This window comes from Musca vetustissima, unplaced genomic scaffold (genome assembly GCF_032173495.1).
Source record: "Musca vetustissima isolate MV318-11 ecotype Yass unplaced genomic scaffold, APGP_CSIRO_Mvet_v1 utg321778, whole genome shotgun sequence".
NCBI classification, from domain to species: Eukaryota; Metazoa; Arthropoda; class Insecta; order Diptera; family Muscidae; genus Musca; species Musca vetustissima.
The window spans coordinates 1-51,157 of NW_026883644.1; the positions used below are offsets into that span (position 1 = coordinate 1).

Sequence of the window (51,157 nt, forward strand, 5' to 3'; positions counted from 1 at the left end):
ATGGCACCGGGTAACAGTTCACGGCGGCTGCAACGCCACAAGGGTTTGATAACCTAAAAAAGAAATTAAATTTTAAATATTTTTCAAGATTTTGAATTAATTCCCGTAATTGACAACTAACCTCAAATTCAATCATAAATATAACCGCCGATATAATTACCGCACTCAGTGAAGCTTTGGGGATATATTGGAAATATGGTGTCAGCAGACCCAAGGCCAATAACACCAAAGCACTGGTATAAAATCCACCAATTGGTGTCCTAACACCACTGGCATGATTGACGGCACTGCGTGAGAATGATCCCGTCACTGGTATCGATGAAAAGAATGAACCGCAAATGTTACTCAACGATAGGGCAACCAATTCACGTGTTGGTGAGATACCCGCACCACCAAAAGCCTTCGATATCGCCACATTACCCAACACCGCAATAATTGGTAAAATAATCATTGATGGTCCCAATTCTTCAAACATTGCGGAATAATTTTGTTCAACTTCGTAAACTAAAATCTCCAATGCGGATTTTATCTAAATTTGAAAATACTGATTTCATGGTATTCATGAAACCGGAGCCGGAACCACCACGCAAACCCAAGAGACCCTAGAATGGGAGAAATAAAAAGAATTTAATAAAAATTAATTCATATAATGCATTAGGTTCAGACGGACCAGACAGTTTATACCTAAAACCATAGATATGCACATAAGCATCGAAAAAATATATAAAAATAGAAAAATACTATTTTAATAAATTCAAGCCTTCGATAGGCCTAGAAAAATACTATTTTTATAAATCCACGCCTTTGATAGGCCTCGAAAAATATTTTTTTATAAATCTATGCCTCTGATAGGCCTCTGATAGGCCTAAAATATTTTTTATATAGACCGCAAAAAATACTTTTAAAAATTGTTAGTCAATACATTGGCAACCATATTTGTTGTAGGACAATATTTTAATTTTATTTCATTGTTCTGGACTAAGTCACGGATGTGGTGAAACCTTAAGTCTATATGTTTCGATCGTTTGTGATAAACAGGGGTTTCCGCCAACTTTAATGCTCTTTGATTGTCGATGTGCAAAACTACGTATTCTCAATTCCAAAAGCCTATTTGCTTTAAAAACCGTTGCAAATATATAACGCCTCCTTTGCTGCTTCTGAAGATGCTACGTATTCAGCTTCCGTAGTCATTTTCACCATCCGATGTTTGTCTTCAATGTAAATTATTGTCTGCGAATTTGGATTTCTTCCCAGACTTATCTAAGGCCACAGCACACGCTCCAAAATTCCTGAAATGTTTAACGCGAGGCTTTCTTCCACACCATTCTTCATACGGCGTTTTGTTTTCCAGCTGCTTAGTAGGACACCTATTTCTAATATAAACGGCGGTGTTTATTGCCTCTGCCCATAAAGCTGGTTTCACATTCGCATACACCATCATGGATCTGGCCATTTCCACAAGGGTACGGTGGGCCCTCTCGGTTACCCCCCGGTGTATGAGAAACCGTCAACTGCCGTGTGATGCCTTCTTTCTTCTTTCTATATAATATATTCACACCCACTGTCCGATCGTAGCGATTTTATCTTGCAGCCTTTCTGCTTCTAAACTGGGTCTTTGAACACCTTAAACTTTTCAAATACTTCAGATTTCGACCGCATAAAATAAATAAATATCTTTCTGGACTTATCGTCGATAAATGTTACGAAGTATTTGGATCGTCCAACTGAGGGTGTTCTAAAAGGACCGCACACATCTGTGTGCACAAGTTCCAATAAATCCTTGGAAATCGTCTAAGACTGGTTAGGGAATGGTAATACATGAACTTTACATACCATACAAGTGTCAAATTTGTCAGGACTTTGTTCGTTCCGCTTGCAACACAATGCTCTCTTCTCATCTCTTCACTGATGCTCTCTTCTCATCAAAATTAACGGTTATCCTCTGTCAACAGCCTTGTTAACCGATATAAAATTAGCTTGCAACTCCGGCGAGTACAAAACGCTTTTCTTCTCGCACTTATTCGAATAATGTCCCGTTAGACAACAGTTGTAGAGTTTGCAGTTCTAGTTTGCCGTTCTAGAGTTTGCAGGTTTTGCGACGAATGCTTTCTGATTTGTTATTTCTTCCTTTTTTTTCTTGTCTTCTCTTTCCCTCCTCTAACAGCTTTTGTCTTAAGGATCATAAACTAGGAAGATCATCGCGCGTTTCCATCGCGATCACAAAATTATCAAATTCATCGGGAAGGCTTAATATCTGTACCGGTTTCATGCAATTCCTCGTATACTTACGAGAACTCGTTCAAATGTTGCACCACATTACCATTTGACGCCATCTTAAAATTTAACAACTTCTTATACGCTTTTTGAATCGGACCCATTGACATGTAGACCTCCTCCAGCTTTTTCCAGGCTTCATGTGAAGTTTTCGGCTTCCCATTTGGATTGTGCCGCTTCATCACCCACCTTTTTGGTTGTTCCATTCACGATCTTCCAAAAGTCAGCATGGACCAGGACACTCCGCATCTGGACTGACCACAGTTCATAATTGCTCTCGTCCAACTTATCTATTTGAAGAACTGGGGCACTCATTATTCTCTCCTTTTCACTTACTGAAAATTCTAGATGTAATTCTCAGCATTTAACACAAATGCGATGGAACTTACTGAATAATCCTAAATGCTTTTTTAAATTCGTAAATTCTAAGAGAAGAACACAACAGTTTCCTAGCTGTATGAAACATGGAAGTAAAAAATCATCAGACAACACACAAATTGCAAATCTATTTGCGGACTTTTTTCAATCTTCATATATTCAAAATGCATTTAGTGGTCAATATAATTTTCAAATTGATCAATTAAATCATTTTCCTTGTTTCTGCTTAACTGAAGGTGATGTTTATTCTGGGCTAAAGACATTACGTTCCTCATTTTCCCCCGCTCCTAACGGAGTTCCAACCTATATTTTTTGAAGTCTTGTGCTAATGAATTATTTTTACCCCTTACGAAAATATTTAATTATTCCTTTTATTTTCCGCACTTCTGGAGTTCGAGCTATGTTATCCCCCTTCATAAATCTGGCAATAGATGTCTTATAGATAATTATAGATGCATTGCGAAGTTAAGTGCCATACCTAAACTTTTTGAACTATTAGTTCCACGAAGAATATCACATGAAAGGCAGATCTACTACTTCCAATCTTTTTGAATTTGTATGTCATGTTCATAATGGCTTTGCAAATAAACAACAAACTGATGTTATTTATATAGACTTCAGTAAAGCTTTCGATACTGTAGTTCATAAGCTATTGCTCCATAAACTTAATGTTACAGTAGATATATGCGTTTTTTTCTTATATGGAATTATCGGATATAAGAAAGTATAAGCTCGGTGTTTTTGACAATCTTTCCTATATGCGATTTTTTCTTATATGAGATGTGCTTATAACCAATATCTACTGTATAGGCTTCCCGTAAATTATTTTAAGCTGGATTTCATCCTATTTAGATGATCGTACCCAAAATATTTTGTTCAGTGATTCCTTTTTTAAAGATATTATTGTTTCCTCTGGAGTTCCGCAAGGAAGTCATTTGGGTCTGTTATTGTTTGTTCTTTATCTAAAGGATCTTCCGAATTCCATTCGTTATTCCGAAATAGTAATGTATGCAGATGATGTCAAGCTGTTTTCGCATACAAATACACGTAATTCAGTTTATTTACATTACGATTTACACTCACTTTATAACTGGTGCAGTGCAAATGGAATGTCTCTTAAGGGAAAAACCCATTTTCGGTTTTAATTTTTCAAGAATTTCAATGGGCTGGTAAATGTATTCAAATGCTTGTTAAAGTTTGTAACTTTGCACATATATATTTGAAGATTTAAAAGAGAAGAAAAATAATTTACAAAAAATTTTTGTTATTGTTTTGTTGTTGTTTTTTGTAATTAAAGAAAAGTCCTTATTTTTGATGGCGGGCATGATAACTCCTCACTGGAACATCGGAATCCGAAAATTCCAACGGTGTTAGAAAGAGTACATGTCTGGCTCTCGTATGAACTAGGATTATTGACTTCGCTCTAAAATAACCAAAATGGTGGACCTTTGAAAAAATATTTTTGGAAAATCGCCGATTTTTTACCAAAAACCAAGTTAAAAAATAAGGAAGATCTTCACCGATTGGCTTTATCCTAGTTCATACGAGAGCTATACACTCCCAGAGAAACGTTGCAAAATTTGGAACCGATTGCACTATTAGTTTTTGAGTTATCGTGCCCGCCATTCACAAAAAAATGTTTAGAGAAAAACGCGTTTAAAGTTTGAGAAGCCCTTCAGCCGTCACTTGATGCTGACACAATAAATCGGCTATATCTTCAAGAGTTCTTGAGATTTTCACTTGAAATTTTGTAGAGACATTCTTTAAACAGTGTAGATTCGAATTATATCAACAAAAATTTTGACCCCGAGAATGGGGGGGGGGTCCCCTTAATTAAAAAAAATGCATGAAATTTTCCTTATTCAGATCACATCCAATACAATCCGACTACTTTATAGGGTCATACAAACTGGACAATGTTGATTCTTTCTCTGATCTTGGCGCCAAGTCTTTATTAAGTTTCTTTAAACGCTAATCTTGAGAGTTTGATCGCCCTCATGTTAATAAAGGATTATTTGTTAGTATTGTCCGCCCAATCCTAGAATATTGTTGCATTCTTTGTAGACCTCGGATTTTTGCATATTTTTTTATGCTTTATCCGATTGGACTCAAATTTTGTATTTAGGCGTTTCATGCTCTAATTGATCGATATTTGGGGTCTTGTTAAAAATATGCAAAATATATGCAAAAAGTATGCAAAATATGCAAAGTATGCTAGGTCGATATGCATTAAATATGCAAAATATTTGCATAAAATATGCAAAATATATGCAATATATGCATATTTTGCAAAAAATGCAATATATGCAAATATGCAAAAAATTAAAAAAATATGAACCCTTCAAATAATTCTAAATCCTTTGAAACGAATTTGTGTCCAATCAGAATTTCGATATCTTCATTATTAAAAAATATGCAAATATGCAAAATCCGAGGTCTAATTCTTTGGAGTCCATTTTATAAATGTCACTGTGATAAAATTGAGTCAGTTCAAGTTCAGTTTTTAATTTTTGCCTTGCGTGGCCTAAATTGGAACCCATTTGAACCCAACTTATAAAATTCGCTTATTGTTAATTAGTCTTCCAACACTTGAAAGAAGACGTTTTATGTTAAGATCATTATTTATTATTAAATTAATACGTGGCCTGATTGATTCACCCTTTCTTACGGGAGAAATAACTTTTAATGTTCGGAATTTTGAGCCGTTGAAATTGTCAATCGCGAGAACTAATTATACTAAACAACCCAATAAAGTCTTTTTTTAATAGATAATAGCATAAGTAATGTTATATGCCTAAAGAGTCCATTGCATGCCATAAAGAATTCTATACTGGACTTGGAAACAGTAGAGCCTAGCATTTCAGCAGCAGTTGTCAAATTTTATATTATAGCTTTTGTTTAATGTTGGTGGGTTAATTAAGTTAGTTTATGCTATTTATCGATCTAATTTATATTTGTTGTATAATTATTAATTACCGGCTGATGATCTTTCTGTAGCCGGTATTGTTAAACAATTACTAACCCGCCTTAGTCCGGTCTTTGGTGTGTACGTGCTCCCTGCGTATAGGGAGGTAGCCCCCTCAGTCGGCAGGAGCGGGTGAGGGAGGCGTGTGGACGAATGAAAAAAATCAAAGGTTTTATTATTTGTGCACAACGAACAAAAGAAAAAGAAAGAAGTTACAACAGCATTCATGTTGCACAAAAGAGAGTTGCCATCTATTTCCATCAAATCCCCACCTCTGATAGGCCTAGAAAAAAAATTTCTTTTAAAAATCCACGCCTATGATAGGACCAGGCCTTAAAAATATAAATGTCTCTAATAGGTCCAGAAAATATTATAAACAATCCACAATCCCAAACAATAGGCCTAGAAGAAAATCTTTTAAAAAATCGATGCCTCAGATAGTTCTAGAAAAATGTGGTTTAATTCAAATTCTTATTTTAACTTACCTTAATTTGTGATGTTCCAATAATAACAGCTGTGGCCGATGTAAAACCAACCGTAACGGGTAAAGAAATTAAATCAACCAAAGCGCCTAAAAGTATGCCAAAGAATTTGTGTTATTAGTAACATTGTTATGGGAGGTACATGGAGGGAAATTAAATAATTCATATTTTAAAAATGCGTCATTAAAAAATAAATAAATAAACATATTGATCAAATATAATTAATAGGTTATTTAATTATTATTTTCAAAAGTCCAATCAAAAATTGGGCCACTCCAATTTATGTTGACACATGTGTCACATTATTCGAACCAGATGTTATTTATTAACTATTTCAAATATCTATCTAATATGAAATGTGTTTATCTAGGTTATGTTTGTTTTCCCTAGTTTTTTTCTTCTTGAGAATAATATTTGAAATTCCAAATAAATAAAATACCATTGCCTAAATTCCAATATTTGCATATAATAAGGAACAAAAATAAATAAATGTTTTTTAAACTTTGGACTACAATCAGACGTCACATGATATTCACGTTTCGATACAATTTTGCGATTGATAGCTAATTAAGATTATTGTTATTACTGTTGCAATTATAAAATACTTATTTATGTGTGTTTAGATATTTATTTGTCATTTTATAATTTAATTAGATTTTAATGAGACATTTAATTAAACAATTTGTTTTAATGGGTGCATAAAGCGAAATAATTAATAGAAAACAAGTTCGAGCCGACCATATGGATATGGATTCTCATATTATTTTTTAAAACAATACATTTTTAAAATATTGGAAATTTATGAAAAATATTTTTTTAATCCGCGCTACATAACAAAAATAATTTTTACTTGCAAATTTATTAATCAATAATCCACCTCTTTCCAATCCAAATTCCCAATATCTATTCTCCAATATTTCCCTTACTTACCCAATCTCAAGACCGCCATTAACAATTCCACCACGCCCGATATCAAGCACAACAATATGGCATAAGCCGGTCCAGAATTTAAACCAAAGCCAGTATGACGGCTGGTCATCAAGGCCAGCAAAGCGGTGGGACCGATTGTCACCTGACGGCAGCTACCAATAAATGCATAAATTATGCCACCCACAAAGGCGGAATATAGACCATACTGAAAAAAATAACAATGATTATTTAATTTTCTATCTCCCATACAAACTTTTTAAAACTACTCACCTGCGGTTCCAATCCCGCCAATGTGGCATAGGCCAAACCCTGTGGCAGTACTGTAAGTCCAACGGTTATACCGGCAATTAAATCAGACAATGCATCTTGCCCCGTATAGCCCTTCAGCCATTTAAGGCCGGGCAATAAACGATAGGCCAGCTCTTTGGTGGATTTCATTGTTGTGTAGCTGAAAAGAAAAAAATCAGAAAAAACAATTACAACAACAACAATATAAACAATTTTATTCAATTAATGCCAGCACATAGTTAGATCGTTTTCAGTTTTATGGAATAGCGAACAATCAAGGCAACAACAATAACTAAAGATTTAAAAAAAAATTGTCCATCATTTATATGGTGTTGCATTATTGTCAATTTTCTGAAAAGGCCGGGCCATAATGATGATGTTCGGAATTCATTGAACGCATGACGGATGACTTCGAAATAATTTCGTTAATAACAAATATATGGGGGAAACTGGGTCTGGAGGTACCAAATTACATCGTTAATTTTTTTTATTTTGTCACCGGGTGGAGAAGCGGTTTAAAAGGCCTTAGCCTTGTCTAAGTATGTTTATGGATGACGAAGGAGTTCTGAAACACTTTCGATTTTATAAACAATTTTCAAGGCACATATAGGTGACCTGGTAATAGGCTCCAACAGATGTGGGTGCATTGGCATCTGTAGTCAAAGGTACAGCTACAAGCACTCAGCCATCGGTCAGAGTTGAGGAACCACAGGGGAAGAGCAATCTCGACCCAGCCTTCAGAGACATAAGGGGACTCAACATTGAATTTTGAGTCTGAACCTGATAATCAGACAAATATAACCGTCTTGGAGAGCCGGAAGAGAGAAGAGGCCGACGAGATGATAGAGTAGGTATGTAAGGATATCGCCAAACTCACAAGCAGGAAGAAGCAATTGTCTGGGGCACAAAGGCGGAAGTTGGCCAGAATGAACCGGATGAACAAAAAGTGCAAGATACAGACAGTGGCTAAAAGGATAAGCATGACATTTCCTCCACTTCTGCGGAAGCGGCGAAGAGAATACGGTCTCCGGATGAGCAGACGACTGTCAATACGCCAAAATGAAAAAGAGCCTCCCACCTACCGATAGTAAGAGAAAGTTGAGTCAAACCAACGTCAAAGGAGACTGCCACAAGAATCCACTGACGAAGTTAGACAAAGCTGGCTCTGATATCAGGAAGACGAGTGCTGAGTCGAAATCTTCCGCAAAGACCGGGAATCCCAAAAGCACCAGCCGTTATTTGCGAAAGAGGAAGGTTGCCAGGAAACGCTACATAGACGAGCTTTGCTATGCAGTGATCGACAGAAATAGCGCGTCCGGTAAACTGAATAAGGCGACTTACATGGAGGTGTTGAATGTGGTCAACAACAAGATCATGGAGCACCTACGACAAATGGGGGACTCCATTGACCTGGATAGCTACGCATTCAAAGGGGACTATCTAATGCTGGAATTTGAAACACTAAAAAACATAGGAACAATCAAACTCAGCGGGTGAGGGAAAAAGATATTCCTCAATTACAAAAGGTCTCCGTCAGAGGTTAGGGCAGCGATTTCGACACGGAACGCATACTCGAGGTCTTCAGCCTACAGAACAAGACACTGCATGTGAAGAAATGGAAAGTCTTCCTCAGAGAGGAGAACGAGGAGGGATTGTGTTAGGATTGCACAGGTCTTCAATGGCAAGTCTGGCAAAGAGGCAAGGCGCATTACGTGTCCAACGCCGTATACTTCAAAATCGGAAAGGCAAGGATTGAAGGCGGTGAAACCACAGGTAACAGCAATGGGAAAACACCCAGCAACAAAGAGGAGAGACCCGAGAAGACTCCCAAGAAAACCGGTTACTGGAGGACAACTGATAAAAGTCGTCCAGATTAACCTCCATCGGAGCGAGACGGCAAATAATGGTAAAATACACATCGGACTGATTCAGGATCCTTGGTCAATTAAAAACAATGTCTCTGCACATGAGGTAGTACTCAATATTGAGGGCACTTTCGCTAAGAAAATGTATACCTTAGCGGTATGTATTCACATTGAAGGAGCTTTCAAGAATGTGAGCACTAATACGCTTATCCAATCCGTAGATACTTTCCAAGTCGACCGGGCAATCATAGACTGGGTTATCTATATGCTAAGGAATAGATGGATTAGCTGTAGCATACAGGACATAACAATCAGAGACAAAGTAGGTCAGGGAACACCACAGGGAGGGATTTTGTCACCGCTACTGTGGATAACTACCATAAATGAACTCTTAAGGAACTTAACCGATGTAGGATTTGAACCAGTCTCTTATGCATATGACGTTATAATACTTCATAGGGAAAGGTATCCTAACTTATCATAGGTAACGAAATAGCAAACCAAATATATAGGAGTGCCACTGCACTACTCACAATAGATGTGAATACCGTCAAACACTTTAGCACAACACGCCAATAAATGAGGGAATGGGCGAATCAGACCCACAAAACACTTTGCGAAAATGAGGTTATAGAAAAGATCACCAAAATCTTATGGAGTGACCCAAATGAAGCAAAAAACTTAGCAAATCCTAACGCTAAACAAAAATGAAATAAGCCGAAACATTTCCTGTGCCATTGCCGAGCATTTACATGCCTTCGGAAACAATTCTTGGGACATGACACTTTTCACGGACTAACCGATCTGAGGGGGTGTGAATGGAAAAGGCTGAAGGAATGCTCCAAAAACACGGAATTACTAAAATCATAGGGGGATCGAACCCAAAATGTTAAATCTAAACTTTACCTAATTCTATCTTTCTCTGCATTTCTAGAGCGCACAATAGGCCTCAATTGGCTTATGTGTATGTCCTTCCCATGTTGGACATGTGGTGGTATTATCCACCTCTCTTTTCAACCTAACCTAATAGGCTGTGCTGCCAATGCCCACAATTTTCACTTCGGAAGCAGTGACCCAAATCCACTATTTTATACTTAGATATAATCATAGGATATGTAATAGGGGCAACACGGCGATATTTGTACATAGAGTGAGAGGCAGAGTCATGGACATCACCGTCACAAACATAGACGACTCTGGGGTTAATAACAGGGAAGTATTTGAAAAATGGTCCTTTTTTGTACGTTCAGATTTTGCAGAGTAATATTTAAAGATCCGAAATCGATAGATAGTATTAAACGAACAAATCGAATGTGGACAAACTTCGGAAGAGAGACTCTTGATCTTTTTATCATCGAATCGACTTCATTGGTTGTATGTACCGTCTTTCAGGCAGAAATCCTAGCAATCGCGAAATCGGCTGAAATAGTAAAAACACTTATTGCTGACCATGTAAGAGCGGTGACTATGTATGTGGATAGTCAGGCGGCCTTAAAGTCACTTATGTCTTTTACTATTCAAATGTGGTTCTTCACTGTAAATAAAAATCACGAGACTATATTTTTTTGTTGGTTTCCAGGACATATTGACATAGATGAGAATGAAATAGTTGACGAACTTGAACGTGATGGTTCGCAGTCGTCCAGTCTACCGAACAAGGGATCTATTGGCTAATTCATTGGCGAAATCCGAAAAAGGTACGACGAGAAACCCGCCAAGTCGGTTAGGTCTTTATAATGACAAAATAGCCTTCTCATGGAAAAGTAAATGATATTTTTGGTCGTTTTTATATATTTTGTCGGAGGTTTCAAAATTCTAGTTTTTTAAACTCCACCCCAATATATTATATTACGAAATATTCTGACAAAAGATACAAAGTTAAATATTGATAATTGAAAAGCAAATAACTATAAAATTGTCTGCCTCACTATAGTGGGTCATTAATTTAAATTACAATTTCCCCATAATATTATGCAGGTATTATTTTTCAAAAATAACAATCAATGAATTGCAAAATCAGGTGGCATTTTTTTCTAATAGCTTGCAAGCTGATATAACAATTTAATTTGAGAAGATAGATAAGGGTAGAAGTGGATCTAGAAAACAAACAAAAAATATACATATTAATATATTTATGGGTCGGGGAGAGAATTTTGCATTGAGGGAAGAGAACAGGCATTTGAAATTAAAAATATAAACCTTTAAATATGAATTGAGAAAATGGCTAAATAAATGGAAATTTTGAAATGGAAAGAAAAGAAATATATATTTGCAATTCTTCTTGCCAAAAAAGAAATATTGTATCAAGTCTAATATTTATTTGCGTATTTTCTATGGACAAACAAAATATTAACACATTAAAAAATGTTGAATTCTTTTAATTCAAAAGAAATTGAGTAAATTTAATTTCCTAATTAACACATTTAAAAATGAAAATGTTTTCAAAGAGAATGGCCAATTGTAATGAAGTGAGCAAGAAATTAGAAAATACACGTTAGAAATCAGTAGCAGTGCATTAAATATAACATTTTAAAAATATTTAATTTTCTCCAAATAAAATGTGGGAATTTTTGAAACACTTTCGATTTTACATTTCCGAATGAGATTATTTTAATTCCATCTTTCAGATAAGCGGATTTTTCTGTTCAAAAAATATGGGGGGTTGTAGTCGTGCCGAATTAAACAAGAGAAGTCCATATTTTTCAAAAGACTTTTGGGAACTTTGAAACACTACCGATTATATTTGTGAAACATACTTTTCCGCATGAGAACATGGAAATTCTATCGTGTAGAACCTTCCAACTTGTATAAGCAGACTTTTTTTCAAGAGCCAGTGAGTTTTGTCCAGAGATTGTTTGTCGCGCCAAATTAAAAACATATGACCTATAGGAGAAGTGGGATCTTTGAAACACTTTCGATTTTATTTGTGATTTTTTTTAGGTTAAAATACAACAATCCTAATATAAATATAATAACATAAACATTTTCAAAATAGTTCCTAATCCCCAATATGGAGATGTGGGATATTTGAAAAAAATGAATATATCCGTTAGCAATTCTTAGAGTACAATTTTGGACCGTTTGAGGGTTACACTATTGGCTTCCACTTAGGAACTAAGTATAAATTGGGTAGCATATGGTGAGCCCCACTCGGCATTCCGACAGCATAACTTTGCAGGTTACTCCGTTATGTGCCACTTAGGTACGACTTCCAAACAAAAAACGGCTTAACTCCGTAAAGAATTACTGATTGCTTTGTACATGGCAATGAGCGCCTTCCTTTGCCAGAAGGTACCTGTTAAAGTTTTGTCAAAGGCATTTCGGTTTATGTATTTTGAAATTTTGAACTATCGACAGAGATGCTTAAAATATCAGTTAATACAAAGCGTCAATCAACGCCCTCACACACGAAAATGCAGTTACCAATCGATCACACGTATTTGGATGAGGAGTGGAGCTCATCTGATACATCTGACACTCGGTTGAAATTGTACCCACTTTCTTATTTTACTTAGCTGGCTTGTGACAGATCTTTCGTTCCAAAAGCCGAGCTTAAAACAGTTTTCCAAGCGTGTCGGTCTTTTGCGCAGTTTTTCCAATTTGAAAGACCATTTTCGACAATGTTGTCCTTCGAAACCTTCGGCCAACTTCATAGCCAAAGCTACTACCAGTAGAACTAATATTTGCAGGCTCTCTACAATGGAATAATTTCAGAGAGGGGTTAAAAACAAAAATGACCACCTATATCTTCCGAAACCTTCGGTCAGATTCATAGCCGAATCTGTTATCAATGATACTAAACACAGTTCGAGACTAGTCACCCACAGACTAGCCTCTGTTCAGCTTCCTAGCCAAACTTACTACCATTAGAACCAATATTTGTAGACTCTCTATTATCGATTAATTGCAGAGAGGGGATTAAAAGTAAAAGTGAGCACCTATAGCTTAGACATTGGTATCTACCATGCATTCCATCCCTTCTAATTCCGGAATCTTCCCCCACATGCTAGTTTCGGCACGCTTCCCTAACCGAAACTACTACCATCTGATCTCTAATAGCTCCACAATCGAATAACCGTTAAATGTGGAGGGAAACCAGATGCTAACCCAACATATTTCCATGCCAATTTCCCTGTGATATTCAGCTCAGTCTTGAGTTCACGGATCCAGGAGGTAAATATCGTTGCAGTTAATTTCGACGGTAATAGGAAATTTTCCGCTAGAGATGAAATAGCTAAATAGTTTATAGAAAAGATCATATGCCCCATTGAATTTGGGAAGTTATGAAAGGATATATTTGGAAAGCAGCGGCGAAATGTACCATGAAACGAGTAATTCGAGACGCGCCTGGAAATCTTTTTTTATGCTCAGCTTAAGGACGAAAGTGCTGCCACAAGTCAGCTAGGTATGTACGTATTTATGTGTATGTATTTTATATATAAATTATTTTAGAAACACTTTCGATTTTATAATTCTTTTTTGACGATTTTTCAGAGAAGGTCACACAGGGAACTCTCTTTTTGAGACTATTTTTATTTTTTTTATACCACAACAAAACTCCTCGTTACCACCACTGGAGTTCCGGAGTCTTTGAAACACTTTCGATTTTAAAATTCGTAACAAAATCATCCGGAACTCCACTTGGAAGATTTTGACACAAAAGCTATCATTAAAGATTAAAAATGAGCAAGAAGGTGAAGAAAAACTTCGTGAACAAATGGAAAGATGAATACTTAAACACAATAAATTAATCTATATATATAAAAGAGCTTAGTGTTAAGTGAGTGAGTGAGTGAGTGACTGAGTGACTGACTGACAGATCATCGCCCAGACGAAACGGCTAAAGCTAGAAGCTTGAAATTTTGAGTGTGGGTTGGTGTTGGTGTGTAGGCGTGAGATAAGGCTGGGTTTTTGGAAATTCGAACTAGAAGGGTACGAAAAGTACTAAAATGTACCAAATATGGTACCCTTTGTATTAGGCGAACGGGAAGAGCTAGAATTCTGAAATTTGGAATGTGGGTCACTGATGTAAAGTTAAGAAGATGTACAAAAGCGTTTTTGGAAATTCGTACTAGAACGGTACGAAAAGTACTAAAAAGTACTAAATGTGATACCATTTGTATTTGGCGAACCGGTAGAGCTAGAACTCTGAAATTTGGATTGGTGGTCGCTGAGTGTAGGATAGATGTACCAACGGGTTTTTGGAAATGCGAAATAGAAGGGTACGAAAAGTACTAAAATGTACTTAATTTTGTACAATTTCGTAGCATGTGAATTGATAGAGCTAAAAACTTGAAATTTGGAATGCGACTTAGGGATGAGATGTAGAGTCTATTTAAGGAGATGGTTTTGAAAGCGTGTACTCATGTGTACGAAAAGTACTATATGATACTATATTTGGTACAAATTTAATTTGGAGATACAAATCGAGCTGGAATCCTGAAATTTGAAATTAACATTAGGAGTTGGACATCTGAGTGTAGAATTGGGAATGTACGTAGTTTTGGAATTTTTTTACCCAGTTTCAGTAATTTATATTCATGGGTACTAAATGGTACTAAATTTGGTACAATTTGAATTTTATGCGAACCAATAGAGCTAGAATCATGAAATTTGGAGTCAGGATTACTGTTGGGGTGTAAGATCGAGATATGTAGGAAGTTTTAAAAATTTTTACTAATGTGTACTAAATTTGGTACAATTTGAATTGTGGGTGAACCGATAGAGTTGGAATCATAAATCTTGGATTTAGGATCAGTCTGGGGGTGAAAGTTAGGGTTAAGTGGGACGTTTTGGAAATTCGTACTACTGTGTACTAAATTTGGTACAATTTGAATTGTGAGTGAACCGAAAGAGTTGTAATCCTGAAACTTGGATTTAGCATCTCTGTTTAGGGTAAGTAAGAAGTTTTCGAAATTCGTACTACTGTGTACTAAATATCGTACAATTTGAACTGTAGGTGAACCGATAGAGTTGGAATCCAGAAACTTGGATTTAGGATCACTGTGAGGGTGTAGGATTGGGGTCTGTAGGAAGTTTTGGAAATTCGTACTACAGTGTACTAAATTTGGTACAAATTGAATTGTGGATGAATCGATAGAGTTGGAATCTTGAAACTTTGATTTAGGATCACTGTGGGGGTGTAGAATTGGGGTATGTAGGAAGTTTTGGAAATTCGTACTACAGTGTACTAAATTTGGTACAAATTGAATTGTGGATGAACCGATAGAGTTGGAATCCTGAAACTTGGATTTAGGATCACTGTGGGGGTGTAGAATTGGGGTATGTAGGAAGTTTTGGAAATTGGTACTACTATGTACTAAATTTGGTACAATTTGAATTGAGGGTGAACCGATAGAGTTGGAATCCTGAAACTTGGATATAGGATCACTGTGGGGGTGTAGGATTGGGGTCTGTAGGAAGTTTTGGAAATTCATAGTACTGTGTACTAAATTTGGTACAATTTGAATTGGGGGTGAACCGATAGAGTTGGAATCCTGAAACTTGGATTTAGGATCACTGTGAGGGTGTAGGATTGGGGTATGTAGGAAGTTTTGGAAATTCGTACTAAAGTGTTCTAAATTTGGTACAAATTGAATTGGGGATAAACCGATGGAGTTGGAATCCTGGAACTTGGATTTAGGATCACTATGGGGGTGTAGGATTGGGGTATGTAGGAAGTTTTGGAAATTGGTACTACTATGTACTTAATTTGGTACAATTTGAATTGAGGGTGAACCGATAGAGTTGGAATCCTAAAACTTGGATTTAGGATCATTGTGGGGGTGTAGGATTGGGGTATGTAGGATGTTTTGGAAATTGGTACTACTGTGTACTAAATGTGGTACAATTTTAATTGTGGGCGAACAGATAGAGTTGGAATCCTGAAACTTGGTGTTAGGATCACTGTGGTGGTGTAGGATTGGGGTAAGTAGGAGGTTTTGGAAATTCGTACTACTGTGTACTAAATTTGGTACAATTTGAATTGTGAGTGAACCGATAGAGTTGTAATCCTGAAACTTGGATTTAGGGTCACCGTGGGGTTGTAGGGTTAGGGTAAGTTGGAGGTTTTGGAAATTCATACTACTGTGTGCCAAATTTGGTACAATTTGGATTGTGAGTGAACCGATAGCGTTGGAATTCTGAAACTTGGAATTAGGATCTCTGTGAAGTGTAGGTTTGGGTTAAGCAGGAAGTTTTGGAAATTCATACTACAGTGTACAGTCATTATGGGGGTGTAGGATCGGGGTATGCAGGAAGTTTTGTTGGAAGTAGAAGGGTACGAAAAGTACTAAAATGTACCAAATATGGTACCCTTTTTATTAGCGAACGGGAAGAGCTAGAATTCTGAAATTTGGAATGTTGGTCACCAATGGAAAGTTAGAATGATGTGCAAAGGGTTTTTGGAAATTCGACCTATAAGTATACTAAAGGTATATACTGAATTTACTTCCTGTTGTATATATATTGAACATATATAGCATGAATCTTGACGTATGAAATGGAATACTGGTTGGGAAGTAGTGTTGATGTACGGAAATAAGTACATTCGTACTTATGTGTATAAAAAGTGTAAAATGGTACTAAATTTCGTACTATTTACATTCAGTTGAGTGTGTAGAGATGGAATCTTAATAATCGGAATTAGCTTTAAAAAATCGTACTTATTTGTACGAAAAGTACTAAATGGTACTAAATTTGGTGGAAGTTGGATTTAGGTGAACAGACAGAGCTGAAGTCTTCAAATTGGAATGTAGGACTGAGGTAGATTATGAAATTCGTACTTATTGGTACGAAAGGTACTACATGGTACTAAATTTAGTACAATTTGGATTTTGCTTGAAAGGATAGAACTGAAAACCTGAAATTTGGAATTAAGATTTCTGTTGAAGATTGAGCTATAGAGACATCTTTGGAAACTCGTATTTATGTGTACGAAAAGTATGTGTAGAAAAAGTACAAAATGGGTCCGGAAATCTTACAAATGTGTGAACGGTAGGGCTGTATTCTAAAATTTTGAATTAATATTACAGTTTGAGTGCAGAATTGAGATATGTCGGTAATTTTTTAAAATTCGTCATTATGTGTACTAAATGGTAAAAAATTGGTACAATTTTGATTCGAGTTAACGGATAGAGATAGTAAACGTAAATTTGTAATTAAAATTGCAAGATTAAGGAAGTATTGGAATTTCGTACTTATGGATACGAGAAGACCTAATTGGTACTAAATATGGAACAATTCGTTTTGTGTGAGCGGGAATCCTAATATTTGGACTTAAAAATAATTTGGAACAATTTGGACTTTGGTGGAAGTAAGATTAGGATTGATGGATTGATGTAGTTTTAGAAATTCTTACCTATGAGTATGAGAATTACTAAATGGTACTAAATTTGTAGCAATTTGGATTTGGTTGAATCTTGAGATTTGGAACTTAGATTACTGTTGAAGTGTAGTATTGAGCTATGGAGACAACTTTGGAAACTCGAATTTATGTGTACCAATAGTATAGAATAGAAAATTCACTAAACTTGGATAACGGAGAGAGCTGGAAACCTAAAATTTAAAATGTTGGTCATTGACAGAGAGTTAGAAAGAAGGACCAAAGGGTTTTTGGTACTAAATTTAGTGGAGGTGACGGTGTTCGAAAAGTTCTAAATGGAATTACATGTGGAACCTGTACGTTTTTGCTAAAGTGTGGATTTCGAAAAATAGTGCTTATGTGTATGAAGAGTAATTAATGGTAATAAACTTGATATTAAATGTAGGAATAGAGGTGGAATTCAGAACTATAGTACAACTAATTATACGGTATTCACCATTTCCATATGAAATATTTTTTTATTCCCTTTCCGCATACGAAGTAGCGGGTACTTTGCTAGTCCAAGATAAATGAAAATGGAATCCCACCAAGAGTGTATTTGGAAATCAGGGGTCAAATCAATGAAATTTCATTCTGAATCGAGTAAATGGAGAATCAAGACTGACCTATGAAGAAATGAGTATCCTGTTATGTCAAATTGAAATGATGTTTAATTCACAGCCCCACACACAAAGGCGGAATATCGAATCGCTTGATATTATATTGATATTTGTCGCCAGCTTACTTTTTAATAGCAAGGTTCTTGGTAGAAGCGCCAGATGATAGAAAGATGTGCTAGGGTTATTGAATCGATGTTAGCTGATTCAGATGATTAAGGACTACTGGAATAAATGGAAAGATGAAAATTTAGCCACATTACAACACAGATGATAGTGGTCCTCGTTACCACCACTGGAGGTCCGGAGTCTTTGAAACACTTTCGATTTAAAAAATTCGTAACAAAATCACAGATATATGTTCTTGAATTACACTTAGAATATTTTGAACTTTATGACACACAAACTCTTATAAAATATTAAGGGATATTTTTTTTTAGGGAGGCTTAAAAGAATGACTTACACTAGTTTCAAATCCTATGAATTATTTTCTGATGCCACAACCGAAGTTAAAGGCGCTACAACTTGAGGTCTGTCGGTTTTGAAACAACTTCGATCAAGCAACTCCTAGATGTTTTTCAAAATTCGACTTGCTTCGATAAATTCAAGCAGCTCCTAGATGTCTTTCAAAAATCGACTTGAGGATTACATGTTCTCCTAGGAAATCAAAGGAGATCTTTGACCAAATTCTTTTCTAGCATTAATAGTCTATAGAAGTCTTGATAATTTTTAAAAACATTTGTATTTTAGAATACCTACCTTGGAATCCGATCAGAATCCAATTATGAGATGTTGTTTCAAAAATTGTTTCTATTTGTTTTTCCCCAAAAAATGAGAATATTTATCACTATTTTTTTGGAACCACACTTCTTAAACAAAAAAAAATACGAAGACGAATTTCTTTCTAAACACAATCCATTTGTTTTAATAATAATAATACAAGTGTTTCTTTGTTTATTCGTCGTTCTTATTTTCCCACTTTCAAAAATTAAAAAACGGTTTTGTTTTATTTACTTTTTTCTACAATATTTTTTCTTTCTCTCTCGTATGTGTGTTTACATTAATGACACGTTTTAATTGCTGATTGACTGGTTCTTTTGGATATTTTTCTTTCTACTACAGTCAATAAATTACTATTAACCGAACCAAGATACTTCGAAGTGTCATGTTCCGTGTTTCGAGCGAAAGAACAACCGAACGACAGAAAATGTAAACCGTATTCACGTGCGTCAACTAACGATACCGGCATTCGACTGACTAAACGTTCTCTGCGGGTTTTTTTATCGATCACTTAGACAGAAGTCTAACATTCGAATCAATTTTTTAGAGTTTAGAGGTCGTCGCTTATTCTCACATAGAACGGGAGAGAGAGAGAATAATATTTCAATATTTTGTTCTGTTTAAACGGTATACCTTCAAAAAATTCTTGATTAAATTTTAGAGAAAACCACCACAGAAAAGTTCTTATCAAAGACCAAAAAACAGTCAGCCATAAAGAAGACCTATAGTAGGGAAAATATTTGTTTGTATCGGAATAAGCTTCTTAGCAAATTTTTTGAAGATTTGGCATTTTTGTAATTCGTCATAATCTCAAAATTTTAATTAAAAAAAAAACTTAGTGACGGTGTTTAGTCTAGAAAATTAAAAAATGGAGGAATGTTAGACTTCATGTTATTCGTATGTACTAAGTTAGGGCTTAAGAAGATTAGAATATCTTCATCGAAATTATTCTGTACAATTCTTTACAAAAATCCCCGCTTCGTTGTATCTTGAAAAAAATCTACTCCTTGTTTAGGCCATTGAAAACATTTTCTTTGAAATATCCACGCTTTGTAGGGCCTTGAAAGAATGTTCTGTAAAAGACCCGCGCTTGGTTAGATCTTAATAGTTAATCTACACCTTGAAAACGTGGACCTTGAGTAGTTTTTGGAAAATATAAAATCGAAAGTATTTCAAAAACTCTTGACCTCCAGTGTTAAAGAGGACCTTGAGTATTTTTTTTGGAAAATATAAAATCGAAAGTGTTTCAAAAACTTCTAACCTCCAGTGGTAACGAAAACGTTATGCTTGGAAAATACTCTTTAAAAATCCACCATTTGTTAGGCTAGGGAAGTTGCCAATCTCCTACTAGGCGCGTCTTCCCGGGTGGCGGATGGGAAGGCGATCTCCATGATGTGTAGGGTGAAACTGACTTAAGTCAACTTTTCTCTGCACTTCGTGGAAACCTTGGGGATCTTCGGATCCCCCGTGGACCGTGTAACCCAGTACCGGCGGCAATCGTTGGTGAGATCACAAGCCACGTGTCGTCGAGATCAAGCGATTGTAATCCGGCTTTTCTAGGTGCGGATGCCTTGGCACCTACATCTGTATCTGTTACAAGCGCATCAATTTCAATCCCGAACAACTTTAACGAACCGGTAATTCTATTGCCAAACGAGCATGTCACGACTGATGAAAATCCATCTCTGACTGACAGGACTGTAGTTCTGGGAGGGGACGACCTACTCTGGGACCCTTAACCCTATCGGCGATAGTTTAGAGGAGCAAAGTAGGGAAATCTTCGACCAGTTAGACAGACTTGTCCCGGAAGAGGAACTGCTACTAAATCTCACCTTGACTGATGATGAGTTGGACACCACGATGATTCCGGCCAAGTTTACATAGGGGGATTGTTGTAGCCTAAACGAAGGAAGCATAGACCCTGTTGACCGACAGACTTCAAATCTGACTCCAACAGGTCCTGTGACGGCACTTGCCGACAATAAACTTCAGAGGCAAACTGCGACAGAGGCAATGTCCGACGATGGGGAATCTGTCGAGACCCCAGCAACGGACAGCGGCTCAAAGGTTTGAAATGCCCGAGAAGTATCTGATGCGATGCTCTCGAGAGGCGAGACGCGAATTTGCTTTAGGAGAGGGAGGTTCACCTCATCAAGGGCAAGATGAGATTCATAAGGAAGTTCGAATGAATCTATCTGCACGCTCTCCATCGAGAGCTCCAGATGGATAGGATCTCCCTCCCGAATCTAACGGCTCCATTAAAAACTCCAAGGAGAACTCTACATTGAATGAAGTAGTGGCATCGGCGAAGCCCTCTGTCTCTGACAAGGGAGCTAAGCAGACTTCTGATCCGAAGCCTAGCTCGAAGCCTAACACAAGTTAAAAGGCAAAGGAAAAGGCTACTGAGAACATCCCGACACAAAATGTCAACCATAAGGGTGATCAACGTGTGGAGGGCTCTGTCTCAAAGCCCGATTCTACGCCTAGCGACAAAGGTGAAGCGGTTGGTGCTAAAGCTTTGGGTGGAACCACCAGTGGTCGGAATAGGAAGAATGGCAAATCCGGCAAGTAACCATCATCTCCTGGGAGAGCAAATGCCACCCCGCAGAGCAAATCTGTGGAACGCATCCGCTCATCAGAAGGTCCGCAACCTTCACCCAAGAAGACAATGACTTCGCGTCTGACTGACCCATCTACCTCATATGCGTCTGTCGCTGGACAACAAATGGCGGAGAAAAAGCCTAGAACAGAAAAGGCATCAACTTCCTCTGGAAAAGCAAACTCTAAGGTTCGTAGTCAGAGACAGCGGAAGCCATATGTCAGACCAACCAAGGGAGCTGCTGACGAATGCCTTCAAGTGGCAATCGTTGACAAATCTGATCATCATGGCAGGATTAGTGATTGTCATTGGTTGCTCTTTGAAGAAGCCCTTCGGTGGGCTATCGTCTGTGGGTCAGATCAGGGGGTCAGATCTGCAGTGCCTTCATGCAGAAAGTTGCCAAAGACGGTTTTGGTGCACTCTGAGAAGAAGCCAACCATGTTGCGGTCTCTCTATTTGAGATCCCAACCAGTGCACAAGGAACTGCTGCTGATAATGTTATCGTTGCAAAATCCCAGCCTCACTACATCGAGCTGGACTGTTGTCAGTCTATCTCCTTGCAACGAGGATGGAGGGATTGTCGCAGGGGTAGCAGTTGACCCACCGGGGGAGGCATATCTCAGGGAGCGTGTGGGAAAATTTAACTTCGGCTCAGGATGGGTTCGGTTTCGTCTGAGCACTTCCACCGAAACTCAACAGGAGTAGGGAAGCGGCAAAGGCTGCGCATCCTGCAGATTAATCTGCTCCATTACAAGGCGGCCGCCACCGCCGAACTACCCTTGTCCCTCACGAACTCTGAATTGGCGATGTCCACTTGGTTCAGGAGCCATAAATTTATAAAAATATGGTTTCTGGATTAAGGAATGCCAACTTCGACATATTCTCCGCGTCCATGGGGGGCAAGGTATAGTAGGTAAAAAGAGTTTAAATCTAATATTTCTATCTAATTACAGCAACGGTGACATGTGCACAGTAAGGCTGGAGAATTCTACGGGGATTGTCACTCTGCTCTTCTCAGTCTACATGTCATTTGAGGAACTGGATCCACCAAACCCTAGTGTCCGAAAGATGCTTGACGAAATGACGAACACCTGCAACGTCATCCTGTTTTCAAGGCATCCACGCCTTTAAGAAATCTAAAAAATCAATACTTTGGTAGACCTAAAAAATCGGTAAAAAAATCTACAGGATCCTGTGGTTCTCGGTGTATGCTGGAGATCCACTCTTTGCCAAAATTAAAAACTCACTTTTCCAGTTATTAGAAAAACAACCTTGATCTGATCTACAACCACCATCAATTGATTGGAACCCCTTCAATATAGAACTTTCCTTATCATTGCGTCAAAATGGCCTCAAGGTTGTTCTCCCCTATATTTATCATTGGTTTAAAATGTTTTAGTTTAGTTTTTAAATGCTCTAATCTAAATTTTATGTTTTGTTTATTATTTTTCACCAAAACAAAACCGGCACTCATAAACACGTGCAGAACTTGAAAAAAAGAGATAAGCACTTCGTTCTAAGGAAATAATGCTGAGTCATTATTTTTATATATTGCGGATTATACTGATACAAATGGAAATCGTGATATTATACACGTGTAAAGGCTTGACTATTGGATATTCATCAACTGCCAAAGATAGCATAATTTATAGAAAATTAATTTTTTATTAGTAATTATTTTTAAATATTTTTTATGATTTTTAAATTGCTGTGATTAAAATCTCGTCACCAATGCCTGATATGGAATTTATTATCTTTTTGAGTCTAACAACAGTATTTTTATTTCTGGAAGTCCACGAAAAAAGAATTGATCATCGTGTTCTAGTAATTCATTGTTGAACGCTTTTTATATTCCCCCTAATATTTGTTTATATTTCATCAATCAGATAGCGGACTTGTTTGCCATATTTTTCAATTTATTTGTATTACTTAGTCATCGTCTCTGGTCTTGACCTATTTAATTGGGATGTTTGTATGACACCAAAGAATGTGAAAGAAAAGAAATTCTTGAAAATATCTAAGACTTGTAAATGGCTCGAAAAATCACTCAAAAAATATTCTTTAAGAAATCTATGAATCAAAAAAAAATTATTTAAAAAATCGACGGCTTGGAGGTGGAGTACCTCACCAAGCTGGATAAACAAAGCCGAGGCATGAATCTCATCAAAGAGTGTTTTTGGGAAGCAGGGGTGAAATCAATGGCATTTCAATCTGAATCGAATAATTGAAGAATCAAAACTGACCTATGAAGAAATGAGTATATCGATTCAAGACCCTTAACCAACATCTAGAAAATGTTAAATATTGTGAATTATGTAAGTGGCAACACATATATTTATCTTAATTAGAGATCTCTACAATGATCAATTACAATAAGATGTAAATATAATTCATGGTTACTTTTAATAGTGAAATAAGTAGTCATTAGAAAAACCTCGAATTAGAATTATCTAGAATATAATACACTAGAATAGGCACTAATTAGATAAAAGAGCTTGTAACCATAGATCGTAGTCTCAGTTATAAAAGTTACGTCTCAGTTATAAGTAAAGCTCTCAGTCTGTAAAGTATTGTCGTCTCAGTTAAAAAGTGTGAAGTGCTGTGAATAAAGTTTGAAAACTCCCGAATACAAAAGTGTGTTTTAATTACTACTGTGGACATCATTGGTCATTAATTGCGAAGGTCCTCCGTAGATGCGCCAAACGAGCATATGGAGACAGATGCTGAAGAAAAACTTCTGAAATAAATGGAAAGAAGCGATGACGATTCAAACTGAAGCGACGAAGACCCTTACCGAGACCGAACAAAGTAAGGATAGCGAATCACTTGATATTTTATGGACAATTTTCTTATTGTCGATGATCCTACTGTCGATGTAATAGGGCCATTGAATCGATGGATACAAAGGCTGAAGAAGAACTTCTGAAATAAATGGAAAGAATAATACTTAACCAAGCTACGCCTTGTGGATGCCTTGAAAAATATTCTTTAAAAAATCTACGCCTTGTGGATGCCTTGAAAAATATTCTTTAAAAAATCTACGCCTTGTGGATGCCTTGAAAAATATTCTTTAAAAAATTTACATCTTGTTGGAGCTTGAAAAAAATTATCACTGAAGGCCAGTGGGTTTTTGAAACACTTTCGATTTTATTCTTTAAAAAATATATTTTTACTTATTTTATTACAAATTTACACACACACACAAGAACATTTATATATTGTAAATAAATACATAGTATATCTGTATTAATAATAACAATTAATTATTAATATTTTGTCCGCATACATATTTATTACAATTTGTACGTGGCCGAAGAAACCCCTCTTTCGGTAAATCCTTTTTTTCACCAGAAGGTGTTTGCATTGCGATCAATGCCAATAGTAGTAAAATAGCCATCAATATAATATTGACTGAAAATTTCGTCATTTCGTTTAATAGAAATAGTAAATATATCTTCGATTAGAATTTTCGATAGCACCACCAACACAGACCAGCTAACAAGAACTGAATTGACCGAAGTTGTTGCTTTTTAATTGGAAAGTGTAGAAGATCGGGAAAATTCCTTTTTTGTTACAAATTCCAAAAAAAACAAACGTTAATGGAATATAAAAATATTTTTTAACTTTTTGACACACAGTGACTCAAAAGCAAAATCGATGCATTGATTGGATGATATTAAATCCACTATCATTTAAACAGAAAAAATATACTCCGAACCACAGTCGCAGGCAAAAAGATATGGGGAATACTCCATTGCACATTTGTCTAGTCTAGCCAATGCAACATTGTATTTATCGGAATAAATTGTAAGAAAAAATTGTCTTAGACCAGCCACAGCTCTGAAAAAATATTCTTTAAAAAATCCACGCCTTATGCTAACCTTGAAAAAATATTCTTTAAAAAATCCACGCCTTATGCTAACCTTGAAAAAATATTCTTTAAAAAATCCACGCCTTATGCTAACCTTGAAAAAAGATTCTTTAAAAAATCCACGCCTTATGCTTAGCTAGTCCTTGAAGAAAATTCTTTAAAAAATCCACGCCTTATGCTTAGCTAGTCCTTGAAGAAAATTCTTTAAAAAATCCACGCTTAGCTAGTCCTCGAAGAAAATTCTTTAAAAAATCCACGCCTTATGCTAACCTTTAAAAAATCCACGCCTTATGCTAACCTTGAAAAAATTCTCTTTAAAAAATCCACGCCTTATGCTAACCTTGAAAAAATATTCTTTAAAAAAATATTCTTTAAAAAATCCACGCCTTATGCTAACCTTGAAAAAATATTCTTTAAAAAATCCACGCCTTATGCTAACCTTGAAAAAATATTCTTTAAAAAAACGCCTTATGCTAACCTTGAAAAAATATTCTTTAAAAAATCCACGCCTTATGCTAACCTTGAAAAAATATTCTTTAAAAAATCCACGCCTTATGCTAACCTTGAAAAAATATTCTTTAAAAAATCCACGCCTTATGCTAACCTTGAAAAAATATTCTTTAAAAAATCCACGCCTTATGCTAACCTTGAAAAAATATTCTTTAAAAAATCCACGCCTTATGCTAACCTTGAAAAAATATTCTTTAAAAAATCCACGCCTTATGCTAACCTTGAAAAAATATTCTTTAAAAAATCCACGCCTTATGCTAACCTTGAAAAAATATTCTTTAAAAAATCCACGCCTTATGCTAACCTTGAAAAAATATTCTTTAAAAAATCCACGCCTTATGCTAACCTTGAAAAAATATTCTTTAAAAAATCCACGCCTTATGCCAAACTTGAAAAAATATTCTTTAAAAAATCCACGCCTTATGCTAACCTTGAAAAAATATTCTTTAAAAAATCCACGCCTTATGCTAACCTTGAAAAATATTCTTTAAAAAATCCACGCCTTATGCTAACCTTGAAAAAATATTCTTTAAAAAATCCACGCCTTATGCTTAGCTAGTCCTCAAAGAAAATTCTTTAAAAAATCCACGCCTTATGCTTAGCTAGTCCTCAAAGAAAATTCTTTAAAAAATCCACGCCTTATGCTGGCCTTGAAAAAATATTCTTTAAAAAATCCACGCCTTATGCTAACCTTGAACAAATATTCTTTAAAAAATCCACGCCTTATGCTTAGCTAGTCCTCGAAGAAAATTCTTTAAAAAATCCACGCCTTATGCTTAGCTAGTCCTCGAAGAAAATTCTTTAAAAAATCCTCGAAGAAAATTCTTTAAAAAATCCACGCCTTATGCTTAGCTAGTCCTCGAAGAAAATTCTTTAAAAAATCCACGCCTTATGCTAACCTTGATAAAAGATTCTTTAAAAAATCCACGCCTTATGCTAACCTTGAAAAAAGATTCTTTAAAAAATCCACGCCTTATGCTGGCCTTGAAAAAAGATTCTTTAAAAAATCCACGCCTTATGCTGGCCTTGAAAAAATATTCTTTAAAAAATCCACGCCTTATGCTGGCCTTGAAAAAATATTCTTTAAAAAATCCACGCCTTATGCTGGCCTTGAAAAAATATTCTTTAAAAAATCCACGCCTTGTGTTGATGCTTGAAAAATGATTCTTTAAAAAATCCACGCCTTATGCAAACCTTGAAAAAATATTCTTTAAAAAATTCACGCCTTATGCTAACCTTGAAAAAATATACTTTAAAAAATTCACGCCTTATGCTAACCTTGAAAAAAAAATTCTTTAAAAAATCCACGCTTTATGCTAACCTTGAAAAAAAATTCTTTAAAAAATCCACGCCTTATGCTAACCTTGAAAAAATATACTTTAAAAAATTCACGCCTTATGCTAACCTTGAAAAAATATTCTTTAAAAAATCCACGCCTTGTGTTGATGCTTGAAAAATGATTCTTTAAAAAATCCACGTCTTATGCAAACCTTGAAAAAATATTCTTTAAAAAATTCACGCCTTATGCTAACCTTGAAAAAATATACTTTAAAAAATCCACGCCTTATGCTAACCTTGAAAAAAAAATTCTTTAAAAAATCCACGCATTATGCTGGCCTTGAAAAAATATTCTTTAAAAAATCCACGCCTTATGCTTGCCTTGAAAAAATATTCTTTAAAAAAATCCACGCATTGTAGTTGCCTTGAAAAAATATTCTTTAAAAAATCTACGCCTTGTGTTGATGCTTGAAAAATGATTCTTTAAAAAAAATATTTAAAAACTTCAAATCATTATTAATAGGTCAATGACTCACATTGTGTTATCCAACTTTTTCTCTTCATTCAACATCTTTTTTTAATAAATTCCAATTAAGAAAACAAAAAACTAGTTTTTTTGTCTGCTTTCGGCCATCAACCAAAAAAAGATTGTAAACACAAGAGAAAATGTAAACAGTCTAGAAATTTTAATTAAAAAAAAATAACGACAACAACAATAATAACCGTCACAACATTTACTGTTATTTCGCCATCAATATGGCAAAACCAATACAACTACATATAAACAATTTCTTATGTCATTTTATTTGTTTACATTCTGCCATGGATGTGGCAGAAACGAAGTGTCACTTGGGCTAACTACGTGGCAACACTGGTCCCCTAATAACAAAACACATCAAAAAACAATGAAAACATTTTTTTCTGGAATTTGTGGCATGCAACATGCCCATCAACAAGCCTGCCACCAGCGTGACCGTTGTGCCACTAAAGTGGCAATTTTGCCACTTTTTTTCGCCTTTGCTACTTTTGTGATACTTTTTCATTTTGATACAAAATGTGCCACTTTTTGAATTTTTGTGAAACTTTTTGTTACTTTGTGCCACTTTTTTAAAAAAGTACATAAATTAAAGCGATTTTTCATAAAACATAATGATTTGTTTTGTAATATTGTATCAGACGGAGCGATTTTTAACTATGTTGTGTTTTTTAACAAACGGAGCAATTTTTAACTAGGGTTCAGTTTGTAACAGACGGAGTGATTTTTATTATTATTATTAGGTCGCATTTGTGTGTTGGTCTGTTCCCGTACTGCAAGAATCTACTAGATTTTACTATTTTCTTCGATAACATAAAGGAAAATTCGTTATCGTAGTAAAAAGTAGTAGATTGTTGCAGTACGGGAACAGACCATGTGTGTTTCGGTTTGTAGAATTTTCTGTACCCTTACTGCAAGAATCTACTACTTTTTACTACGAGAACGAATTTTCCTTTATGATATCGAAAAAATAGTAAAATCTAGTAGATTCTTGCAGTACAGGAACAGACCAATAGTATATACCACTTATATATTGTAAGAATATGTGATTTTATTTAGTTTTTTTTTCAGTTCACTGTATATTAAAATACACGTGAATTAATTATTTGTAATGTTATATATAGTTTTTTATTAAATAAAAAGTAACAAATGTGTGCCACTTTTTGTGACACTTTTTCAGAAGTTATGTGCTACTTTTTTTAAAAAATGATACTTTTTGTGATACTTTTTGAAAATTTTCAGCGGTCACGCTGCCTGCCACTTCCATAATTGCACTCACCAAGCAATAACAACAACAACCAAACAATACTTACTCTCACTTTTCCCCGGGTTTTGTGTTTTTGTATGCAATCGATGGCATACGGTTTGTTTGATGTTCGCTCTCTCTCACACTCTCTCTATGGCTGGCTATTTATGGTTTTTTTAAACAACAACAAACACTAAAACCATTAGAAAATAATATGCACTTTATTTATTTTTTAAAACTATTTCACTTCAAATATAAACAAATATCAATTATATTTATTTATTTAAAATTTCTGTAGTTGAATTAAAAAAAAAACACAACAATGCGTCAAGAGCATGTGTGCAAATTCTCCGATAATAACAAAACAACTGTTCCCCAATTGTGTGTGCGTGTGTGTCGAATTGCTTGTCAAGGCAAATAACAGTTTCCCTTTTCACTGACTGCTGCTAAATTGACGGATGTCTGTTAACTGTATTTATCGATAATCGATAAATCTAACAGCTGTGTGAATAGTTTAAGGGAATTTAGTTTTTTTTTTTTAAATAATTTTTTAAAAGCAAATACAAGGCATGGATTTTTTAAAGAATATTTTTCAAGGCAACCACAAGGCGTGGATTTTTTAAAGAATATTTCTTCAGGACTACCAAAAGGCGTGGATTTTTTAAAGAATATTTTTCAAGGCAACCACAAGGCGTGGATTTTTTAAAGAATATTTTTTTCAAAGCAACCACAAGGCGTGGATTTTTTAAAAAATATTTCTTCAAGGTTCCAAGACGTGGATTTTTTAAAGAATTTTTTTTCAAGTAGCCAGAAGGCGTTGATTTTTTAACGTATACTTTTTCAAGGCAACCACAAGGCGTATATTTTTTTAAAGAATATTTTTTCAAGGCCTCCATAAGACGTGGATTTTAAAAGAATAGTTTTTCAAGGCATCCCCAAGGCGTGGATTTTTAAATGAATATTTTTTTAAAGCCATCCGCAAGGCGTGGATTTTTAAAAGAATAATTTTTTTAAGCAATCCGCAAGGCGTAGATTTTTAAAAGAAAAATTTTCAAGGTCTCCATAAGTCGTGGATTTTTTAAAGAATATTGTTTTAAGCCATCCACAAGGCGTAGATTTTTAAAAGAAAAATTTTCAAGGTCTTCATAAGTCGTGGATTTTTTAAAGAATATTTTTTCAAGGCCTCCATAAGGCGTAGATTTTTTAAAGAATATTTTTTCAAGGAAACCACATGCCGTGGATTTAGGTTAGGTTTGGGTATGTACAGTCACTAATGTGGCTGCAGCACTCTGAGACCTTCAGGTCCATTGTGATCACGAAAAGATAAAGATATGAAGAAATCTATGGGGGTAGAAAAAAAGGTGGGATAGAGAGAGATGAGAAACTTACAAGGAAGTGTGAGAAGGTGAGTATGAAATAGTATCGATGGCTATAGAGGTCGGACAGAAAATATATTACGTGCCAAGGTTGCACTTTTCCAACCACTTTAGGTTTCTAATGATGCTGTAGATTAGATCAGGTTCCGTTGTTGAAATTAAACTAAAGCGGTGTACACACTATAATTTTTGACTGTCAACTTTTTTATTGATTACTGACTGTCCAACAACCATAAATATTTTTGTGGTTGCCTGATGAATGACAAACATGTGAGGCCACACTATCAAACAAGCAAAATTTGGGCAAGAGTGCCATTCAAAAATGCTCCGCATAAGACTCGGTTGAAAGTGAGCACCCACTAGTCTGTGCCGGCTGTTGGCCAGGACTGGACAGCGACACAGGAGATTACTCAATTTACTGGTAATGGCCCTGATATTGCAATGACCAGTAATGATTTCTGTCATTACTCTTATTTCAGGTTCAACAGTGAATGTGTCCTTTTGGTAGACAGAGTCGGCCAGATTGATCTTGACACATTGTACCTAGTTTCTTTGTGCCAGAGTTCATTGGCTCGTTCGTCAAAGAACGCCTCAAAGTTCCGATAAAGATGACATATGGGTGGTGGTTTGATTGTGCCATCAATTGCTGGATCTGTAGCTAGTTTGTCTGCTGACATCATTACCCATGTTGTCACGGTGTCCTGCTATCCAACACAGCCGATAGCTGTAAGTTCTTCCAAAGCTGTTCTACACTTGAGGGCGGCCATAGATTTGATGTAACAGGATTTGATCACTTTAAGAGCCGCTCACCGGTTCAATGATCTCTGCATCCAGACTGTTTATCAATTTCGCTGCCTTTCAAATCGCGAAGATTTCAGTTTGGGAAAACACTACAGTTACTATCCAGCTTGTAGGTAAACTCAAGGCCTAGCATTTCACAGTAGACGCCAGCCCCTATATAAATCCCACAAATAACGGTATCCCCGATGACTTTCGATATTCTGAAGATTTCAGACACGTTCTTCAACTAAATTTAATCTAATTTCACAGTTGGTGATCTGATTGGTTGAAAAATCTTCCTAAATTATAAATATCGTTTCACCATTAAAACGGTGGACCCAATTTTTTGTTTTTTTTTAAGATTGTTGACACCCAATGAATCCATCCAATATTTTTAACTATCGGTCGATGTTTTGGTATTTCCTCACCAGTCCAATCCTTTTACTGAAAAAGAAAAAAAGTTTAATCTTAGTGTAAGACTGATTCTCGCATCATTTACCAATTATATGATGTAATTTTTCGTTCCTTTTATGACATATGAACCTCCTAATTTCCAAATTTACTCTTCATCTTTCATTACTGCCTCACAATATAAAGATTCATCCACTTTATAGGTATTTTAATGGTCTTAGGTTCACTTTCCATCAGAAAACTGGTAGGTACATAACGTATTCTTAACCCTTTCAGTGTCAAAAAAATTATTTGTCGGAATAAAAATCTAAAATTTTGTACTTAAAATCATATGAAGGCATAGAGTTTAGAAAAAAGAGCAATTTTCATTTTAACCCTCAGACAGTTTCGTCTGTTTTTTCAGCAAAACATCAATGTTAACGGTACATAGGATAACGGAAAAATCGCAAAGAAAGAGAGAATTTTTAAATGTCGAATATATTCGACAAAAACACTGAAAGGGTTAATCGAATATATTCAATATAAGTCCAGCATAGGCCCATACATAAAGTCACGTAACAATTTCGGTATGATGAAGATTTTAATTCATCAATATTTTGGTATTGCCCCACAATATAAAGGTCCAATCACTTTTTAGGTATTTTGATGATCGTAGGTGCAGTTTCTAACCGAAGTGACTATGTTTTGGCATAATGAACTGGCTGTAAATTAGTATTCAAGGAATTTTGTGGGCAAACATCTTTTTTACAGAACATTTTCAGGTCAATATGTCTACATTGCCCCATGCAAAGGCCACGCTTCCTTGCGGTATGTTCAAAAACTTAGCCCATACTTTAAAAAGTTCATATCGAAGAAGAATTAATCCAAGCATCACATAGGCCTCCAAATTTCCGCATACTTATCCTTAATATAATATTGACGCGGATTTTTCATACTACGAACTGGCAGCAATTTAAGTCGATGTTTCTACACAGGGCCTAGCCAAACTTCCCAACCACAAGTTTCTCTATTTTAGTATTTCGTTTTCACAGTGGATAAAATACACTCGCAAATATTTTAACATCGGATAGTTCTCGTAAAAAGTTCCGGTATATTTCAATTTATTTAAATATCCATCTAAAAGGCCGAACTTAATAATCTTGTCTAAGAATATTTTCTTCAAGGATCAACAAAAAGTGGATTTCTAAAAGACTATTTTTTTCAGAACTGTAGCGTAGTTTTCAAACCAAATATACAAGCGTTGCCATATTGTCAAGCGTTGCCATATCTTATTTCCCACAAAAATACCCAACTACAAACAATATACCGAATATTTACCGAACTAAGTACCCATTAGTATTGCATCTCTAGGAATACGCGAAATTATTGGTCAATAGTTTAACTCTTGTATTTATTAAACTAAAAAAAGAAATATAGAAAAAACAATAACATTTTTTTTGCATTTTTTGTGTAAAAGTTTTAAACAAACTTTTCTAAACGCCAATAGTTCGGCAATACTCAATAATACTGGGGAACGAAATTCTGTAAAGATTTTGTTGGCTTATACCACTTGGCCACTGAAGAAGAAGCGGCAGCAAACCGAAGAAAAAAGCAAAAGGAAAAATCACTTGGAGAAATTTCGAGGTTCGAAATAGCCCTGACATTATTTAAAAGTTGGAGTAACAAAATAACACTATTTCCATTACCTATTTTAGAAAATCCCAGAATAATAGGCGATACAATATTTCGCCATTGCCACGGCAGAAAGGCGCGGACAGCATTGTGCCTAACCGGGGTGACATCCCATCATAATAAAACGCGTTAAATTTGGAGCCTCAAAAACAAAAACATGAAATGGGTAAGTGCCACTAGTAACTCTCTAGGAATAGTTATGGAACATTAACTTAAAAATCCCAAGCATAATTCGAAATACACACAATACAATTGTCATAAATTCCCCAAATTCTATTTTGAGTTTTTCCTATAAAATTACCTATGAGAGGTATTCAAAAATGGAGGGACTGCGTTGCATTTATCGAAAACCGAAACCAACACGGCATTACGTTCTTGAAAATATTTTATACGCAAATCCAGAGTATGCATACCTTGAATCCGCAAATAAAAGAACCGTCAAAGTGCAGTTCTTAAAATAAATAAAAAAATAAAAACTTTTTTAAGTTCGACTGGTCACAACTTTTTCATTTATTTATTTATTTTTATTTAAAATACCTAAAATCGATTGGGAGAAAGCGAAATAACCATGACCCAAATGAACAGGTCGTGTAAGAAGGTAGAAAATCCCTAAAACAGTCAAAACGGCTGGTCTAGGTGTGGATGTCTTGGCACCTGCAGCTGTATCTGCTACAAGCGCATCAATTTCCCGAATAACGTTGACGAACCGGCAATTGAAATGTCAAACGAGACAATCAAAACTAATGGAAATCAGTGTATGACTGACAGGACTGTAGTTCTGGGAAGGGACAACCTACACGGGACCCTTAACGCTATCCGCGATAGTTTAGAGGAACCGAGTAGGGAAATCTTCGAAATCTTAGACAGATTTGTACCGGAAGAACAATGTTTGGGGATACGCTTCCGGAGAAACTGCTACTAAATCTTACCCTGACTATGATGAGCTGGACACCACAGTGATTCCGACCAAGTCTACACAGGGCGATTGTTGTAGCCTCAACGAAGGAAGAGCTTGTTGACCGACCGACTTCAGGTCTGTCTCTAACAGGTCCTGTGCATACACTTCAGAGGCAAACTGCGACAGAGGAGATGTCCGACGATGAGGAATCTATCGATGGAAGAAGGTACAGGGGCTGGTGTCTACTGTGAAAGGTCTTGGGCCTTGAGTTAACCTACAAGCTGGATAGCAACTGTAGTGTTTTCCAAGCCGAAATCTTCGCGATTGATAAAAAGTCTGAATGCAAAGATCGTTGAACTGGTAACTATCTTTGTGGATAGTCAAGCGGCTCTTAAAGCCATCAAATACTGTTATATCAAACCTGAGGCCGTCCTCAAGTGTAGAAGAGCTTTGAAAGAACTTACAGCTATCGTGTGTGTTGGATAGCAGGACACCGTCACATCATAGGTAATGATGTCAGCAGACGAATTAGCTAGACGAGGATCTCAATCTACAGATCTAGCAATTCATTGCTCAATCAGGCCACCCATCTATCATCTTTATCGGAATTTTGAGGCTATATGTGATTATATATGGGCCTAGCCAAGGCGTGGATTTTTTAATGAAATCTTTTTTTCTGGGTCTAGTTAAGGCGTGGATTTTTTAAAGAAATCTTTTTTTCTGGGTCTAGTCAAGGCGTGGATTTTTTAAAGAAATCTTTTTTTCTGGGCCTAGTCAAGGCGTGGATTTTTTAAAGAAATCTTTTTTTCTGGGCCTAGTCAAGGCGTGGATTTTTTAAAGAAATATTTTTTTCTGGGTCTAGTCAAGACGTGGATTTTTTAAAAAATATTTTTTCTTGGTCGAGCCAAGGCGTGGAGTTTTTAAAAAATATTTTTTCTTGTTCTAGCCAACGCGTGGATCTTTTAAAGAATATTTTTTCTGGGTCGTCTAGTCAAGGCGTGGATCTTTTAAAGAATATTTTTTCTGTAGAGTCGTTTTAAATTGAAAATTACTACAACAAATAGTGCTTCAAAATTTATTGGATATTAACAAATTGGAAATTGGTCAACCTAATTTGTTTTATAGTATAAATATTTAATTATTTTTTTAATATAATTTTTAAGCAGATCAATTCAAATTGTGTATTTTTGATTTTCTAATTATTTTTTATATACTTGTTGATTTTTGGTTTTTAATACAATAAAAATTCAATCAATAGGAAGCAGTTAGAATTCTGATAGCATAAAACATTTATTTTTTAACAATTCCATTTATAATCCTTCAATAAATATTTCATTCATAAAACTTCACACATTCGTAAAGAAATAAAACACACAAAAAAACTATTATATAATAATAATTAAAATTATTAAAAACAAATTTCCAAATAATAGTTATTTCCATTTTTTCTACTCTTTTTTCTCTCTCTTTCCATATTTGCATTTCTCTTTTTTATTATATATTATATATATTTTGCAGGCATTTTATGCGCCGTATTGCAAAACTCTCCATATAACACAGTGTGAATGAAGAAAAATAATATTCAATAATTTAGATTTGAATAATTTGCTAAATATTTTTTCGTTAAAAGAAACTCCTCCCACACAGAATTAGTATTTTGCCACTGAAGGACAAACGACATCCATCAATTGTATTTTTTAGAAACTATTTAGTTCAAATAAAACGTGGCTGACGTCGCTGCAACAAAGTCATCTGCAACAATTGATGTAAGTAGCCAAAAAAAAGAAAAAAAAAGCCATTGTTTTTTGTTTTGTTTTCTTTATTTTGCCCTCCGCCAACACTTCCTTTCATATATCCATCGGGATTGTTCAGTTGTTTCGAATTTAATTTGCTTTATCCTGCTTTTAGTTTTTTCAGTCGTTCTTTAATTTTTTGTGTTTTATTTGTTTTTTTTTTTCAATTGATCTGCTTGTATGCTAAATTATATTTGTTTAGATATGTTGTTTCCAACTCTCATATTCATTGTTAAGTTAGATCGAAACTAATTTCCATATTGTGGACTATTAGATTTGGGCCAAAATTATGCCGGAGGTGTTATATCCACTATTTATCTGCAATGCCAAAATTATGACCATACCTAATAGTCCTTTAACAAATCGCAAAAATTCAAGCTTTATGTTCCCTTAACAAAATATTTATTTAAAAAATGTATCTCTTCTCTTCCATCGAACGTCAACAGATCGTCCATAGCGAACACTATAAAATCCGTACATCAACGGTGGTCTCCAAAGCCATAAATGGTACAGACGCAACAAAGTCCTACTCAAATATCGTCCTGCAAATTCGGACAATTAGAGACTTGTTCGTAGGCAAAAGGGTTTATTAAATCTTCAAAATACCGTCATATTGTGACTATACCAAATTTCCAATGATCCCAAATTTCAGCCAATTGGGTTAAGAAATCCAAAATCCCGATAATTCTGAATATTTACAGCAAATAAGATTCCAAACTAAAAATCTACACAGTCCATTTGGTTGGAAAACATGACCAAAATATAGAAGAATCGGTTATATGGGGGCTAAAATACTAAAAGGTAGACCGAAATCGTCAAGTTTTGGTGGGAAGATTTACTACCTAATGAGATCCAAGATTATGGAATTCCAAATTTAAATATCCACACAAGGCGTGGATTTAAAAAAAAAAATAAGCAACCACACAAGGCGTGGATTAAAAAAAAATATTGTTTACTAATCCAAACAAGGAGTGAATTTTTAAAAAAATTATTTGTTAAGGCTTCTTTGAAATTTTCTCACTTATTCTAATTTTATTTCTCCCTATTATTTTACTTACTTAGCTGGCTTGTGACAGAACTTTCGTTCCAAAAGCCGAGCTTAGAAAAGATTTCCAGGCTCGTCGGTCTTTTGCGCAGTTTTTCCAATTTGAAAGACCATTTTCGGCAATGTTGTCTTCGACTTGGTCTTTCCATCGCATTCGTGGCTTCCATCAGCTGGTTCGCTTTTATATGCCTTCTGTGCTGGGGCATCTTCATCCATTCTCATTCGACGGCGATATTCACCGTCAACGCAGATCGCCCATAGATCTTTTGGACAATTTTTTCTCTCAAACACTCCAAGAGCTGCCTCATCTGCTTGTGTAAGTACCCAGCGTCTTGTAGAGTGTATGTTTGGTCTGGCGGGAGGAGGCCTTGCTTTTGAGTTGTTTGCTCAGACCATAGTTGCATCGGTTGGCCATCACTATCCTTCCCCGAATTTCAAAACTGATGTCATTCGTTTTGTTTATGGCGGTACCAAAGTATATAAAATCGTTGACTACCTCGAAGCTGTAGTTCTCAAATTCCAAAGTTGGTCCGAGTCTACTGGACGTCTTGCGCGTTGATACCATCAGCTTGATCTTCTCGCCGTTTACTGCCAGACCCAAATTGGCAGACTCCTTCTCAATTTGTTCAAAGGTGGCTGTTACCGCTCTCAATGTTCGACCTATTATGTCGATGTCATCGGTGTTAAAAAGGTCACAAGACAAACTGCCACCTTGTCTGAACCCTCGTTCGGTATTAAAGGGCTCCGAGGGGTCTTTTCCGACTTTAACTGCTGATCTTGTGCCAGTTAAAGTTATCCTGCATAGCCATATTATTTTTGCAGGAATGCCAAACGCAGACATGGTTTTATACACCTCTGAACGGATAGGGCTGTCGAATACGGCTTTATAGTCGACGAATAGGTGGAATATGTCGATGTGTTTTCGGGGGTTTTTTACAGGATTTGGCGCAGAGTAAAAATCTGGTTAATGGTGGATTTGCCAGGTCTGAAGCCGCATTGGTATGGTCCAATAATGTCATTGACCATTGGTTTCAGTCGTTCACACAGTACGCTGGATAGCACATTATATGCGATGGGAAGGAGACTTCTCTCTCTAGAGTTGGCACATATCGTCTTGTCTCCATTTTTGTGCACGGGATGCTGAGGAACCAATCATTGGGCCACCGTCGACTAGCCAAATTGTACTAAGCAGCTGGTGCATGCTCCTTACCAGCATCTGACCACCTGTCTTGAATAATTCGGCTTGTAACCCATCGGCGCCTGCTGTTTAATTGTTATTGAGCCGGATTAATTGCTTTTTTATGACCTCATCTTGGCTAGGTGGTGTACACTCTACTCTGGGGTATCCTCTTCACAGGTACTATTTGATACCAGAATTTTTTCAAAATGCTCCCTCCAGATCCTCAGCACGCTGTCGGTATCTGTCACCAGCTTTCCTTCTTCATCCCTACAGAAGCATGTGCCTGCACCAAAGCCTTCAGTTTGGTGTTTTACCCGTTGGCAGAATTTTCGAACATTATTCTGACTACTGTACATCTCGATTTGCTCACGCTCACACTGTTTGCAGTTTTTCGACGTCGAGTTTCCGTGTTGCATTAGGTCGCACCATTGCTGCTACATTAAGACGGGTGCGTACCTTGGCTGCTACAAGCTAATGGTCCGAATCGATATTCGCTCCTCGGATCGATCGGACGTCTAAAACACTGAATGAATACCTTCCGTCTATCACAATATTATCGATTTGATTTCTCGCTGTTCGATCGGGAGAAATCCAAGTGGCCTTGTATATATCGAGATCCTTGAATCTAGTGCTGCTAACTATCATGTTTTTTTGCTGCCGCGAAGTTAATCAACCTCATGCCGTAGTCCGATAGTTCTTCATGGAGGCTGAATTTACACCACCCATTTTATTATTATTTTACACTCCTCTTTATTATTTGATTTCTTTTTTATTATTTACACACACACCAACAACAACATAATCAAAAAATCACCCCAAGTCCACTGTTAGTTAACACACATTAAAGTCGTTTAAACCAAAGTTCTCGCCATCTTTACAGGCAATGCCTTCAGCAGTAGGTGGTGCCGGTGGTGGTCATGGTTCGGGTGGCCATAATTCAAATATACCCAGCAATGAAGAGTGTGGTATACGCGATGTCTGGAAACATAATCTAGAAGAAGAATTTCGTACTATACGTAAAGTTGTACAAAAATATCATTATGTTGCAATGGATACAGAATTCCCGGGTGTGGTGGCTCGACCCGTTGGTGAGTTTCGTTCAACATCGGATTATCATTATCAGCTACTGCGTTGCAATGTCGATTTGCTGCGCATCATACAATTGGGTCTCACATTTATGGATGATGAGGGTAAAACCCCACCCGGCTATAGTACATGGCAGTTTAATTTTAAATTTAATTTGAGGTGAGTTTGAGAATTCATTCTAATTGTTTTTTTTTTTAATTAATTTTTTGTTGGTTCCTTTGTTTCCAGCGAGGACATGTACGCCCAAGACTCCATTGATTTGCTACAAAATTCCGGCATACAATTTAAAAAACACGAAGAGGATGGCATTGATCCCTTAGATTTTGCAGAACTCCTAATGTCATCGGGCATTGTTTTGGTTGACAACATCAAATGGCTATGCTTCCATTCGGGCTATGATTTTGGCTATCTGCTGAAATTGTTAACCGATCAAAATCTACCCGCCGATGAGAGTGAATTTTTCGATTTGTTACACATCTATTTTCCGAATATCTATGACATTAAGTATTTGATGAAATCGTGTAAGAACCTAAAGGGTGGCCTCCAAGAGGTGGCCGATCAGTTGGAATTGCGACGCGTTGGACCACAACATCAGGCCGGTTCCGATGCTCTGCTAACGGGAATGGCATTCTTTAAAATGCGTGAGGTATATAATGAAAATAATAATTTTGAAATCGAACCCACATCAACATTTTTAGATTATGCTGTGGAATTTAATAACAATAATATTTGAATATCATGAATTAACATTTGAATTCCATTTACTTTCATACAAACATTTTACTAATCATTTTTTCATGTAACCATTTTGTTTGTTTTTTTTATAATTTTTGTTTTCCTGAGAAAACTACAAAATTGTTAATTTTTTCATATTGAAATCTTATGAATTTTTTATGCCCCGATTTTTTTTAATTTTAATTTTTAACAAGAAATAATTTTCAATTACGGGGAATTGTCTTTACAACATGAATCTCAATATCTTATTTATGTATATACAAATATGTTCCTTATATTAAACTAGTTTTTAGTTTAAAAAACACAACAACTACAAAAAACTCTTAAATGAATTGTTAATGAAGTTATCTGTATAGAGTTTCCATTTTTGTTTTCTTTTCTTTTTTATTAACATTGTAATTTGTTATCAATTGAATTGATTTTTTTTTTATTTTAAATTAAAAAAAATATGCTAATGTTTTTATAAAAACATATTAAAAAAAATTCCATTGGTATTTTTATTTCAAAATTTCGTTTCTAAATTTTTTCTTATTTTCAAAAAATATGAACTTGTTCCGAGCGCGAGCCAATGAAACTTCATTAACAATTTCTAAAGATTTTTATCAAAATTTTTGAATTGAAAGAAAATTTAAAATATCAAAAAAAAAAATATTCTGTAATTTTTTACACCTAAAATCATTGGCTCCACAGGAACAAGTTCATATTTTTTTCAATGGTTTGAAATGTTTGAAACATTTCCTTCCCCATTGATTCGAAATATTTTCCAAAAGGGAAATATTTACTGAATCGGACTTCTCATATTAAAATATGGTTTGGTAATGTGTTATAAACATTTTTGTAAGTATTCATCAAATAACCATTATAACTCGAATTTCGATATCATTTACGCAAAAATGTTCATTATTATTTGTAATTTTTTTATTTTCTTAATACTTAACCTCAATTTTTTTTACTAACAATTTTCTATTATAAATGAACTAAATATAATGTTTATAAACGAGCTGAAAATCGGCTTTATAGATGAGCTCTGAAGCACGGAGCTCAGAAGCACGAGATGAGGCACGGATTTATAGGGTTTTTATGGACGAGCTGAGGGAGTCTAGGATTTATTAAACATATTTTTTAAGCACCCCCACACAAGGCGTGGATTTTTTAAAAATATTTTTTAATCAACCACACAAGGCTTGGATTTATAAAAAATATTTTTTAGCAACCACACAAGGCGTGGATTTATTAAAAATATTTTTATAATACACAGGTGTGGATTAAATTTTTTTTAGATGAGCTAAAGGGATTCTTTATGGGCCAGATGAAGCGAGTCTTTATAGGCGAGCTGAAGCCGAGTCTTTATAGGCAAGCTGAAGCCGAGTCTTTATAGACGAGCTGAAGCTGGGAGTCTTTATAGCCTAGCTGAAGCAGGTAGTCTTTATAGACGAGCTGAAGCAGGTAATCTTTATAGACGAGCTGAAGCAGGGAGTCTTTATAGGCGAGCTGAAACGAGTCTTCTTTATAGGCGAACTGAAACGAGTCTTCTTTATAGGCGAGCTGAAACGAGTCTTCTTTATAGGCGAGCTGAAGCGAGTCTTTATAGACGAGCTGAAGGGAGTCTTTATAGACGAGCTGAAGGGAGTCTTTATAGACGAGCTGAAGGGAGTCTTTATAGACGAGCTGAAGGGAGTCTTTATAGACGAGCTGAAGGGAGTCTTTATAGACGAGCTGAAGGGAGTCTTTATAGACGAGCTGAAGGGAGTCTTTATAGACGAGCTGAAGGGAGTCTTTATAGACGAGCTGAAGGGAGTCTTTATAGACGAGATGAAGGGAGTCTTTATAGACGAGCTGAAGGGAGTCTTTATAGACGAGCTGAAGGGAGTCTTTATAGACGAGCTGAAGGGAGTCTTTATAGACGAGCTGAAGGGAGTCTTTATAGACGAGTTAAAGGGGTATTTATGGACGATCTGAAGGAAGTCTAGGACATCTTCTATATACGTAATATATAATGTAGGTTTGCTATCTGTGCGAACATTTATTGGAGACCTTTTACATACTGAAGACCTATTAAGGGCTATTTTCCCTCTAGAAGACTAACAAATAGAATGCTTTCCCCTGTGGCTTCGTTAACCTCCAAGGCGATTACGTACACACCTCTTAAAATTCTTCTCTCATTACCAATTTATTTTCATCTTATTTTTCTTCCCCTGCATTTACAGATGTTCTTCGAGGATAATATTGACAATGCCAAATATTGTGGACACTTGTATGGCTTGGGTACATCGTTTATTGTCAACGGAGCCAATTTCCACGAAAGTAATGGTGAAAATACAAATGCAACGTGATTTATAATCGAAGAACGAACGCAAAATATTTTTGCACATAATTTAAAATAAAGAAACAACAACAAAGCAAAACAAAATAAATTAAGAACAAACAACAACAATGGTTAAAACAACAAAAAATACTTCTCCTGATAATGGCAAATAGAAATGTGGAAAAAAAAAAAACTAAAACCTAATCCAACACCAGATGCAGCCAGCCCAAGTCCCCGAACATAAAAATAATTTATAAAAGAAAAATTTTCAAAAAATAGAAATTATTATAGAAAATGTTTTTACAAAAAATTTGCAATAGCATACATACACAGATACATTTACACATACATATATAATCAGAAAAAAATTAGCCTACCAAAAAAAATGAAAAACAAAAAAATATACCCAAAAAAATCGTAAAATTAAAAAAAAAGAAAATTAAATATTTAAAAAATAATAAAATAAAAAACAAATATCTTATAAAGAATATGTTGGTTGATTGTGTAAAACCGTTCTCTCTTCCTTCCGCATGATAAACAACAACAGAACAAATGAAAATATAGCATCATTCTCTTCTACCCAATGTCGTCGTCCTCAGTCCCCTAAAATAAAGCAAAAAAACACACACATACATTTTTTTATAAAACAAAACAAAAACTAATGTAATTACTAAGTAAACAAAGCATTATAATAGTTATTAATTACAACAACAAATTATTATATTATATAAAAAATTAAAATAAAAAAAAACTCGTAATTATTTTAAATATTTTAAAAAAACGTCAGTAGTTTTACTTTTTTGAAGAGGGAACCGAGGAGAGTATTTGTATAAAAATTGAAGATAGTCTTTAAAGGAAGGTCAGCTTTATTGGCGGGCTGAAGATTGGCTTTATAGATGAGAAGATAGGATTTTTATGCGAACTGAAGCGAGTATTTTTAGGCGATCTGAACCGAGTCTTTATAGGCAAGCTGAAGCAAGTCTTTATAGGCGAGCTGAAGCGAGTCTTTATAGGCAAACTGAAGCAAGTCTTTATAGGCGAGCTGAAGGCAGTCTTTATAGGCGAACTGAAGGTTCATAGTCAAGCTGAAGGGAGTCTTTGTAGACGATGAGCTGTCCAAACCCACAATATTTGTCCGATTCAAACAAAATTTTGCATAGCCTACTGAATTAGGTCCATATTGATGTATACGAAGTTTTGTTGAAATCGGTTCAGATTTAGATATAGCACCCATACATAGTTTCTTCCGATTTTTGAGTAATGGTGCACCAAACTCACAAGGATTGTCCGATTGAGACAGAATCTTGCACAGCGTACTGAATTAGGTCCATATTTATGTATACGAAGTTTTGTTTAAATCGGTTCAGATTTAGATATAGCTCCCGTATATAGTTTCGTCCGATTTTATGTAAATGGTGCACCAAACTCCCAAGGATTGTCCGATTCAAAAAAAATTTGCACAGCGTAGTGACTTAAGTCCAGTTTGATGTCCGTGAATTTTTGTTGAAATCGGTTCAGATTTAGACATAGCTCCGTTTATATTTTCGTCCGATTTTATCTAAATGGTGCACCAAACTTCCAATATTTTTCCGATCCAAACAAAATTTTCAGTATGTCCGACTCAATTGGCCTCCGAATTGCTGGGGCAAGCTCCCGGCGGCCAGAGTCTGTCGCAGAAATTTATTTCTGTCAGCGACAGGAGTAAGGAACTAAGTCTTCTGATTTTTTTAGTGTAGATGTGTTTTATTGTTAAGGTTTTCGGCACAGTTGGTACTGGGGATATTGTCAGAGACTGGGGTATGTATTGCGGCACCGTTGGTACGGAGAATAAGACCGGGATTAAGCTAGAGATCTCGCCGTGGAAAATTGCCCTGAACAGTCTCCTGGATGACTGAAGCACCGGTGCGTTATGTAGGCGTAGTAGCTTAGGACAACCCACTAGCGCCCACAGCTGAGAAACAGTCCCTTGAATGACTGGAGGCCTGGGGTGATCTTGAGTCCTAGCGGGACGCTCACTTAAAAGGGCTTAGGGTATTTCCTCGTCTAGTCCTTGTGATGAAAGCTCTTCTCTCGCGACAGTCCCCGCAGTATTCGTCGTTCGCCCTTTTATAGGACCGTCGTCACAACCTTCAGGATCACGCTGTTGTTGTTCGTTACTCCGATCTACAGAAGATCTTTAGGAAAAATAAATTATAAAACACTACATTATTAACAATTTTTTGTTTTTTATTTTATTTCTTCATAAAATTTATTTAACAAAATATTTTTATTGTGTATACAATCGCAGGAAAGCCGCAGCTTTGGGGGTTGTGCGTTTTTCTATATACATATTGCCAAAAAAATAAAAATTATATACATATATATAAAAACTAATAATTCCATTGAATGCCCTCTTATTTCGGACATTAATAACTTAGCACGTTTCGATTCAATTAACTAATAGTATTTAGTTATGTATTAATTAAAGCCATTAACCGATAGTAGTAGTTGATAGATAGGATACCTCGGGTTTCTTATTGGGTTGGTCAACATTTCAAAACATTCATTGGATTGGAGCTTAAAGGCCCCTTTCCATCTATACACGAGGAGAATTTTCTTTTCTCATTTTCCGCCATCAGATGACTCTCAGTCTGCGGTCTAGGTATTCATCATGATTTTCTTTGAGCTTCTGCTTTACCACTCTCCTGGTATTTTATTGTTATACATTGATGCTATTGCAGGATCTTCAGTCTCATAAATAATTAACACTTCCCGGAATTTATCCAATAGCTGCAGAAGCTGTGAACGTTTAAGATTTTCAAAATACATTATCTCTTCCAGATGATGTTCACTTTTAAAATATCCCGCCTGATACAGTTTGACCATTAACGACAAATCATCCAGATTGGCTGAGGCTGGTATACGCCGAATGGCTGGCCGATCGGCATCATCGAATACCTGTAAAAGTTCTTTAATTTTTTCCTCATCCTCGATGGAATCAATGCTGTCACAATTGTCTGTGCTCAGGGATGCTGTCATGCTGCAGATAGGGGGAAATGAGGGAGGCTAATTAAATCAGAATATGATTGGTGAGCAAGGAACTCACCTAAAATTCGATTTGTGACTTGACGAAGGCTGGGCAGCAATATTTTCCGAAGTTGTGGAACCACCGGCTGAAAAACGATCTTCGGTAATGGAGCGGCGACTGGTGTGTGGCACGGGTAATGGTTGACTGGATAAACTTAACAACGAGCCGGCAACCCTATAACAAAAATTAAATTAATTTTTCAAATCCCATTGAAGGATATTTTTGCTTGGTCCCAAACAGCAGGAATCTATAAATTTTTACTATGCTTCGTCGATTCTTGCAGTACGTGAACAAACCTAATATATGTTCCAGAATCTGCAAGAATGTAAACATTTTTTCTAAGATAAAGATTGTTCCTTTATGATATCGAATAAAGGAAACAGTTTTATCGCAGTGCAAAATTTGTACATTCTTGAAGATCCTGGCAATGTTATTAGGTCTGTTTCCGTAATGCAATAGTCTACATATTTTTAGTAAAAATTTCTACATTCTTGGTGATTCTGAAACAGATATTATTTGCCCTTACATATCATCATCACTGTTGCTACTGCGGCCGGCAATTAACATATCATCCTGACCCAAAATGGAGCCAGCCAAATCCATTAATGAGGCCGATTCTAGTTCACAGCCCGCACCCACATCATCGTCATCCTGGTCATCACTACTGCTATCATCCATATCATCAACATCGCCGGGCATAAACTGCACATAGGTATGCAGTTGCATTAGCAAATGATGTTGCAACATCCAGAGGACCATTTGCGCCAGAATGCCCTGTCGAGCCGATTGCTGTAGTGGTGTTGTCAAATGCCCAATACTGGTGGGCAATGAAAAATCCGATATCACCTCAAACAACGACATACCGGGAAAACGTGCCGAAAATTTCTCAACCAAATGTGATTTGGTGTGGAGCGGTGCATCCGGTGCTATAACATAAACATTTGTCTCACACAGCGGATAGATAATGGTGGCCTTGGCCCAATATACCAAATGTGATACCAGCTTATAGACATGTTCGATACTTAGATCCGCATCTGAGGCCATACTTTGTAAACTCATCAACGGCGTATAGACTTCAATCAGTTGGAAAAGCATCCGAGCCGCTGCTGGCGGGATGCAATCGAGTAGCTCGACCACAGCAACCAGTAACAACATACCATGATAGGGTTTCAGCGATTTCAGGCAATCATCTATGGTTTCCGGATCAACCATACTGCCTTTCTTATGCAACTGATGGGCCTTGGCCGGCAGACAAAAGCACAGTGTAAGATTCTGATTAATGGTGGCATTCAGCAGTCCCGTTGTACACAAATCATGGTATATGGATTTCAGCGATTGGGCCAGGGTACAACGTTCCGATATCAAATCGAATGCCCTCTCCAAGGGTAACTGCTGTGAAGAAACCTCATCATGGGTGCGTGTCATCAATACCGTTTCCTCGGTTAAATAACCCACTCGTTGTTCCTCCACCTTGAGGGCCAGGCCCAAACGTTTACTTAAATCATAATAACATTTCACAATTGAATAGCTGGCTTGGGCATGCAGAGCAAACACAATATTTACCAGCATTTGCTGTGGTTGTTGTTGCTGCTGGCCCACTCCTCCGGCTACCCCACCACTCAACGGATTAATAAAATTAGAACGTTGCATGGCAGTCTGTTGTTGCATTTGTTGCTGCTCCCGTCGCGGCACCAATGTCGGATGGCTAACAAATCTCACATCATTCACCTTCAGCTCGAATTTCTGATTACACAGCTGGGGTTTAACGGCAAACAGTGGCGCCAAAACATCATCGGAGAATCCCTGCAACTGACCCGCCTTATTGACGGCAATATTTCCCGCACTATTCAACGGCTGGGTCTGCAACAAATCATCACCGTTCTGCAAGGCGAAACGGTGGCGCTTCTTCTGCGGCACCTCCGAGAAACTTTTCTGTGTCAAACTACCGCTGCTATCAACATGCGGCAATGACGATGTACTATTACCGGATGATGGCAGCTGGGTGTGGGCGGTTGTTGCCTTGTCGGCCGTATAGGGATATCGATAGAGCAAACGATCCCCCTTACTGTCCATATAGACAAGGATGACAGCGATGGGATTTATTTCCATAACGCGAAGATTTTCAAGATTATCCGCTCCGGAACTAGTTCGAATGAAGTTTGTATGTTTAGACGGTGTTGCGGAATTGGACGAAATGGCTTTAAAACGTAACTGATAAAGCCAGTATCAAAACAAGATAAGATACAACTTCGTGTATCTTAGGTCGAAAATCGGGACGAATCGGGGAATCAAAACAAATAAAGGAGTAAGGTCAGCTCAACAACAATATCAGCTGTTCACCAAACGAGTTCAATTCAATGAATAATTCTCTGAAATGAGCCAAACGGAACTATTTCCCTACGAATCAACGGAGACAGAAGAGAACGAAAGAAGCTCCCGTGCTTCTTCTTGTTAGAGTGCCATATGTGGCACTTGAATAATGGTGTTTTTACACGATATGTATTTTATATATGTGCTGTCACTTTATTTACATATGCAACTCGAACTCGTCATGTGAAACATACGGAAGTTTCAATGTGTCAAAACGATATGCAATTACATATGTATTTTTTTCCGAATAGGACGCGGTCTATTTTCGTATGTGAAACATAAGGAAATCAGCTGTTTGAATGAAACACATTGTTGGAAGAAAATATTTCAGTTGCAAGTCAAAGAAAAGGATGAAAAGGCAACAATTACAAATTATTATTGTAGGTGTTTAATAAAAAATGATGTTGATTTAAGAAAAAATAAGTGTTTTTTGTTTATAGGTTATGTCATATGTAAAATATATATGCCAATTTGAAAACAAAAAATAAAAGTTTGTACGCTGCTAATTTTGACACACATAAGGAATTACATATGGATGAAATAAGTGACAGCACATATGTAAAATACATATCGTGTATAAACACCATAAATAATATATATATATATATATATATAAATTAAATAAATTAATATAATTATTCAAATTATATAAATATGATAATGCAACAAGAAACCAAGAAACGCTGAATCAAAACACAAAAAACAACACACACATTATTTTTTTGTGTTTTACAACGTTGCCTAAAATCAGACGGGGCGTACAAAAATATTCAACTTCCCAACTATGCCAAATGTTGTGTACGGCCGTATTACCCAAATACGTCGAATCTATATCTTCAAGCAAATAATACAAACCGCAAAACAAAATTGAAAATTTATTAAATTAATCCACATATTTTTAGTTTCCATTCGAAATTTCAAGTTTCTAGAATGTCTGGTTTTTGTTTTCAACAAAAGAAAAAAAAATTAAAAATACGTTCTGTCAAAGTTGAAATTGTTCAACTTGAAATTTTGTACGTTCGAAGTATTTTGGTAACATTCATATAAATACATGGGATCGAACAACACCCCAGACCGCGGTTCTGTTCGGTTTGCAATTAAGGAATTGTTCCGCTTCGGCACGATAATTATACTATAGCGACGTCATATTATTCGCCGAAGTATGGAACACCACCGAAGTCTCCTCAACAATTGCGCCGTGTTTCGAGGAAAAAATTGGAATAATAGATTTTATAAATCATAATAAAATATTATAGTACGTTTACATTTAACCGGATTTCGTTAACCTAGTGGGTTTCAATTGTCAATTCCTTTGCATATATATCAAATAAATCCAGCTATAGTTATAAAGTTTTAAAAAAGGATCGCACCTGAACAACGCTTAAGTCTATCTCGAACACTGGATTATAGGATCACAGTCACATTTAACGAAGAAACTGTGACTGCTTCGAAGAGATGCTCAAATTATTTTAATCAACTGCTTGTCGATCTTTCAAAAAGCAACTGGGCGAAACGAAGAGTACTACGTCTTATAACATCTCTTCCCGCCGCATGGGTGCACAGTTTACAATGGGTGATGTTGCATGTGTCATCGGTAGTGCTAAAGCGCGAGAAATATAAACATATACGCCAAGAAAGCAGGTCACTTGAATGTGCAGATCAATTCCGACCACAAATACCGACAAAATTGACTGGGTCACATTCGAAAGCATATTTAAATTATCCTCGCAAACCAGCTATCTGCTATAAGTTGTAACAAATGCTTTGAGTGCCTTCTCTTGACACCTTACGTCAGCATAGCAATATGCTTAAATTGAAGTACCTGTTTGGTTGTTTCCACGTTAACCATCCCAACAATCTGGAAGTATTTGTATGATCCATAGAGAGAGGAAGGTCCCACTTTATAAAAAGGAGCCTCTAAATAAAGAGTCCTATCGAATTGGTCTTAAAAGCATTCAAACTGAAAGCAATTGCCTACTTGCTGAATGAATACCTTTCTTGGAGCTCACCCCTCCATCCATGGCAGCTGAAGAACGTCAGCTGCCCAGAAAATCCAAAGTAGTTCTGGCTCAATACATTGATAATGGTGTAGTCGTCTTAATTCGGATTGGGTCAAACCTTCTAAACTTACTGCAGAATATAGATGCAAGTCCGGAACTTGGTTGTTTTTTAAATTATTTTAAAAAATTTAGAAAATAATTTTAAGTAAATCGAGATAATGAGTGACTTTATTTTGTTTAGTATATCGAGAAAAATTCAGCTCGATTTAGCAATTAAATAGAAATAAAATCTTGATAAACGCTAACGTCTTAAAGCATCGTTATGTGTGCGTGTTTTTTTAATTATTTCACAAGTTCAGAGTTGTATTTTTCTAATTCTAATGAATCTACACTTTTAATCAAAAATGCGCAACAAATTTTTGATTCACATAGTGCAAAAATTAATGATAGTCCATAACTTCTTCCATACGATTTTTGAATCATAACTATCAGTTCCCTATATTTTTCAAGTGTTTCCTTTAATTTTTTAATATTTTCGTCAAATTTAGAATGTTCTAAAATATATGAAAATCTGGGTTTTTTTCCCAACAAATTTTATTGGCAACGCTTTTTATTTAAATTTATTTCAATACAAATTATTAAATCTCTTTTTGCAAATAATGTCAAAAACATTTACTAAAACGTATTTCCAAAATTTACTGATTTTTCTATAATTCTATAACAAAATGTTTTTTCTTGTATTTTAACGCACATTTCTATGCCCATTAAGACAAATCGCACCATGTGAATCACCCTTCATGACAATTTCATTTATAAAATTTTTTATAAATTCTTTATAAATATATATATATATATATATATTATAAATTAAAATCTAAAATCAATTGCATAATTGTCAATTTTCTAATTAAAAATTCTTTATTTACGTCAACGCACATTTCTATACCTTTTAATACAAATCACAGCATGTGAATCACCCCTTCATGGAAACTAATAAACATTGTAAGTTTGTAAATGTGTGTGTGTGATTGGTGGTACGCGAGTGTGAGCGAGCTAGCAAACGGCAAAGACGACGACGGCGACAACGTTTGGTGTAAAGTGTATATAGAAAAAATAGTGTATTTTTCAAAAAAAAATAGGTGTTTGTGCAAAAGACGACATGGTTGGATGTGTTGAAGGGGCGCGCGCGGTTTGGGGGACTATACAACGAGCTAATAATTAGTGTTTTTTGTCGTTGTTGTTTCTGTTACAAGTGAATTAAACGAAACGAAGAACGTCGAATACAAAAGGGAATAACAATCAGCAGCAGCATATACATATATTTAATTTCTTTGACAAGGAACGAATTTTAGAACGAATGAAATAAAATCATAATGACAGATTGTAAAATGAGACATGTATAATTAACAATTTGCTCTTGTGCGGATGGAAATAGAAGACAGATGAAGTGAGTTGGGGAA

At 35.9% G+C, this 51,157-nt stretch overlaps 3 protein-coding genes across 5 annotated transcripts; 1 reads left to right on the forward strand and 2 right to left on the reverse strand.

Moving 5' to 3' along the window:
* Positions 1 to 5: 5 nt before the first annotated feature.
* LOC133330563 (sodium-independent sulfate anion transporter-like) lies at positions 6 to 31,033 on the reverse strand (the record flags this gene model as incomplete). The annotated part of the gene is given in 7 exon segments (XM_061538999.1): positions 6 to 53; positions 122 to 499; positions 501 to 602; positions 6,103 to 6,188; positions 7,030 to 7,234; positions 7,300 to 7,477; positions 30,900 to 31,033. Coding segments are annotated over 7 exon segments (1,131 nt in total), but the record flags the coding sequence as incomplete, so codon positions are not given.
* LOC133330564 (CCR4-NOT transcription complex subunit 7-like) lies at positions 6,453 to 42,344 on the forward strand. Of its 3 annotated transcripts, none has more exons than XM_061539000.1 (4): positions 6,453 to 6,459; positions 38,997 to 39,379; positions 39,449 to 39,866; positions 42,163 to 42,344. In XM_061539000.1, the coding sequence occupies exons 2-4, from the start codon at positions 39,018 to 39,020 to the stop codon at positions 42,286 to 42,288; spliced, it is 906 nt and encodes a 301-aa protein (XP_061394984.1). In that variant the 5' UTR covers positions 6,453 to 6,459; positions 38,997 to 39,017; the 3' UTR covers positions 42,289 to 42,344. The 3 variants fall into 3 exon arrangements, with proteins under 3 accessions (XP_061394984.1, XP_061394986.1, XP_061394985.1); XM_061539002.1 differs by having other exon boundaries at positions 6,454 to 6,459; positions 39,015 to 39,379; XM_061539001.1 differs by lacking the exon at positions 6,453 to 6,459 and adding an exon at positions 35,846 to 35,882 and having other exon boundaries at positions 39,015 to 39,379.
* Positions 42,345 to 44,933: 2,589 nt separating this feature from the next.
* LOC133330565 (GATOR complex protein NPRL3-like) lies at positions 44,934 to 47,436 on the reverse strand. Its single transcript, XM_061539004.1, has 4 exons — positions 47,324 to 47,436; positions 45,854 to 47,278; positions 45,346 to 45,501; positions 44,934 to 45,279 (listed from the first exon to the last, which is right to left on the reverse strand). Exons 1-4 carry the CDS (start codon positions 47,434 to 47,436, stop codon positions 44,934 to 44,936), a joined length of 2,040 nt encoding a protein of 679 aa, XP_061394988.1.
* Between the last annotated feature and the right edge of the window lie 3,721 nt (positions 47,437 to 51,157).

Coding starts and splice junctions, on each gene's coding strand:
- LOC133330564 (XM_061539000.1), top strand. CDS start 39,018: ATGCCTTCAGCAGTAGGTGGTGCCGGTGGTGGTCATGGTTCGGGTGGC. Junction 39,380..39,448: donor AATTTTAAATTTAATTTGAG/GTGAGTTTGAGA, acceptor CTTTGTTTCCAG/CGAGGACATGTACGCCCAAG. Junction 39,867..42,162: donor CATTCTTTAAAATGCGTGAG/GTATATAATGAA, acceptor CTGCATTTACAG/ATGTTCTTCGAGGATAATAT.
- LOC133330565 (XM_061539004.1), bottom strand. CDS start 47,436: ATGGAAATAAATCCCATCGCTGTCATCCTTGTCTATATGGACAGTAAG. Junction 47,279..47,323: donor ACAACCGCCCACACCCAGCT/GCCATCATCCGG, acceptor GCATGTTGATAG/CAGCGGTAGTTTGACACAGA. Junction 45,502..45,853: donor AGCAACAGTGATGATGATAT/GTAAGGGCAAAT, acceptor TTTTTGTTATAG/GGTTGCCGGCTCGTTGTTAA.